The sequence below is a fragment of the Ailuropoda melanoleuca genome, chromosome 9 (genome assembly GCF_002007445.2).
Source record: "Ailuropoda melanoleuca isolate Jingjing chromosome 9, ASM200744v2, whole genome shotgun sequence".
Taxonomy (NCBI): domain Eukaryota; kingdom Metazoa; phylum Chordata; class Mammalia; order Carnivora; family Ursidae; genus Ailuropoda; species Ailuropoda melanoleuca.
In genome coordinates this window covers 91,355,720-91,427,808 of record NC_048226.1, presented here as the reverse complement: position 1 = coordinate 91,427,808, position 72,089 = coordinate 91,355,720, and the positions used below count along the sequence as shown (strand labels likewise).

Genomic DNA, 72,089 nt, shown 5'->3' with positions numbered 1-72,089 from the left:
CAATTAGTGTGTGGCCTTGAGAAAATTATTCAGTCTCTCTAGGACTTGTGTTCCTATCCATAATATGAAGATAACACTACTGCTAGTTCGAAAGATAAATGTGGCATTGGATGAACACAGGCGCTCAAGCAGAGGTGGAAGGAGCTTTGGAGTAGCCCCAGAACTGTTAACTTAGAAGAAGCAGTTGGGTTCCTAAAAAGCATGTGAGCCTTGAGATAAAACTCCCGGCCCCAGTGACATCACTATATAACCTGAGTAAATCATAGAACCTCTTGTTTCCTCATTTGCAAAGTTGAGAGAAGCCAATGAGAAATGCCCACCAATGTTCCAAGTGACTGTCACTGAATCTGGACGTTGGAAAAGCTCCAAGCTTCATTTCTGCCCTCCAGCCTCCAACAAGGAAAAAGAAAGAGCAAGATAGAGCAAAATATAGGACTTAGAATCAGCATTTCTGCTTCCACCTAGCTTCTCATAAGCTGCTCTGAGCCTCTGTCTTCTCCTCTGTAAACTGCATGTGGCCGCTCTGTGCTGCCCATATCCCCGGGCTGTCGGGTTAATCAAATAACATAATGCGTGCAGAAGAGCCCCATAGCCCACAGCAGCCTCTGCATTTGTCAATGGCTGTGGGAGGAAAACAACAGTTTGTGGGAATTGATCAGGTCCTAGGGACTAGTATCAAGAAAATGGGAAGAGAGAGCAGGAGTTTGAACTCAGCTAAGCTCTCCCCTTTTGGTCTGAACCTACACAACAGCAAAGATTCAACCACGATAACTGGATCATGCAGCAATGTGTTTACTATACATGTATTCCCAGAGACAGCAAAGAGAGGACAGGAGGAAGGGAAGAAATAACCAGCTCTACTAGAAACAAAGGAGGGGACAAACCTTTCGAATATGGATCCCATTCCCTGGTTCTGTTCCTGAATATAACACTTCTAAGCTCCATGACCTTGGCAAGATAACTAAACATTCCCTGCCTCCATTTCTTCAGCTCTAAAATGGGGATAATAATAGGACCTCCCCTAGAAAGTTGTTGTAGAGATTATATGAGTTACTGCAAGTACTTAGAACTTGAGTGCTTCCCATATAGTCAGCGCTCAGTGTGTGTTATATTTATTCATTCATTTATTCCACTTGACAAATATTTATTGAGAGTTTACTCTGTGCCACCCTCTGTTGGGACTGGGCATATAGTCATGAGAAAAACAAAGTCCTTGCTCTCCAGTAGCTTGGAATTCATTCCAGAGTAGTTCCAGAAAGACCATAGGCAAATTAATATAAGGTATATGTCAGTTCATGATAAGTACTATGGATATAAGTAAGATGGGGCAGAGGGGATATGAGATTAAGGGGTTCCAATTTTAGGTCAAGAGGCCAAGTAGACCTCCTTGATCCCGTGCTATACTGAGCATGTTGGTGAAAGTGTGGTGGGCTGCCCAGGTGACCCCTCAGGACGGAGGCCCTCATTCCACTGCTCCCAGGAGCTCTGGCCACTGCCCCCAGGTTCAGCCAAGTAGAGCTTTCATCTCATACCCTTTCCCAGAAGGCAGCCTGCATCTTTGACTGCTCAGTGTGGATGCACACAAGCCCCATCGCTTGTCCTCTCCTGGGACAACTCTGAAGAGGCATCCCAGCTCCAGAGTTCCCTGTGGGATTGCCAGAGGTCTTCCCTGAAACTGTATCATGGTCCAACTCCTCCTTCTGCCCATCACAGATGTTGCTCCCGAGCCTGCTCCCCTGCTAACTTCCTCCATGCAAACCTCAGAGTCTCAGACTCTCTTCCAAGAAAATCTGATCTATGGCCAAGGCTCAGTAACTTGGACAGTATCTCTTTGAACAGAAAGTAGTAGATCAAGGGTTTGCTGCCCGGGCTGCCAGCCTCTGTGGCTTTGAGAATCTTCTGTTGTTATCAGTGGTAGTGCATTCTAGTCTGTTCCAGTCGGTGCAATAGCAGGAAAAGTTCTTGGAATTTCTGAGCCATCCAGAGCATGAGGGTGTGGCCGTGGATAAGGAAAGGAGAGGATGTGTTAATGCCAAGAGCAAAAGACTTTGCCCCCATTGAAACCCAATGATATTGAAAGTGCATCAACCTATTTTGAAAAGAAACATGTAATATTTTAGAATTTGACTTTTTTGCTACAAATTTGTAGTGTTTTTGACATAAACATACATTTTTTCGTTTTATATAAATTAAAAAAAACTCTTTTTAAGTAAGTTCTATCTTTAGTCTGGTTTTCCATCAAGTATGTTTTTACATATTTTAGGATGCCATTTATATCTTGGGATAAAGTGACTTTTGGGGAGCCCCAAAATGTCATCTTCCTCCTGGTCTTAATGATGCATTTATTTTTATATTAGGATGCCTAGAAGGATTCTTTCCTTTGGCTTCAACCTGGATCCCAGACACAGTAGTTCCAGAAGCTGGTGATATGGTAAGTAGGTATCCCAGGCAGGGAGGGGGAAATTCTTTAGGTGTTGGGAAAGTTTCCCCGAAACAATGTCACAAGCATCTGGATGGGAATCTAAGATGTAAGAGCAGGTTAGAGTCAGTACAGTAGAATCTTACAAAGAAAAAAAAAAAAAAAAACCATCCAGGACTTGAGGAGAACCAATTCCAGATTGACATAACTTTTTAAAAGTGCTTATCATCAGGACCCATTCTAGATGTATGTGTACAAAATACATTCTCATGACATGGAAGAGGGTATTAAATTCACCTTAAAGGTAGGAAAACTGGGATTCAGGCCAGGTAAGTGACTTCCCAAAGTTTATACCCATGAGTTGCAGAGTGAGTGCCTCAACCCTGATCGACCTCCTCCCAGCTATGCCCAAAAGCAAGATTTCATTTTTATAATGATTGGAAATACAACTCAGGAGACAAGTATCCAGTTCTTTCATAGTCCTACCCTTTGCTGGCCTGTGATGAAACACTGAAACCCTTGTTAAACTGGAATTCTCTGGGTTTATCTGCAAGTCGGTGTAAAAGCATCATCCACTCTGAAGGTATTTGTAAATTTCTAAAATTCCTTCTGTTCTCCCAGAATCATTGAGGTCTCCACTATGGCATTAACATCAGTGGCTAAACTCTACATTATCAGAGCTGACATAGAAATTGGTACAAAATTTCTAGTTGCACAGCATTCTTTAGGCAAGTTCCAGTCTGGCTGAGAGCCAGCGATAATAATGATACATCGGTTCTGATTCAGAAATGATTAAAAAGACAAATAATATCTCTACTAACTATTAATGACTCTGAATTGTACTGGTAGAGTGTTGATCTCTTTCCATTTCAGAATCTTGGATAAGCATCTAAACCCTTATAATGCATCAGAGCAAATGTAACATAACCTTTAACTGAAGTCTGTAGGAATTCAACAGGTTCCTATCAAGCAGAAACATGAGGCATAATATTGAAATATTATTTTTAACTTCTATATTCTTTGAGTTGTGTATCTTTGAGCATTTAATCTCGCCAAGCCTCAGCCTTTCCATCTGCTAAATGGAGATACCTAGGGTGGTTTGCTTGTCACGCAGGGCTAATGTGAGCAACAAATCATCCCTTTGGCTTGCTGGTAAGGTGTTTGCTGAATTACCTTGAAAACCTTATATTAGGAATTGGCTGCTTAATGAGAAAAATTTTAATCATGTCCCCTCTCCACCTATCTATGCTCAGCAGTCTTTGGGAGTCGCCCATTGCCCAGTGCAACCACTAAGCTTGGTCCTTGAGGCCTTTTATGACCTGGCCTTAACCTCCTACCTCTCTAGCACGGCCTTCCTTCTCACCACAGTCTAAGATACACCTGAAACATGGGGCACCCTGGGTGGCGCAGTTGGTTGAAAGTCTGACTCATGGTTTCCGCTCAGGTCGTGCCTGATCTCAGGGCTGTGAGATTGAGCCCCACGTCAGGCTCCATGCTCAGCAGAGGGTCTGCTTGAGATTCTCCCTCTCCCTCTCCCCTGGCCCTTCTCCCACTCAGCGCAGTCTCATACTCTCTTTCTAAAATAAATAAATACAATATTTAAATATATATATATATATATATATATATATATATATATATATAATACTTGAAACATTATCAGCTTTCACTTTGCATCGCTCTGTTTTAGTCAGCTTCCCCTGTGAAGAATGCCCCTTGCCCTTGCATCTGCCTGCCTCGTAAAATCAAGATAATAATTTAAAGCCCAACTCTCAAATATCCCCCTAGAGAAACTTTCCCTGCCACTCTTTTGGCATCCCCTAACAACCATGATACTTTGTCCATACCATCAACCGAGACCAAACAGTTTCTGGCCATACTCAAGGCTACCCCCGAGACTGGCAGAACCATGACCCAGCCACTCGTGTCACCTGCTCTCTCCACAGATGCTTCTGTGAAAATTATAAAATCATTTTAGGAAATGTGGGAGACTCTGATGAGCACTCAGGACAGTTATTCCATGTTTAACAAAGCTAATCTACCAGCCATCCTAATAAAATTGTGGAAATGCAATTGAGTGGACCCTATGACTCACTCATGGCTGGCTCTGTCTCCTCAGATAAGGCATGGAGAGCTAGGTGGAGAGCTTATTCAAACAATAAATGAGAGCAAAAATGAACTGAAGGGGTTGTAATTCCATCAAGGGTCTCTGACAGTGATAGAAACCCCCAGAGGATGCTTCTCTGGTCACAGAAATGACCGCCTCAGTGAAACCATTAGTCCCTGCAATGTTTGGCTTTGATTCTGACAGTGACAAGACTCACCAGATAAAGCCATGGGCTGCAGTAACAGATGGCGTTTGGGCAGTGAGGCCGTCCACAAATGAAAGATTCACTTGATGTCAATGAAAGCAGATGAATCTGTTTAGTGGCGCCTTGAATCTACAACCTCGAAATAGAATCATGTCTCCTCCCATTGGAGCACATTCCTCTATGCACAAAGTGAAACACTTGAGAATGCATGTAAGTCATAGCAAGAGAGATTTCGTTATTCCACCAACTAACCATAAATTCACATCAGGCCAAGAGGGCCTGCAGGCATTGAGAAACTGGGAGCAAGAGGGTGACTCTGACTTAGAATAAGAAGGGAGTCTTTTGCACAACATCGCACAACAATTACCTCGATAGAGCCTCTCAAAATCTAAATGTAGGCAAGTAAGCAGCATTTTGACCTCATTTCACACATAAGAAAAATGAGGCTCAGAGACGTTGAATGGATTCCCCAAAGTCATGCAAAGGAGAGACTTGGGGCTAGAAACAGTCCCCAGTGCAGTGCTTTCCCCACTCCCCCAAACAGCCTCTCTGACCAGGGGGTTTCATGCACCATCAAATAGAGAAAGAGAAAATCAGAAACAGTGGGCTTCTATAAAAGGAAATGGAAAGTTCTACATTCCAAAGGAAACTGGTGGTTTCTGAAGCTATCGGGCAGTAATAATACATATTCATAGTTATTAATAATAAAACTGGACTAAGTTTTCCAATCTACACTTTTGGTCTTCACTCCCATGAAATGTGCTTCCCTCGGGGGAGAATATAATATGTTCGGAGGTGCATGGGGAGTTGGCTTCAGACAGACTTGGGTTCGAATACCACATCTCTAGTTACCAGCTTGTGTGACCTTGAATCTGAATTTTCTCATCATGAAAATAGGGACAATAAGTCATCACAGAAATAGGATGGGTAAACAAAGTAGCATGTGAAAAGTGTTTAACAGTGTACCTGGCATAGACGGTATTCAAAAAATGTCAGATCCTGGGGCGCCTGGGGGCTCAGTCAGTGGAGCATGTGACTCTTGATCTCCAGTTGGTGAGTTTGAGCCCCATACTGGGTGTACTTAAAAACAAAATCTTAATAATAAAAAAAAAAGTGTGTTCTACAGAAACAAACTTTAACAACGTCCCATCTGCTAAGGATGAACAAGGCAACCACAGGCTCTTTGAAAGAGTGCCTTCCTTCGAAGGGTCCCCCCTAGGGAACTGATCTTCGCTCAACCTCTCACACTGGGAAGAAGGTCCATGTTCATAATTTGGGAATCAAATCATTGTCTTCAGGTTTCTGCCATTGGGCCAGGAATTAAATAAGCCTTTTCGTCCACCAGCAAAAGATGAAGTTCTCTTTTTCTTTATTAATGGAGTTGCTGACTCATTAGTTCAAATGAAACATGTTCCAAGCATTTGAAATAAACCCTCCTCCTAAAAAGCACTAGATACCAGTTAACATTTTTTGAGCACCTGCTTAGTGCCAGTCTCTCGGGAAAGCACTTCTACCCACATTAGCACATTTGAATCTTGCAAACAGCTCTACAAATAGGTTCTAGAAAGATAATATTCTTTCTATTTCAAAAGTTAGGAAACTGAATGTCAGAGTTGCCCAAGTTTCATAGCTCCTACAGCAGCTGAGGTGGGATTCTGGGTCTAATGTTGTTCCCTTTTCCTTTAGGACCAGGGCTCACAGCCATATGGCTGCCCAGTCACCGCCATGTCAACACCCAAGAAAAAGTACCCAAGAGCAAGCAGGGACGGGTGAGAGGTTGCCCCCACCGTTGACTCATGACCAGGGGAAACTGTAGCAGCCCTTTGCCCGCTCTGACTCTTCACTGTGAAATGGGACAGCACCGTGCTTGGTTTAGATTTAAGTCAGTATCAAGTTACCAAGTAGCCTGATTCATTTCAGAATTTTATGTAGTATGTTTCCCAGAAAGCCATTTGGAAAAGCAGACTTTAGGGTTTTTTTATTATTACTATTTCACTAAGAGAAATATCTCCTTTTTGTCCTCACCCACTGTTTATGGAATGAACGCTATGGCCAGGTACTCTGCTAGTTTCTGGGATTAGAGCAACCACCTGGACAGACTCCATGCCTGTCCCCCTAGAGCTGATCATTGCTGGGAAAGAATGGACAAACACTAATCTGTAGGAGAGGTTATATAATCAAAACTCTGCTGACTGCGACAGAGAAGCCTAGAATGCAATGAGAGAGTATCAGGGGACACACTAGAGTATGTTTGGGAGTCAAGCAGGGCTTCCTTCCCTGAGAAAATGATGTTTAAGGAGAAAGCAGAAGGATGAGTACAAGTGAGCCAATTGAATGGAGGGGAATGATACTCCCAGTGAAGGAAACCAGAGCTTGCAATGTCACAGGAGTAAGAGGGAGCATGCCTTATTTGAGGAACTGAAAGAAGACCAGGGTGGCCAAAGAATAGAGACCTAAGGGGAAAGGAAAGAATATGAGACCTGGGCCAGTGGGAGCACAGCTCTGTTTCCAGAAGCACTGGCTGGTGGTGGCTTTAGTCACCATGAAGCCCGTGTTCTGCCCAATGCACATGCCAGCTGATGTATCTCCCCCTATTTACAGAAGAGAGACCAGAACAAATGAAGAGATCAACGGACTGACTGTTCCTTCTCCTTCTCCTCCTTTTTCACCTTCTTTTCCTTCTTGATCACCATTCTACTTTCTAAGTACCGTAGAAGAAGTCAAGATAAAAAATCTCCTGTGAAATTCTAGGTGTTCAAAGGGTACAAACTTCTGGATGAAAGATGAATAAGATGTGGGGTCTAATGCACAGCGAGGTGACTGTAGTTAAATACACCATTCTGCATACATGAAAGTTGCAAAAGGAGTAGATCTTAAAAGTTCTCACCACACACACGCACGTACACTTGCACACGTAGCCATGTGAAATGATAGAGGTGTTCAGTAACCCTACTGCAGTAATCGCTTCTCAATATATATGCGTATCAAATCATCACGTTGTATGCCTTGAACTGACACGGTGTTATATGTCAATTATACCTCAGTAAAGCTGGGGACGATCTGACTCAAATACAGTTTTAAAAAGAAAAAGAAAGAAACTACACGTACTGCTCAGTCTCATGTACTTGTATCCAGTGGCACGTGGTAAAATCTGAAGGAAACTGGTACGCTTCAGAAGTTTTTTCTTCCAAAAATCAGGAGTGTCTCAAAATTTCAGAAAAATAGTAGGATTAAATGGGGGTAATGTACACAAATCTACCGAATACAGCAATAGCTATGTCCCGAACGCCATCTCACCTGTGCAGGTGAGATAGGAAACGGGAAAAACGTATAGGTTAAGCTGGGCTAACTTCTGTAACAAACAACCCCTGTGCGTCATGGCTCCAACGTGATAGAAATTGATTTGATTTCTTGCTCATCTAATGTCTAAAATGAGTGCTCTTGATTGGTGGACAGCTCTCCTCCACACAGCGGTACAGAGGTCGTCCTTCCCTCTCACGCCTCCACCATGTTCTTCTGCAACAGACAGGCAGAAAGGACAAAATGTGGAGGTGTGTGTATAAATCAGGCCTGGGAATATCATTTCTCTTGTTAGGCCCCCATCTCATGATCACACCTGACTTCAGGCAATAGACTTCAGTGGATACACAGGAAGGAGAGGGACCCGGTGTCAGTGACCAGCCAGCAGTCTGGCCACCACACCAAGATGAGAAGGGGCTTAAAAATCAATGTGTCTACAAATAAGCATTGCATATGTCCTTTCTGCAACCTCTCCTTGCAGTCTAGGTATGGGTGCAGCAATGATGATGAGTAAGACCGTTATCTTCCTCCCGATCCGGAAGTTCCTGAGAACTTATTAGCAGCCTGAGTCCTCCCACTCCTTTATCTCCACAACCACCCAGCCATCAGATTTTCTGCTTTGCTTTCTTAAAATGTGTGAAAATCCTTTCTATTACTATGATGACTGCCACTGCCCTTTATCTTCTGCCCCTGGATCTTGGCAAGAAGTTCCTTACTTCCCCTTTAACCAGACTGGCTCCCACCCCACCCACCTCAGCCTCTGATTTCAGTCTACCTTCCTCGCCACAAAAGGGCGGGCCTTTAAATGCAAATCCCAAATGCAATCACCACTGGCTCGCTTGGATTCAGAATAAAGTCCAAACCCCTTAATTTGGCAGTTTACAGGACCTGGCCCTGCCTCCCTCATTCCCTCATCCTTCTCTAAGCTATATCTTGTACCTAGCCATCCAGCAACACCAAACTAGTTGTGGTTTCCTGCACATTGAGCCACCAAGCTGTTTCTCTCCTCTAGGTCCTCATGAATCCTGTTGACCTGCTGGCACGCCCCATCTTTAAATTCTATCTCAAGCATCCCTGACCCCTGGAAGCTTCATGTGACCCTCACACAGCTCCTCTGTGCTCTCAAAATATCCTGTAAACATCTTTCTCCCTGAACAATCACTGTGGGGTTTCGTTTTTATTTCACCCATCCACCCCACTATCCCTGAAACTCTCAGAAGGTACACAACTTTGAGAGCATTGAATGTCATTCTAAGGACTTGGAGGTTAATCCTGTCCTGTAAGTGAAATTGCTGAGAACTCTTGATAAAGGCAGAGACACAATGTGGTTGATATTTTAAGAAGAAAAATCCAAGGGGAGACTATAAACTAGTTATGGGAAGGACTGACTGGATGCAAGACAACCAGCATGGAAGGAGGAAGACAGCAGAGTGGAATTTGCTGTACAACCGGGGTCTTGGGATTTGGGTCCCAGGTTTGCCAGATGTTATCAGTGTACCCTTGAGCATACCACCTCTTGGAGTCTTGTCATATTTATGAAAAAAACAAATAACAAATCATTCTGGACCATCTTACCAGGTCGATGTGAGGACATTGCAAAATAATGAATGCCAAAGTGCTTTATAGATTCCAATGAAATTAGTAAAGCTAGTAGTTAAAATCCAAATGACTCCAAAATGAAACAGTCTCACCCAGTGCTCAATGTCAGCATCCCTCCTTGAAGTCGGATGGATCCCAGAACTCTCCAGTATTCCCATGTGTAATGTGAGGCTAAGATTATCTCTGCTTGTCTGTCACCTGAAAGCTGACTTCCAGTATCTGAAGGGTTGTCATGCACGAGAAGAATGGGCTTAACTCCATGGAGCTGTGTGGCAGTTACCAGGAAACAAATACTGGCTCAACACAAGGAAAAACTTTCAAACTGTCAGAGCTGTCCAAAGGCTGCCTGGGGCTGGGAGTGGAGGTGGACTGTGAACTCCATAAGACTGCAGATGATGAGGCCAGAACTAGGAGACCACGCATGACTCCATGCATCAGACAGGTTAGGACTAGACAGCTTCGAAGTTTCCCTCCGATTCTAAAATAGGATTGTCTATTGCCCCCAGATGCAGCTCTCTCCCTGCATATTGCTCAGGTTGTAATTGTCAATTTATGACATGAAATGGTTAGTTTTGAGGTCTTTCTGTTCCACTAGACCAGGACCACCCTAATCAATTGAAAGGCAAGGACTGGGTCCCTTCAACTTAGGATCCTCAGTACCTGCAACAGCTCCCAGAGCACAGGTAGCCCTCAGTAACTGGTGGTGGAATGAATGGATAGATGAATGAATTATTCTGGGTTTCTCAGGATGACACTGAAACCCCACAGGGGAAACACAATGATGACTCAAGCTTGGGCTGGGATGAGTCCTTTCACAGCAAAGCTTGTGTATGAAGACCTTGGTCTGGGTCAGTACTTTCCAGCAAGGAGTCTTTCAACTCCTAGGGGTCCAATTTTCAATATTAAAAAAAATTACTAAAAGTCAGGCATTTATTCATTTAAAGAGTGCCCAGGTTTCAAAAACATCCAACTTCTCTGCATTTAGTGTGATTTTATCAACTTGGCATGGTCACTCTTTATCTCATATAGCAAACCATCACCTTGGAACTTTACACATAACCTCATTTCATCCTATGTGAAGCATGCATGTGAGTCATGTGGCCTCTAGCCTACAGACAAGAAGACTGGGGCTCAGAGATGTTTCATAAGCTGCTCAGTAATGAAAGTTTATGGTGTTAGAGGCAGAATTTCAGTCGAGTTCTACTTAACCTGTTAGCACATTCTCTCCCCATGTAGCACTGGGCTTCTTTTCAGAGGAGGGCCCTCTGATGTGTGTTTTTATCACAGAGATGATTGAGATGGGGGTCCATCCTGGCCATTAGCCGTTCCCTTCCCTTACTGGGCACAATGCACACAAGGTCATATGATCACTCAAACAACCCTGGATTTAATGAGAAGCCAAATACACTACCCACTAAAGTATACATAACCTCATGGGCTTCCCAGCCTCAGAAAGCTCCCAGGCGCTCTTCTAAGAGACTCTCCCTCTTACTCTCGGATGAGATTACATAGAAGAACATCGGGAAGTCTCCCAGACCCTTTATTTTCAACCTTATATTTTTCTTGTGTTGACAACTTAATACATGTCCACACTTCCTTTTATGGGGAAAGATAAGACTCTGATGGTAATCAGAGCACCAGGGTAGGAAATGCCACATTCCTCCATGTAAATATTTGACTAAGCTTTCTCCAGGCCATGCATCATTGTGTTGAGACCCCAGAAAAGCTTCAGGTCCACAGATCTGCAGGTGAGATACCTTGGCAATGAATTATGAGAGGGCGTGTTTAAAAACCAAGGCCAGAGCAGTGTATTCTAGGGGGACCCTGCTCTTCGTGGCCAAAAGCTGTTCTGGGGAAGCCAGGAATAGAGCCTGGTCTCAATGGGGATGGAGTTCTCCCCTACAGTCAACTAATACCTGAGGAAGAGGACCTGTTTGGATGGCTTTAAAAAAAAGAAATGACTCCAACCAGGTAGCTAATGTTTATGTCTTTTTATAAAGTGGAAAAGTCAGGAACATCTGAAGGTCAGTAAGGAATTACTTATTGATCTGTCCATGCAGAGGGCAAATAACCATAAAAGTATTGGTAACGAAAATCATGGAAGGAGCCGAGATGCCCTTCAACAGATGACTGGATTAAGAAGCTGTGGTCCATATATACAATGGAATATTACTCAGCTATCAGAAAGAACGAATTCTCAACATTTGCTGCAACATGGACGGCACTGGAGGAGATAATGCTAAGTGAAATAAGTCAAGCAGAGAAAGACAATTATCATATGATTTCTCTCATCTATGGAACATAAGAACTAGGATGATCGGTAGGGGAAGAAAGGGATAAAGAAAAGGGGGGTAATCAGAAGGGGGAATGAAACATGAGAGACTATGGACTATGAGAAACAAACTGAAGACTTCAGAGGGGAGGGGGTGGGGGAATGGGATAGACTGGTGATGGGTAGTAAGGAGGGCACGTATTGCATGGTGCACTGGGTGTTATACGCAACTAATGAAGCATCAAACTTTACATCAGAATCTGGGGATGTACTGTATGGTGATTAACATAATATAATAAAATAAAATAAAATAAAAAAGTATTGGTAACGATAGCTAACATTGATTGATTGCTGACAATGCGCCAGTAACCACTCTAGATTTTTTTCATGTAATCACCTCATTTAACCCTCACAACATTCTCGTAAGGCCTCTCAAGGTATGTATCACCCGATTTTACAACTGCAGAAACTGAGCCAGGGAAAGATCAAGCAACATGGCCAGGGTTGCACAGTAAGCAAGCGAGTGAAGGACCAGAAAACTAGGCAGCCCCTGGAAACGATATTATAAATGAATACTTGATGGCTAAAAAATGTAAATGCAGGTTTCAAACTGATGTGAACCCTTTTATTCGTCTTATTAAAAGAAATGGAGAACCACCTCGCACACATTGTGAGTGGCTACTATTGAACGCACACACATACACGTGCAAACTAAAACAGAGAAGGTAAAGAGTGATGGTGAGGATATAGAGAAATTGGAACTGTTGGTGAGAATGTAAAATAGTGTAGCTGTCATGGAAAACAGGACAAGGGTTCCTCAGATATATAAAAATAGAATTACATGATCTAACAATTCCACTTCTGAGTATCTACCCAAAAGAATTGAAAGCAGTATATCAAAGAGATACTGTGCACGCCTATGTTTACAGCAGCATTATTCACAATAGCGAAAAGGTAGGAGCAGCCCAGGTGTCCATCAATTGGTAAATGTGTTGTATACACACAAAGGAATATTATTTGGCTTTAAAAAGGAAGGGAATTTTGGTACATGCTACAGCATGACTGAATCCAAGGATATTATGCTTAGTGAGATAAGCCAGTCACAGAGATGAATACTATACGATTCCACTTATATGAGGTACCTGGAGTCATCCAATTCACAGAGATGGAGCAGACAGGGGTTGCCAGGGGCTGAAGGAAGGGGAATAGGGAATTATTGCTGAATGACATCAGAATTTCCATTCTGCAAGATGAAGAGTTCCAGATAATAATTGCGCAACAGTGTGAATATACTTAACACTACTGAGTTGTACAGTTAAAAATGGTTAAGATGGGGAAAGAGAAGAAAAGAAAGGAAAGGAAAGGAAAGAGAAAAGAAAAGGAGAAAGAAAAGAAACAGTTACAGTATTTGTGGGAAAATTTCAAAAGGATATATAACCAGTGAGTTGATAGTGATTTGCATTAGGTCATAGTTTTATAGGTAAATATATCTACTTTGTGCTTATTTAAATTTCCTCATCTTTCCATAAGGACTTTGTATTGTACTTGTAATAAGATTTTTAAAAATTATCTTCAAAACAAGAGAAAAGCAGCAAGGAGGAGTAAAATCCAGAATGCAGGGAAAGAAGTCTGTCCTATACACAGAGGGATAGTATGCCCATGGCTCCTGCAGGGAAGCAGGTGCCAATGAAGGAGGCTCTGCCCACCGCTCCAACTAGGTCCTTATGCTCAGACACTCAGCCTTTGTGAGTTGAAGGTCAGTAAGGAATTACTTATTGTGAGCATAAGGGGCTTAACAAGGAGCCTGAATGACCAGAAGCAGGGAATCGTCCATTAAAGAACATGGGTGGCAGGAGTAGAGAGTGAGAATTGTAATTCTGAGTGGAAGCCTGGGTGAACGTCTGCAAGGAAGATCTTGAAATGCACCTATCTGAGCTGCAATTCTGGAAGTGGGACAAGCAGGGGGGAGGAGATCTGTGGGTAGGAGCAAGTCTCATCTCTCTCTCACTGTCAATTCAGATACAGAATTTGAACCTCCGAGCTTAAAGGGACCTTAGAAACCATTTAGCTCAAATGTCTCATTCTACAGAATCATCAAGGCCCATTCAGGTGATGGGACTTGGTTAGCATGCAGCCAGGTTTGTGGCCGAAACTGGATTCCCATCGGCTCCCTGAACATGCCTGCTTTGTCAGTCCCTCCATTTCCCCACGCCTGCATGCACTGTTCATTCTTCTGTTCTTCACTCACGTTTGTTCAACTTCAAGGCTATACCAAGCTGGGAAGGAGGCACTTTTTCCCCCATCTTTTTGTTTCCTGCAGGGCTTCATGCAGAGGATATTTTCAGGGTTTGCACAATATAATAGAATGATCAGATGCAAGTTTATGCTTTGTCACATTGTCACTTCTCTTCCTTGTCACCGTGTTTGTATTACTGCTCATCCTTTACTCCACTCTGCTACAGGCACCCCATAAATAACCCAACCACCTCCCTGAGGACAATTTCAGAGATGACTGCTAGGTCACAGTCTTCCACGTGAGGCCTGTCTCTTAATTAGGTCTTTATAGTCAAGGATTTCTTGTGTTTGTGTGAATTATTGTGCAGAGGGCATACAGACAGTCTGGCTGCCTTAAGGTAGTCACTGCAAGATCTGTTAGATGTACAGCTCAAGGGGCGCCTGGGTGGCACAGCAGTTAAGCATCTGCCTTCGGCTCAGGGCGTGATCCTGGCGTTATGGGATCGAGCCCCACATCAGGCTCCTCCGCTATGAGCCTGCTTCTTCCTCTCCCACTCCCCCTGCTTGTGTTCCCTCTCTTGCTGGCTGTCTCTATCTCTGTCGAATAAATAAATAAAATCTTTAAAAAAAAAAAAAAGAAGTACAGCTCAAAGCCAGACAGAGCTCTGTACAAATCCTACACCCAACACTTTCAGAGTGTTACCTAAACTCTTTCGGAGAGTTTAGGTAATTATTTAACCTCTCTATACCTGAGTTTCCTCTCCTATGAGGGTTCTAATACTTACCATGGACAGCTCTTAGTAGTAGGGGTTGAATAAATGTTAACTTTCTCCTTCAACTGTATACCATTCTTAAACTTTCGCATCAGCTTTGCTTTTTCTCAAGGCCAACTCCTAAGGTCAAAGAACAAAGATAAATGAGAGGCAGGGCATTCTTAGGCAAAAAGAAGGAAGTAGTTAACCATGTTGAGCTAGTTTAGAGCAGAGGTTGGTAAACTGTAGCCCCTGGGCCAAATCTGTCAGCCCTCTGATTTTGTAAAAAAAAAAAAAAAAAAAAGCTTTATTGGAATAGAGCCATATTCACTTATTTGTATATTGTCTGTGGCTGCTTTCTGTACAATGGCAAAGTGGGGGAGTTAGGACAAAGACTTCGTATGCCCCACAAAGCCAAAAATATTTACAATCCATGTTTTTACAGAAAAACTTTAGGTATATGTGGTATTTTATCAGGAGATGATTGACACATAATTTTCCTCTCCAGATCTTCAAGGTGTAGTGGTATACATCGGCAAGCCTGCTGAAAGAAGGAGGACCTTATGTTCTAAAGCAATCCGAAGATTACCCTTTACCAAATTCTTTCCACCCTTTTTTGGACGAAACACTGATGTCAAGTTCTACAAAACCAGAATGCGGTTGTCAAGTGGCAGGCGGTGGGGAGACTTAATTGGTTTTCCACTGGTAGATAATGTTAGATCCTAAACAAAGAAGAAAGACTAATGACTCTAAGAGGCCAATAACTAAAAGTCACAGGATATCTGCGCGGTTAACCCTGTGATACAAAAATGACTCATCAGAGTCTATGGCTTTCCTACTATTGATTTCATGGTTTCAATCCCCTTTGGTTCGTCCTACAAGCACTGCTAAGAACCTCCTGATGAATGTCAGAGTAGCTGCAGAGACTCTGGATTTGCTCTCAGTTGTGTATGTGCGTGTGTGTGTGTGTGTGATTGTGCGTGCACACGCGTGTGCGCATGAGCGTGTGTTTTAGAGCTTTTGGCTTCTCTTGGCAGTTGAAGAAACTCTGAAAGTTTCTGCTTTACTCCACAGTCTCTGGGTTCCACCTCTGAGCTATGATTTGATCAATAACAGGAACAAGGTACTAGAAGACTGTCAAGGACAGAGTACTTTACTCAGCCTGGGTGTTTCAAGTTTGGAAACAAAGACAAGCTTTCTGAGTATTTCAAGCAAAAAGGGACTTAATACAAGGAATTAAAGGTTTAAGCAATTATGGGATGAGTTATAGACGTGTGAACAGGGAAATCTGCAAGGGCTGAAATCCAGGAAGCTGCTACCCCTAGAATCTAGCAAGTAGCACTGAAGTGGAAAATTCTCAAGAGTACGAGTGAAAGGAAGCCACCGGCAGCATGTCACATCTACTGACACCTGCTCCCTCACACCTGCTGCTGAGAATAAGGACCTCTCCTTCTCCTTGGCCTTCAAAATACCATACAAGCACCTCTCCTTCGCAGGATCCAACCCTGAACCCTGTTGGCAAAAGTCTAGGGCGTGTGGTCCCAGGCTGGCTTCTCCCATGCAGGGAGAATGTAGAAGGAAGGAGGGGATAATGTCTATTTGATATGAAATGACTTAGCTTTGGGGGAGCGTCGGGAAGACTTCCTAGAGAATGTGACGCCGAAGACTGGGTTTTGAAAGATCAAAGTTGGCCGAGTCCTGCCTTGGTCACTGACTCATCAAGGGAGTTTCTCTTTCTAGATTGCAAGCGCCAGAGTTAGGGAAGTATCACCTTCCCAAGAAGTGCTCCTCTTACGCAACCAAATGAAGAGGTAGCTATAAATAGCCTGACTTTCTCACTAGTCTGTGTTCAAACGGGTAACTGCAAGAAAGAGAGTTTCCTTCCTGAAGAAAGAGAGTTATAAACACCGAATCAAACAGCAATACCTCTCCTCATTGGAAATACAAGGGGGGAAAGTTTTCTCTCAACATATTTCATAGGCAGTTTGGAATTGTTGTGCCAAGGGAAGAAAGATCTGCCAGCTACAGTGGTTGTTAGGGTAACGTACAGAGTGAAAGCCTAGCATCTCCGCGTTGATTTGACCCTCCCTGTCCTTTGTAGCTCTTCCTCTCCTTTTCAGAGATACATCTGGAACTCTCCAGATAACCAGCCCACTGACAGCTCATATTTTTTTCTTTTCCTCAAAGTTTAGATTGACACATACCTTCCAGTGCTGGGAGGGTAAAGGTGCAGCATCAATTAAGCACCTGCTGTTTCTTTTAATATATTAGATGCTTTGTGCAACCTATTGAATCCTGTAAGGGACCTTTGAGATAAGCCTGTTACCCCCATTTTCCAAATAAGGAAGCAGAGGTCAAGAAAGGTAAAGTAAGGTTTCTAAGTTCACATACCCACTGCTGTCCTCCAGAGGAACAGGCCAGACGCCCACAGCCCAACTAAAAGTGAATCCTGAGTTCCATGATGTTCTTGGGTCACACAGAGGTCATAACAACCTCATGCTTCTGCAAAACCATGCAGAAGCTTCAGCCCATCCCTGATGACTTCCCTTACTTCCCCCTTTTTCCCAGGAAACAGGGGACAGTCAGAGTTCACAATTGCCAGTGACAACAGCCACAGTGGGATTCCACTCCCACCATAGCCTTCCTCTGTGTCATTTTCCCAAACACACACACACACACACAAAAGATGACTCTTTAGAACCTAGAATGCATGTAGATTTTCAAAATTTCAGGTCAAATTCATCTTAGGGATTTCTTATTTGCTGTTATCTTCTTTCCCTTTTACCATTGCTTTAGCAATCAAGTAAAAAGAAAATCTGTAACACATTACAAAGATAAAATATATAGGTCCTTTGTTAGACAATGTGTTCAACACTATTTTTCTTCTCCATACTTCATCTCACGGACTTCCCTGGCTTTGTCAATAACTGTTTGATGTTTTGGGATCCAGATTATTTTTATGACACTATTATTTTATGGAGTATAAAAGCTGTTTCCTTAATGAACGTCAGGCTTTCATTCAGTTTTAAATCCACAGTGGACGGGGCGCCTGGGTGGCACAGCACTTAAGCGTCTGCCTTCGGCTCAGGGCGTGATCCTGGCGTTATGGGATCGAGCCCCACATCAGGCTCTTCCTCTGTGAGTCTGCTTCTTCCTCCCACTCCCCCTGCTTGTGTTCCCTCTCTCGCTGGCTGTCTCTATCTCTGTTGAATAAAGAAATTAAAAAAAAAATTTTTAAATCCACAGTGGTGACATTGGCTTACATCTTAATTGCTATCACCGCTCATTGCTTGTTCTTATAAGGTGACCATTTAGTTCTGAGCTCTTAATTGTTTTATGACTCAGTTTGCATAAATGTCTTAAAGAAGCTTTTCAAGGAGGGTTTGAAGATAATACATTTTTTTATCTCCTTTGCATATGCACTGATACAGTTCTATTCCCTGCATATGTGAGTACAAACCAGAACTCAGAGGTAACATTGCTGGGTCAGATGATTTTCTTCTCCAAAGTCTATAGATGCTACTAAATTATCTTCTGGTTTTTAATGTGCTGGGAAGAAGACAATGAAGATTAGGTTAATTTTCATCATCAGATACAATCCATTGTTTTATGGCTGGAAATGCTATTTATGGAATTTGTGCAATAAATACAAATATTTCTTTGTATTTTTCTTAGTAGGCTGATACTTTCAGCTGGCACTTTCACCAGGCTACATAGATGTGAGGCTTTGATCCTTGAGTTTTCCTAAATTGGGGTCAGTTCTTTCTGTCTCCCATGAGCCTCCTTTCCCTTTAGCCCAGTTTAGCTCCACATTTTCTGCCCAGTGTTTCAGAAACCTCCTTTATTGTCACTATCCTCCTATACCTCCCGGTCTCCCTTCTTTAAATTTTCGAAGAGTCTCTCAAATTCGTCATCCACACCAGTGACAGAGCTTCATGCAGGACCAATACTGCTCTTCCTGACTCTAATGGGGATTGAATTCCACCCAGTGAGACATCTTCTCCTTGCTTCGTCCCATCACTGTTCCCCACCCAGTTCTTCCTCCTTTTCCCCTTCTGGATCCTGCCTTCAGAGGTTCTCCTTCTATATCAGAGAGACCTTCACTGACATTTGTGGAAGTGCCATATAGTTTTCTGAGGGGATCATCTCGACTTTGAGGTACAGTTTTCTAGGGTTTCTCTGCCTTACTGATGTTATTTTTTCCTTTTCTTTGCAACATTTTTTATGGGCCCCTTGTTGTTGATGATGAGATTGTTCATTTTACTTATTCTTAGAGAGGACAAGATCAGCTTGTTGTAATTTTTAAAGGGGGAGAGAGAGAGATTTTCTCTGTGCTCTGCCCTGGTGGTCAAATTCCCTTCTCCAATCCACAATTTATATTCACAGATCCCAGTCTGCTCTCACTTAAATAGCCAACTGTCACCTGGGGCACCATGCAGTGAATATGGTTCCCCTTCCCCAGACCTCAGCCCAGCTTCTGGTTCTCAGAGACAGCGCACGATGGGAATAGCCCAGCCCCAGACAGGCAGAGCCAGCTCACATCTTCATGCCTCGGCAACCTTTTTCAGAGCTTTGCCACTGTTGCTTGCCTCCCTGAGGTCACTTCAGTTCAGCAATTTGCTGTGATTCCCAAAATCTGCCTGGATTGGGGGAAGTGGGAGAAGAGGAAGCTGAGAAAGGAGAAATAATGCTATTCAAGAGAACAACTCCTGAGGATGGGAAAGAAGTGACTGTTCCATTTCCAGTTGATACCAGGCTAGGGGCTGAGTCTGAGCATAAAGAGTGGGCGGGAGTAAGGAAACGCCCTACCCATTTAAGGGAATTTCTTCATGAATGAGAGCGAGAGTAGGTCACGTGCTGGAGCCAAGGTAGGAGATCCTCAATCCAGATCCATCCATCCCATAATCACGGTGAATCGTTCCAGATTCTGTCATTAGTTTGTACTGCCAGTCTTAGCGTTCTGTCTCTCCTATAGTTTTAACGATAAGAGCTGAAAGGCTCAGCTTTGGGAATCACCAGCCAGCCACCATTTTGAACCAGAAGTCAGTGGGCAGCTTACCTTGAACTCTTCCAATTTCCCAGCAGTTGTTACCTCAAAAGGCCAAAAAGAAAATACTCAGTGACTAAAGCTCACAGTACCCTGTTTCTGTCCTCCACACAGTCTCTGGTGTAAAACTTGCCACAGAGCAAGAGAAAAAAAGGCAACAAAATATTATCTTTAAGATTATTTTAGTAAATTCTTTTCACGGAATCTTGCAGAGTTCAAGTTTAGTTTTCACTCAACGCCTCAGACTCTGTAGGTTGTCCCAGCAGCGGGCTCTCCATTACTCTGTTGAATGCCCCAGGCTGGTCTGTGAAGCCCCATTTCTAACAGCCCTTGTATAACCCACAGACAGCAGGCTCTGTCTTTCTCACTTGGAGGCCCAGGTGGTTTGTTCTGGGCAGTCAGGGCCTGGGGAGGAAGATTACCTCACCCACCCTCTCACTTTCAACTGTAAACTTTAGATCCTCATGACTTTCCGTCCCTTCCACACTTCATCCCCTTTCCCAACTCTGAATCCTCCATCTATTGGAGGGGCTGAATCTTATGCTCAAGAAAATGTAAAATGCATCCCAAGAGAAGAACAAATTTAAAAGGAAACTAACAGGTTTAGGGTATATTCATAAGAAGACTACCATCATGCATATGTTCGAAGGCTCTGGACTGCCAAGGTTTAAATCCCAGATCTGCTGCTTGCGACCTGCACAAACTTGGGCAGGATGTCTAACCTCTTTGTGTTTTATTTCTTCATCTATAAAATGAGATAATAAGAGTACTTATCTCATTGAGTTGTCGTGAGGATTAAATGAGTTAATGCATTCAAAGTGTTTTAAGAGATAAATGCTCCATGCCTGTTAGCTATTAATATTGCCTCTTACACAGCAAGTGCTTTTGGGGCATGGTACTGCTAGGCATTCCATCGTACTACCTAGTTCTTCCCTTCTCCAGGGATCTTTGCTGAGGTTTCAACACACAAAAGGCATAACATGAGGCAAAGTCAGAGCCTTATTACTAGAAGGGCAAGCACACCATTATTGAAAGACAACAGGATTTCTCAGCCAAACACCATAATAAGTATGGCTCGGGCTCAGGCCTGAAGTGAAGCCATTTATGTCCCAGAATGGCTGGTTCTCCATGGCAGTCTCTGAGCCCACTCAACCATTCCTCCACCAAGACAGAGATACCCAACCTGCCTCTCCCATCTGGGACCAACTGAGAAACAGACCTGACGTGAGCAACCTCGTAGACAGAGGCCTGTTCTGCCTACATGAAGGCTGCAAGTGGAAAAGAGAGTCCATCCTGAATGGGCCACACTCTGATGAATAATGTCTGCCTCCTTTCCTCATATCCTCTCTTCTGTGGAGAGGGACAAACACGCGTCACCACAGCAACAAGTTTCCCATGGAAGCCTCACCATAGCTCTGCCAACGAGGCATGCTCATCCACACAGCCCACTTGAGGAAACTGAGAGTCAGTGAAATGAGAACCAGATTGTCACCAGTCAACATCCATCCTGCCTCCACCGTGCCCCACAAGAGCAGTGTTTGTGGGTAAAAGTGAGAACACACTAGGTCTCTGCAGTAGGTCACTAAGCCAGGTGCAGGAAACACATCCATCAAGAACCTGGGAATCTTATTTCAGCTCCAAGTAGGAGCCTTTGTGGGGTATCCATTAGGGCAGGTCCTTCAGATTCTCTTCATACAAGTGCACTTCTCTCTGACTTCCGACTCATGTGGTAAATAAAATTTGCTCACACACCTGCCAGCAAAATTTCCACAGGGTTTCTCAGATTTCACTGGGCCTCGGGTTTCCCATCTGTAAAATGGAAATAGTAGTATTGATTTTGGAGTGTTGAGAAGCTTACAACTTACCTATGGAGTATCTGGTGTATATTAGCTGTTCACTTGAGAGATGATATTCTTATATATAAATGTGGTCTTTCCAGTATTTTCTGATACTTCTGGTCTTTCCCTGACCTTCTTCTATTCTGGTGGTTAGGCATAGTGGCATCAGGTGATTCAGGGGAAAGAAATATCAAAAGAAGAAAAAGTTTTTTAATCTCCCAAAGTTTAGATATTGGCTCCAGACACAGAACATATAATAGGCCGGAAATAGGCTTTTTCCTGTCTCCTGAAATTAAGTAAAGATTTGGGGGGATGGGAGAATGGAGAGGAGAGGAGTCCTTGAAAAGGGGCCCCTGCCCATCCTGAGTATCAGGTGAGGAGGGGAGATTGGAACTGACAGTTCCCCAGAGAGTCAGGGTTCCCACGAGCAAGGGAACCTTCTTTTCCAGATAGGAGCTGAGAAAGTGGCAAGTCCCAGACACTCAGGAGGGTGTGGGAGCAGAGGAAATATTTACCATGTAGCCAGGAGCCTCCAAGAGCCAGTGGATCTGAAGGGCCTCATGAACAACAAAGGGCACTTGTGGGGGCTCGCAATAGGAGAGCAGGTAAGTACAGAGGGGCTCAGTTGATGGCACCAAGGGGAGGTAATGACCCAGAACAGATGCCTTCTCTTCCATCTCTCCAATCTCAACATCATGTGATGCCTCATTTGAAAAACAAAGAGAAACCACTTAGTGGCCTCACCTGGGTAAAGGGAAGAGATACTAAGCTTCAAGCTGAGATTAAGTTGCTACCATGAGAAAGGCAGCTTGCAATAGATACCAAGTTCTGGTAGAGAAGAGAAAGGAGGTTGTATGAGTTGTGTGCATGTTACAGATCAAGTTTTATACCCATTGCGCTATTGCTGTGATTGCTGTGCAATGTAGAGCTGGAGGCACATAATTTTAGTGCAAATGTTTATACTTGTAAGGTTTTTTTTTTAAAGATTTTATTTATTTATTTGACAGAGAGAGATAGCCAGCGAGAGAGGGAACACAAGCAGGGGGAGTGGGAGAGGAAGAAGCAGGCTCATAGCGGAGGAGCCTGATGTGGGGCTCGATCCCATAACGCCAGGATCACGCCCTGAGCCGAAGGCAGATGCTTAATGACTGCCCCACCCATGTGCTCCAGCATATTAATGCTTTTTAATCAGAATATCTATCTGTCGCTATACATACACACATACATATATAANTGGTACCTACCAAAATAAACACAAATTAGAAAATAACAAAAAGCTAACAATTCACCAGGAACTACTTCATAAGAAAAAAGAGCTACAATCTTATACAACAAATTTGGAAAGTAGCCACTAAGGAAAGGCATAGAAGATTCTGATCCACTGAAATGTGGTGACACGACTCACCCTCAATTTCTCAAAGATGTCTTCCAGTTCGGAGAAGAACAGCGGGAAGAGTGAGCATCCACAAACAGACAGCCATGGGAAAGGTCAGAAACAAATATTTGAGGTGAGAAGTCCCTACACAGCATCCATCCATCCATCCATCCATCCATCCATCCAACAAATAATTGAGTGCCTACTCTGTGCCAAGCATCTTTCTTGGTTTTGAATACAGCAGGGAACAAAGCAGACGAAAGTCCCTGCCCTACATTTTCGTGGTGGTTGAAGGAGGAAGCAAATGATAAAAAAATAAAAGACAGTAAAATATATAGTGTTTCTGATGATAAGAAGTGTTATGAAAAAAGAATATTAGAGAAAGGGGTAGAATGTGCCTTGTCACCTGCTGTATAAAATAGCACAATTAAGGAAGACCTCATTGAAATCCTGACATGTAAGCCAAGACTTGGATCTGAGAGCCAAGCTGTGTGGCTATCTGGGAGAGTGTTCTAGGCAAGAGAGCCACCCCTGGAACATCTTGAGGAAATGTGGACCTGGCACTGGAGGCTCAGCTAGGAAGCCAGTGTGGCTCAAGCCAAGCGACCTAAGGGATAGAGCAGCTCCAAGGGGCCACCACACTAAGAGCCCAGGATTCACTGGAGCAGTGGGTGAGATGAGAGCTTTTGAAGTGACGTGCTTTGACAAAGAATATTAAGGGAGCGTTATGGCAGCTACAATGAAAATGGGACACTGGTGAAGCACAGAGAATTTGTGCAGAAAGATCAGGGGCCACTGGAACCAGATTGGGGTAAGATGGTGGAATGCATGGGAAACACATCTAAATGGCTAATGGTGGGCCTGGTACAGGATACTTGGTGGGACCGTAGAAGACATCCCATGTTGGGCCAGCCAGCAGCTACAGCCCTATATCCTCAGAGTCCGGAGAAGTATTCAGAAAAGAAACATCCACTCCAATCACTTTAAAAGACAAGACCACCTGATCAAAGCCTGGCTTTTCCACATTGGCTCGGAGCAAAGGGAAGGTCTGGGCCAAGCTCTCCATGCAAAGCATGAGGAAAAGTTGGGGAAATGGCATTTTAACTATGCAAGCGTTCTAGAACACAAAAGGGAAAGGAAACACAGTCTGAAAAAGAACAATAAAAAACTCAGTATGGTGTCATTTATACAAGACTCAAAAACAAGACGATGAAGCAATATGCCAGGATGAAAAGGGAGATTGCCGGGTTAAGGAAACAATCGGGGGCCAAAGCAACATCCTTACAGATCAAATAAATAAATGCAAACCAGCAAAGAGCAGACTAGGCTCAACTAAGAAAATCAAACAATGACAAAAAAAAGAAGGCTTCAGAACATCACAATGAATGCAAAGGAAGAGGACAAACTGAATAAATGAGCGATGATGATAAGTAAGGACTTCAAAGATGACCCACTTGAAGGTCACTTATATTTCCTAAGAACAGTTCTCAACAAATGGAAGAGTGTTTCACAGATGTAATTTCACAAGGGTTTTTTCCTATTAGAAAAATACTAAATCTGCACATCATAAGAAATTAATATACTAGGGAAAAAAAACAATTTACATGGAGACACTGAGCATGCCCTGAGCAACATTAACTGTAGAGAGTGAGATCACCCAGACACAAAGAAGGCAGTGAGAGGTGGGATCCAGCTGGCCTCAGATTTCTCCACACCGGTGTTTTTCCAGAAGAAACCAGAGTAATGCCCAAAAGTCCCAAAATAAAGGAAAGTGTAACTCAAGAATATTAAAACTGAAGACATGCTCAAACATGAAAGAATTTGGGAACTATATGAGCCCTTTCGGGAAATATGTTGGAAGATTAATTCAGTTACAAGACGAATTTATCGAACACACACACACACACCTCTAGGGTGAAGTTCTGGGTGAAAGAACTGGCAGTGAGGATTAAATCCATTTGCACAGGGATAAACAACAGCGCAACAGCAATATTTTCTGTTGCTGAACAGAATGCATTATCAATCATTTCAAGTTTAAAATTATAAAAGTAACAAGTCAGGAGGCAAAAGAGATGAGAGAACATATCAGAGTATGAATCACTTCATCTCTCTTCGTAGGAGGTTAATTAGCACTGCCTGAAAAGTGGAAAGATGTAAGTTAAAAGGGGGAAAAAATGACACCAACTTAATTGATGGCGGCAGGTTCTTACTTAACCTTACTAGAGAGAGATTTAAGGAAATCCTGTTGCTGGCAGAGGAGAAAATACATGATCTAAGTTTGAGCAGTTCCTTCAGTTGCACTTCGGTTTATCATTCTTTGGTTACATTCAAGTGAAATTAAGTAAATGCTGCATCGGAATCAGCATGTCAAGTAGGATCTCTAGTTAGGTAGCTATTTACCTACCTAAATAGCCTTCCACCCTTCCAACCTGTCTATGCACAGGGGTATCTGGAATGCTGTGCACCAAGGGTTAATGTTGGTTATTTCTTGCTGGGGGAATTTCGCAGTGATTTGTTCTTTCCTGTTTGTACTTTAAAAGGTATTTTTAAAAATCGTTTTATTATGAGCATGGATCACTTAATAAGAAATGAAGTTATTATGTTTTAAAACTCTGTGTTTACTTACGGTTTGTATTGTGGTAAGTCACTATTTGACGGTGTCCTGGAATCAGAATTAGTACTCAATTGTGACTGATGTATTGTGAGCTTGCTGTGTGCCAACTGCTCTGCAAACACCTTTATAAACAAGGCCATTTGCTTTAAAATGCATCACTCCATGAGCATGTTCCCATTTTTCTTTTTAGAGAGAGAGAAAATAGAAGAGTGTGAGCAGGGCAGAGGGAGAGAGAATCTTAAGTAGACTCTATGTTCAGCACAGAGCCCGATGGGGGGCTCGATCTCACAACCCTGAGATCATGACCTGAGCAGAAATCAAGAGTCTGACACTTAACCGACTGAGCCACCCAGGCACCTGGAGCATGTTCCCATTTTAAAGAAGAGGAAATCTTTCCACATCATTAGCCATCAGGGAAATTCAAACCAAAGCCACATTGAGATTACCACCTTATGCCAGTTAGAATGGCAAAAATTAATAAGACAGGAAACAACAAATGCTGGCGAGGATGTGGAGAAAGGGGAACCCTCTCACATTGTTGGTAGGAATGCAAGCTGGTACAGCCACTTTGGAAAGCAGTATGGAAGTTCCTCAAAAAGTTAAAAATAGAGCTACCCTATGACCCAGCAATTGCACTACTGGGTATTTACCCCAAAGATACAGATGTAGTGAAAAGAAGGGGCGCATGTACCCCAATGTTCATAGCAGCATTGTCCACAATAGCCAAACAGTGGAAGGAACCAAATGCCCTATAACAGATGAATGGATAAAGAAGATGTGGTTCAATATACAATGGAATATTACTCAGCCATCAGAAAGGATGAATACCCACAATTTGCATCCACATAGATGGAACTGGAGGGGATTATGCTAAGTGAAATAAGTCAAGCCGAGAAAGTCAATTATCATACAGTTTCACTCATATGTGGAACATAAGGAATAGCAGAGAGTACCATAAGGGAAGGGAGGGAAAACTGAACGGGGGTGGGGATCAGAGAGGGAGACAAGCCATGAGAGACTATGGACCCCGGGAAACAAACTGAGGGTTACAGAGGGGAGGGGGAGGGGGGAGTGGCTAGCTGGGTGATGGGTATTAAGGAGGGCACGTATTGCATGGTGCACTGGGTGTTATACGCAACTAATGAAATCATTGAACACTACAGCAAAAACTAATAATGTACTGTAAGGTGGCTAACTGAACATAAATAAATAAATAAATAAGAGGAAATCAAAGCTCATCTATGTTGAGTGATGACATCACACACTTCTAAGCAACTGAACTCCAATCCATGTTTCAAACCCCACGTTCGTTCAGCAGTTTGTACTGAGACCCCACTCTGTGCCACATGGTATTTATTCCCCATGATGGCACAATTCTTAGACTTCCTCCTGATGACTAATTTTGATGAAGAATTTCCTCTTTAGATGGCTAAAGAAAAGTATATGGCAGTGTTTCACACTGAATCAGAGACTCTAATTCATAAACTGTCCTAAAATAGTGTCTCTCTCTGGCTTTCCTTTCTTTTCTTTGAAGATGAAATAGTTACTGGTTTTGCATATACTCTGCAGATTTATTTTATTTAAAAAAATAAAATATATGGAAATTGGAGCCAGGGTGGTTTGTTTATGATTCTTTCAGCTGCATATTTATGCCTTGTGTATTTTCTGGATGTGGCTGTATTGCACAATTTCTAAAAAAATTTTTTAAAGAAGGCTGTTAGACACAAGCATGACCTTGCAGTTTATTTTCATTCAATAAATTAAATTTTGATCTGTGATAAATAGTAAAACATAGATGCATCACCATATTTATATCAACATATATAGATTTTGTGTATTCTGTACCTATTGCTAGGTATCAAATCACCCCCAAAGTTAGCACCTTCAAACAACAAAAGTGTATTATTGCACAGATGCTGGGTCAGGAATCCAGGCACAACTTAGCTGGGTATCTCTGGCTCACTCTCTCTCACAAAGCCAGGATCAGCATGTTGACTGGGACAGGCACCATCATGCTCAAATGGGGCAGGGTTGCCTCCAAACTCATCCATGTGGCAGTTGGCAGGTCTCAGGTCTTTGCTGGCTATGGATCAGAATCACGGATTATTTAATCACATGGACTTTCCAATAGGTCTGTTCACAACATGACAGTTTGCCTCTCCCAGAATGAAGGATCTCAGAGAGAGGACGAGAGATCCAAGATGGAAGCCGCAGTCTTTTTATAACCTAATTTCAGAGGTTACATTCAATTGCTTCTGCTTTATTATATTCATTAGAAGTGAGTGACTAAATCCAGCCCTCACTCAATGGGGAGAGCGGATTCCACAAGGGTGTGAATAGCTGGATGTGGGGGTCATTGAGAGACGTGCTACAGGCTGCTTATGACAGACTGGAAAGCCACGTATCAATATGTTAGCACTGGCTGCCTCAAGTAGCAGATTGGAATTATGGGTTTTTTAAATATTATTTTTATTGTTTCTCTGCTTTTCTAAATTGTCCATGGTGAAGAAGTAGAGATGGTTGAACACACAGGCTCTGTATTTCAATTCTGCTTTTGTTATTCACCGCCTGGATAAGACATAGCCTTGCTAAGCCTCAGTTTCCCCAATGCCTATGTCTTACGGTTGTCATGAAGATCAACAGGATCTGTAAGTAAAGTGCGAACACAGGTGCATATTTTATGAGCTTATTTAATATGGGTGTTTATCATTAATGAATGCCTAATTTTTGAAATACAAAAACGAAGGTGGGTAGAAGTTATACTAATATAAAAAAGGGTTATCCCATTTATGCTTACACTTATATTTGCACTGGCAGGGGAAGATTATGAACACAAAAGACACAGGAAAAGTGAGACCATGATATAAGCAAATGCGAAATTACATAGATTAGACTATAAATGAAGATTAGAAATAAAGAGAAAATGGGAGATGGAGCAATCATGGGGAAAGATGCATTTTCAGGGGGGGCAGGGCAGGCTGAGGACGGCCAAGGGCAGTATTAAAGGATCTGAAATTCTGGTTAGTTCCTCCTTCGCTGAGTGCCTCCTCCAAGTCAGCCACCGAGGATGCAATATTGAGCAAGGCCGAATGTCTGCCTTCAGAAGACTCATCATCTAGAAGGCAGGGATATCAATAAAGAGATCCTTTCCAGATATTTGGTGCCTTCAGACAGAGAAGTAAGCATTTAATCAACAGCTATTTCTTGAGCAGCTACTATGTGCCAGGCCTTACAGGGAATGTCAGAAACCACTGCCCTCAGGGAGCTCAGTACCCACTGCCGGAGAGGAATAACGAAACAAGTAATTTTGAGACACTGCAGCAAATGTTAAAATGAGCAAAGAGTCTTTTTTTAAAGAGATTGCATGAAGCGCCTGGGTGGCTCAGTCAGTTACACATTTGCCTTTGGCTCAGGGCACGATCTCCGGGTGCTGGGATCGTGTCCCGCATTGGGCTTCCTGCTCAGCAGAGAGTCTGATTTTCTCCCTCTCCCTCTCTCCCTCTGACCCTCCTCACTGCTTGTTCTCTCTCTCTCAAATAAATAAATACATAAAATCTTGGGTGCTATGAGGGCCCAGAGGAAAAAATGACATAAGTGAGAGACAACAGTCTGGAAGGTGTAGACAGGTTAATCAAGGCCAGGTGAGGGAGAGTTCAAAACCACAGACAACAGGAAACAGGGTGCATGTCTAAAATTTGCAGAGAGTAAATGATTTAGTGAATGCTCTGTTCAATCTTGTGCTTCTTCCAGAGGAAGTGGGAATAAAGGGAGAGCTCAGCACCCAGGCAGGAGGTGACCTTGACATCAGAGGTTGACATCAGAGGTGCCATTCTCCCAACAGTGACTTCCTTAAATGCCAAGGACATCCAGGCTAGAAGTCCACTGGAACTCATTCTAAGCTCTGCAGAACCAGGTGATACTTAGAGAGACAACTAGTCTCGTGCATCACAGACCGAGTGTTGGAGAGACTGACACTGAAGAGGGAACTGTCAAAACAAGTAAAAACATACCGGGACTCATCTGGGGTCCTCGTAGAAGATGTGCTTGGGGAGGGAGGTGCTAATAAAAGCAGAGCCGGAAACAGCATGGGAGAAGTTACTAGTCCCCACCACAGTGGGATGACCGTCTGATGTCACTATTCCAGAGCAGGGTGACTTTGGTAAAATCCCTTCATCTTTTTGATCCAAGTTGCACACCTGTAAAGTAAGGGTAATCACAAGCCTCTAGCTCACGGGACTGCTGCAGGGATCAAGTGAGGTTATCTTTATGAAAGAACAAGGCACCATCCAACTGTAAGCTTATTGGACAATAATTGCTAGAACAGAGTGTAATTATTAATGCTTGGATTCCAGAGTCCAAGCTTGGGTTCAAATCCCATTCTTAGACTTACTAGCTGTGTGATTTTAGGCAAGTTACTTAACTTCTCTGCGTCTCCAGTGCCTTGTCTGTAAAATGAGAAAATAATAGTAGCTACTTCGTAAGCATTTCATGAGTCATAAATGATTAATTCATTTAAAATGTTAAAACAATGCAGGCATGGAATCAATTCTCAATACGTATCAGCTATTACTATTATCAATAGTAGTAGTTGTTGTCGTTGTTGAAATAATAGCACCAGTAGCATTTCTGGACTATATGACCTTGATTTTTAGAAAATGCTGGTGGGGGCAGACGAGTATCATATGCATGTAAATGACATTTAATTACCACCTCAAAGTTGCTTCATGTATTTGATGCTTTTAAAATGTAATAGCAAGTTTGCAGTGTTATTCTCATATTAAATATGAGAAAACAGAAACTTGGAGAAGTTACATGAATTTCTCAGGATCACACACCTAGAAAATGCTACGTAAGGAGTTAGCCTCAAGCATCCTGATGCTAAATTCAGTGCTCTTCCTGATAAGCTGAGCTGTCTCCCTGTGCTGGCTGGGTATGTTGTGCTTTAAAAAGAATAATTTTGAGACATTGCACCAGGAATTGCCTTTAGGTTCAGCTGAAATCAAACTGCATGATATTAGCAAGTCTTGTTGTTCCTTTAAAATGCTTTTGTTTTCTCTGGTATTGCCTTTCAGATTTCTCCTCCAAGAAGAAATTTTCAATTAACCATTAGCTTATGTTGCAAACATTTGTTCTTAAATGCACTCATTCATTCTTGTAGGTGATTAAGGATGATGGGTATATAAATATACAAGTACATAAATGACAAGCCAAACCATGTACATATGGTAATTTAATTTTGAGATGAGTACCATGTTTATGCACTCTATCAGGCCTCCTACTTTTGATGAATGTGCAATTTCTTACCCACCATTTTATCACTGCCAATATTTAAGTAAATATCCTAAGTGCGGTGCTAGAGAAAACCATCTACGACATACAAATAATTTGCAGCTGGGAAAAATAAGCAGTGGGTCCTTTCTAGATTCTAAATCTGGTAAATTGTCGCTCCCTACTACATTCATGATTCATGTTTAGCAGGTGTCCAGTGATGTGAACCATGCCACTGGGGGAAGTAACATTGATCATAGAAGGGAGCATAGATTTAAGAGAAAGTTCAACCATTTGTCTGAAAATTTCCAACAACATTACAGAAACTATCACAGATTATAGAATTTTAGAGTTATTTAAATAGAGAGAAGGGGACCAAACCCAGATAAGTGAGACTAGACGTAGAGAAAAGAAGAGGAAGAACATTCCAGAACGTAGGAACCAGGTGAAAAATAGGATGGCTCTGTGCCAGGACCTATGGGAAGTTCTGTGTTGCTGAAGACAAAGATAGCAGAGAGAAGACAGAGATGGGCAAAAGCCAGGTTGTGGAGGGTCTTCCGTGCCACACAGAGGGATGGGACTCTACCCTGAGGCCATGGGAAGTTTAATGCAAGGAGTGGCCTGGCCAGGTGTGCACTTTAAGTAGATTCCACCAGTGAAAATAATGGAGGAGTTGGAAGGATGGTGTCTTATTCCCACAGCAAGCTGGAACTCCCAGAATTCTTTGCTCTTCATTCACTGTTAAGTGTGGTCTGGGGCTTCCCTCTACAGCAAGGAGGCTTAGAGAGTGATTCCAGGAACCAGAAACATTCTGGGTTGCCAAAATCAACACCTCAAATCATCCCTGACCATGAGTAAAGTTGAAATCTTAAGAAGTTTCATAGAGCTCATTGCTAAGGGATGGGAACCCTTCAGATACGATATGAAACCAGAATTGAGACTCTGGGTGGCCATACACTCTCCTAGGGCTTTTTTGCACCTCTCAGGGTGTTGGCTTGAGCTGAGCTATTGTACAACTGTGGGTTTTGCAAACCTGAGCTCATGAGGTCTTTTCTACGCCTCACCCTGCAATTTCACCCCTCTAGGGTCTCCGGGTTTGAAGTAAAACTGAAAGTCCCAAAAGAACCACAAGAGACCCCTGCTGTCATCTCCTCCCCAAACTTCTCTTGCCGAACTCTACCCTCTTCTTGTATTACAACTCTACCTCACAGATGTTGGGTTGTCTCAGGCTCCGGATGTTGTACTGAAAGGACACTGCGCTTGGAGTCCAGGCACTTGGTTTCCATTCTGGTTCTGCAGCTTGCTGACCGTATGACTGGTCCATCCTTTTAACGTTATGAGCCTCGACTTTCCCATCTGCAAAATAGGAAATTAGTGAGATGTTGCCTGAGGGAGATTGAAACTATCTAATATTCTGTGATGACGAGAACATCCTTTTACTCATCATTGTCCTGGATGCTGAAGAATAATAAAATGAGATAAGCCACAGTCCCCACCATCATGGTATAGCCATGACAATTATAATAGGCAGATACCCAAATGATGGTGTAGGCAGATACCGAGTGACATGGAAAATTCTTCAGCTCTACTGTCAAGTGAGAAAAGAGTCTACAGAGAAGTACAGTATGATCTCTATTTTTGTAAAATAAATATATACATAGAAAAAATATCCAAAGGACAGTCTCATGGTCATCTCTGGTCATGAAATTTTCTTTGGTTTGTTGTTTTGATTTTTTTTTTTTTACAAAGAAAGTGCATTATTTTTGGAGTAATAAAATAAATCTTAAAAAATAATAAGAGTCATTTTCTGGTGCATCATTATGGATCATTGACCATTTTTGTGGGGAACTAATGAAGACTTTGCAGATGGTACGACATTTAATCTGAAATGTGATGGTCAAATAGGAATAACTTACTTCTCAGCAACCCCTCCATCCACCCATTGTCCCATTCTTCTCTCTTGAATCATCATACGTTTCTCATGAGTAGCTATGACTTCCCCAACAAAAACATACATTACTTGCAGGCAAAAGGTCATTCTGGTTCTACTGTATCAACTCTAAAAATAACAAGGATTTGTCCCCCAGAATATACAGAGTAAATAAACTTGCACTTATGATAGGGGTTTTGCTGAAGGTAGGGGTGTGATTAACACCTAACTCTGTGGGAGCTGTTGCAAATATCTGCTGTCTCCAGTTTCTCAGTCTTCCAAATCTAAGGTCATGAGCTCACTTCCTGCATCACTTAGCTTCATTGTCTCCTTCTATGGCTCGAACCAAAATCCCAACAAAGTATGGCAGTCACTGTGCCAGAGAAACTGAATAGAGACAAAAGAATATCAAAGCACAAGGGACAAAAGATGTGGATGGATGGTCCTATCCTGTGCAGAAGCAAGGAGTCATTAAGGGAGGGCAGAGACATGGAAGGAACAGAGGGAAGAGAAAGGAAGGAAGAAACTCTACTTGTTGGACCTAGGCTAAAACAAGGTGAAATCAGTCTTGGGAAAAGGACAGTTGTCTGCTTCACTGCTGCTCTTCAAATACCATCTATCTACATGCCAACAATGTCCAAATGTATGTCTCCAGCCTAGACCCATCTCCCAAATTCCAGACTGGTGTATTCAACTCTGTACTTGATATGTCCACTTGGATGCCTAACCAACCTCTCCAGCTCAACGTGTCCTCAACTGAGTTCCTGATCCTTCCTCCCCAAACCTAGGTTATATGCAGCTTCCCTGTCGCAGTGGATGGCAATCTTAGACTAGATCTAAAAATAGGAGTCATCTGTGCTGTCTCTCTTTCTCTGTCCAGAAATACTCTGGGTTCTATACTCAAAAAAAATACCTGAATCCAATAGTTCCTCACCAGCCCCACCACTACCACTCTGGTCCCAAGCCATCATTATCTTTTGCCTGCATTACTGCAATAACCTCCTACAGTTTTCCCCCTTCTTTTTTAATCCCAATAGTCTATTCGAAGCACAGCAGCCACGTATCCACTTAAGACACACATTATTTTATGCCACCTTCCTAAAAATATTGCACTGGCTCCCCATTTCGTCAAATAAACCTCAAAGTTTTTGTAAACAGTGATCTACAAGCCCCAATGTGATCTGGTCCCCATTACTTCTCCTGCATCCTCTCACTCAGTTTTTGCCACATGATTTTCCTTACCACTCTTTCTACACAATTCTCCACTGCTTATTATTCATGGTTGTATGTATACATTTTATCTCACTGTTGAATAATATGAATTGCTAATATTTGAAATCCCATATTTGCATAAGAGTTAACAAATTATGTCTATGTATAACATTTCATTTCATCTTATAAAAGTGTTGTAAACTAAGTATTCCTTTCCCCATTTTACGTACAATAAATCTGACTTCAGAGGGGTTAAGCAACTTGTTGAGGGTCACGTGGTTAGTAATTGAGTGCTCGTATTCAAATATAGGTCTATTTGGCTCAAATAGGAAAAAGGAGGACTTGATGTTGATTGATTTCTACTAGATTAAGGTCCTTACACTAATAATCTCATTTAATTCCCTTTAATCTATCATTTTCTCCCCTTCCATTATGTTCTGCTCCATTGTACAAGGTGTCTTGTACATAGCAGATGATCATAAAATGTTGGTAAGTATCATCATCATCATCATGTCCTTACAAATTCTATTTTGAGTCTTTGCTTCAGTCATCACGGGTCATGTTCTATTTATTTCTTCATTCATGCACTAAAGAGACTTGTGGGCAGCAAGACTGGATAGTTAAATTCAGTGGGCAGTAATTGCATTTCATTTTCTTCTTTCTGAAAATCGTTACCTATTTGTTCTCAATATCTACTCTATGGCCATTCCCAAGGGAGTTCTTGGTTCCTTGAGTTCCTAGCTAATTCCCTTCCCACCAGCATTGCAGCTATTCAGCTTGCCAATTGTATATTTCCAAGTGGCCTCTCAGTTCTCTTTAGTAGAAGTCGATATGGTCTAACCATTCCCTAAATGGTTCACCTATATCCTTGGACATAATCTGTTTTTCTTCCTTTGCAGATACTGTTCAAAGCTTGGTCAATTATCCATTCAACAGTGTTTGTTTAGCCCCTAATGCAGGCCAATCCCTGATTTATGAAATGGGAATAGCCAGAGATAGGACATTTGGTCCTGCAGTGGTTCTTCAATGGATAAAGATAAGATGTGAGATTGTTTTAGTCTATTCCTGGGTTATAAATCTGATCTAGACATTACCTAAGAGATTGATCAATCTCCACTTTACAGACATTAAAACTGAGTCCCAGATTTTTAAAGGTGGTTTCCAGTTTTTATACCAATTATTTTCATCCCAACAGTTTTTAAGTTTCTTAAAGATTGTGTATCCATTTTTTTAAAATACTACATTAAGCAATTTTAATGTTTCACAGTTTTGTTAATTGAAGATGCCAATTAGAGCTTCTAATTAGCATGAGGTTGTGTTACTACACTAAATTGATTTCATTCCAGCAAAATTAGAAAACCTTGACATTTTGCTGAGCCTATGTATTAATAAGAAGGCTAAACATAGTTTTTTTCCATTGTAACCGCCATAATGTGTGTGTGTGTGTGTGTGTGTGTGTGTGTGTGTGTGTACCTGGGAATTCAAGAAGTACAGTTTAGGAAAACTTGATAGGATGGGAGAATAAGAATGCTAATGTCAAGATCAGAGCTCTTAGTGTTGGAGTCTACTCTATCTCTTCATACACTATTTATTCAACAACCATTCCTTGAGTCCAGCTCTGCTATGGCCACTCATATATACTGTGATATAAAGAGCTACAGAAGCTCCCAGAGAAGAAGGGAGCTGGGACATGTATGCTTGTGAGCAGCAAACCATTCAAAGCAGTTGGATCGAGCATAATGAGCAGAGGAATGAAGGAGGTAGTGAGGGACCCGGTTTTAAAAGAAAGTACATAGCATCCTAAGGAGTTTGAACTTCATTTCACAAGCAATTAAGAGGCCAAGGAGGGCTCCAAATGAGGAAAATGACATGGGCACTTCATGGTTTCTAGAAGCAGCAATGTGGAATGTATATTAGCATGGGGGAAGTGATCAGAGCAAGGAGACAAAATCAGAGTCTATCACAGTAATCTAAGTAAGAATGTATGAGGGCAAAAACAGTGGGAAAGGAAAAATGAAAGGGAATTGATACGAGATCTAATTCAGTGTATTAGATAGCACTAGAGAAGCAGGAAGGAGGAGCTATAAATTGCTGTAAACGTCCCATCAGTCAATTTAGCAGTCATTCCAGCCTCCTTTTTAAGCTTAACATGTGCCATCTCCCACGGGACTCTCTCCAAGTTGATGTCAGCTTGTTGGACCCAGAAGTAGATTCCCAACTCCAAATAGGCCAAATTTTCTTTCTTAGAAATCTTCTAGTAAGTCGTTGAAGCTTGATTATCCATTCACTGGAAAGTCTTGGAGATTAGGGTTGACACCAAAGAGATTCAAGGGCTAAAGGCCATGCTGGGCTACAGACAAATAGTTGAATGTAGTATCTTGGGTGGAGAACACAGACGACTCATAAGGAGAGGGGGGAAATGAAGGACCATGTCATCCCAGAGCAAGGAAGGGAAGGATAGGGGAAAAGAAGAGAGAGACATAGACAGAGACCTGGATAGTCCATCATAGTCTCTGAATCATAAGAAACAAAATCATTCTTCCTCAGAAACAAGAAGACTTACCCATCCCACCCAAAGAAGATGTTGAGCAGAATGTTATATTCCACTTTAGAGTGGTTCCAGGAGACAGAAGAAGAGCCTGGCAAAGAAGACCTTAGGGAGCACTGGGACCCTGCTACCATGAGACCAAATATGGCATAAAGAAGCTGTGGCACCTAAGTGCTTTAGAAATGTGACATATCAAAGTGTTGGCCTATTCTTAAGAAAGAGAGCAAGAAAGAAAGAAAGAAAGAAAGAAAGAAAGAAAGAAAGAAAGAAAGAAGAAAGAAAGAAAGAAAAGAAAAAGAAAAGAAAAGAAAGCCTTCCACAGGAACAAATGGGTAACCACAGCCATTATATTTACATATTCATTTAGGCAGTAGTAAATTGTAATGCCACATTTGGGGGATTAGAGGTTTTCTAAAGAATGTGGTGCATATGCACCCCAATGTTCATAGCAGCAATGTCCATAATAGCCAGACTGTGGAAGGAGCCGAGATGCCCTTCGACAGATGAATGGATAAAGAAGATGTGGTCCAAATATACAATGGAATATTACTCAGCCATCAGAAAGGATGATTACCCAACATTTGTATCAACATGGACAGAACTGGAGAGGATTATCCTAAGTGAAATAAGTCAAGCAGAGAAAGACAATTATCATATGGTTTCACTTATTTATGGAATGTAAGGAATAGCATGAAGGACATTAGGAGAAGGAAGGGAAAACTGAAGGGAGGGATATCAGAGGGAGAGATGAACCATGAGAGACTATGGACTCCAGGAAACAAACTGAGGGTTTTAGAAGGGAGGGGCGTGGGGGATGGGCTAGCCTGGTGATGGGTTAAGGAGGGCACATATTGCATGGAGCACTGGGTGTTATACGCAAACAATGAATCATGGAACACTATATCAAAAACTAAGGATATACTGTATGGTGACTAACATAACATAATAAAAAATAGTAAAAGAAAAAATATATATGTGTATGTTTTACTAAAAAAAAAAAGAATGTTTGTGGTGGAAGGGTAACAACAAGGCTCATTAAAAAAACATAGGAATACTTATGTCTTGGCCATTGTTCTAGGTGGACATAGAGTCACAGAGATTGGCAAGACGTTTCCCCCAGGGAGAAGCTGACACTCCAGAGGATGTGACAGTATAATGCTAAGTGTGATGGTGGAACTTTGAACAAGAAGCCTTAAGCATCAAGGTAAGGATATTTGCATGAGCCATGGTGAGATGGAGAAGTGTTTTCCAAGGAGGAGGCATTTGAGTATTACAGGAGAAGCAGAAATCGATTGGACAAATAAGGTGGAAGAGTACGCCCTGATGGACTTCCCACACATTTCCTCTCAATGGTATTCCATACATGCAGGCGCTGATCTAAAACAAACCTAAGCCTCGGGAAAGTAGGGTCTATTTTTTTAAATTAATGAGCTGATATTTCTCTCTTTAAGTCCCAACCAACCTTTTTTTAACTTAAATTCAATTAGCCAATGTATAGTACATCATTAGTTTTTGATATAATGTTCAATGATTCATTAGTTGCATGTAACACCCAGTGAACCAATCTTAACTTATCTGGTGTTATACTTTCATGTTCATAAACCCTGTGTGAGCTTTGAAGTCCAACACACCTGCCTGTAAGTTGTAATTCTGGCATTTCCTAGGTGTGCCATCTTGAGCCAGCTCTTTCATATCCCTGTGCCTCAGGGTTCTAAAAATACCTGCTTTCTTGGCTGGTTTTGAGAATTAGACCATATAAAGCACATAAAGCGTGTACTGCACTCTGGTAATACAGAAAATATTTGAAACAAGTTATTTAAGAACAAGCTTGTTTTATATTCCATCACCCCATGAAATCATCTCAAAAATGTAAATATGTTGACAAAGGTGATTCATTATTTACCATCACTTTTTAAAAGTATTATAGGAAGTTAAGAAAGGGAAAATTTTACCTATATGTCCATTCAAACAAAACACCTACCCTTCACACCTCTCCAAAACTCCCTTCAAATTTGTATCCCCTATACCTGTATTTTATTATTTTATTTTTTTAATTTTTATTTTATTTTGTTTTGTTTTGTTTTTTACCTGCAATTTTAAATGGCTAAAACTCTAGCATATATCTAAGTATATGTTCTGTTCCTTTTTGGCTAACATTATTTACAGACATTTTCTCTTTTGTCATGTTTTCCCTTTTAATTATTGCTCAAAATTCTTTTGTACTGACGTATTACTGTTTATTCAACTTGCTCCTTAATGTTAGATATTTGAATTGTTTACAATCTCACACTTCTAAAAATAACAACGTATTGCCTGCATTTATTCCATAAACATGCATTGAGCAACTACTAAGTACAAAATACTATACTGCCATGTGGGTTTAGGAAGTTTATTCGGGCAGAAATTCCACTTGCAAGAAATTTTCAGTCTAGTAGAGTACAGCTACGTCAGCAGATAGATAAATACATGCAGTAAGAGGAATGCCATGGGTCTGTAAGAGGTGCTAAGTTACTCTTCTAGAGCAAGGGATTCTATTTGGCTGTAATTCAGGTTTAGTTAAAGCAACACATAGGGTGTTCAAGTTGAAATACTTAGGGCAGATCATATAAGGTCACGAACTCCGAGTTAGAGACCCTGAACTACTTTCTGTGATGGATGGGTTATCCATTGAGGTATCATGGCATAATGGTTAGAAGAGCACAGATCCAACAATAAAAAGTGTGTTAAATAAATCATCGTATGTACAAATAATGGAATACAGTGAAGCCATTATAATAAGTGGTTGAAGAATAACTAATGGCCTGAAAGCGATGTATAATGTTATCCACATAGGAAAGTAAGATTGTAAAGCAATACATTCTGTATGATCCCAGTTTTGTGTCAGAAACAAAATGTTAAAAAAAAAAGCTGGAAATATTTGCTCAGATTTCTTTGTGGTTATTTCAGAATATAGGGATTATGAGTGATTTCATTTTCTACTTTGTGCTTTGCTTTCTTTTTTTTTTTTTTTCATTTTTAAACTGAGCACTTAATATATCCCTAATAATTCAGCATTTGGATTGTTTCCAATTTCCGTTACTGGAAGTAATGTTTTAATGAACATCCTTGTACATAAATATTTGTATAGGTCTCAGTTAATTCATGTAAGTGGAATTTGGGGATCAAGTGTTATGCTCACAGGATATGTATTACTTTGGTATTTAAATTTTTAACTTAAAAAAAAAAGCATGGGCTCTAGAGCCAGTCTACCAATGTTTGAACATGAACTCCACCACTCCCTAGAATATAATCTCTAGCAAGTTACATTAGTTTTGCTGGCTTGTTCCACTCTTTTTAAAATGAGGATGTTAACTGTACCTTCCTGATCGGGTTGCTGTGAAGATTGGATGCACTGACCCCTATATGGCTTACAATAGAGCCCAGCCCATAGGGAGTGCTTATCAATACATGTTAGAAACCATAATTTTTATTACTGATAATACAAGTTTTCTTATGTTGTTTTCCCTGATGCATTTTTGTCATTTAATGTGTTCTATTATGACAGTATCTCATTGAATTAATTAATCCTTTAATTAATCCATCCCCCCAATTAATCTTTGGCTCTCACAATTTCTTCCTATTGCCCCCTTAGAAAACATTCTTTAGGGATAAAACTCAGATCATGGGATAAGAACCTTTTTTTTTTTTTTTTTTTTTGCTCTTGTTATGAGAGCTTACTTGTAAATATTCTTTAAACTATCCAATCAGTAGTCACGATATATTTGGCATGGAAGGTAGTTAGGACGTAGTTCTACGGTGTCATATCAATTTTGAAGGAACACTAGGATCCCTAAAGGATTTCAAGCTTCCCTTTTCAAGGGAATATTACAGCTGGAGCAAACGTTTGTTCCCACTATTTCCCTCTGGGGCCTCACAGAGATATCAGATGAAAGCAGGGGAAACAGGTCTTCTTTACAAAGTGGAAGCTGCTCCCATCAGAAGCAATTACTTACCACCCAAGAAAACATCTCTTAAATTTTTTGGTTTTTGTAGAACATAATCCTAGCACATGGAATATTCTGTTAAAAGAAGCCCGACTTGCAAGATGAGAGACTCCCTTAGAATTGGGAAGCATTCTGTGTGCCAGCAAAAGAAATCAGCCCTTCCCAGAATTCTTTGCGCTTTCCCCCTACATATCTGTAACTGATAGAAGAATACTAGTGACTCGCAACAGGGAACTAAGGACTGGAAATCAGGATAGCTAGATTTTAAACTCGTTCCACCCCTAATCACCCGGATGACCTTGCACAAATAGTTACAGTGTAACTTCTTTGCACTTCAACTTTCTATCTGTAGAAATGAGGCATACAATCAGCTGATGTCCAAGGTTCGGTTTGGTCCAAACATTCCAACACACTTTTCCTTTTTTGTTGTTTCCTTCTGGACTTGGCTCAGAGTTAGGAATGCAGAAAGCAGTCATTAAATATTACAACAGAATTCCCCTTAGCACTTTGAGGGAGAGGGCGAAATTCATGTGCTAACTTTTTCTTCTTTAACACACAACCCATATTTATAAGGTACCTACCAGGTGTCGGGACTGTTACATGGTGGAGACACATTAGGAAGAAAATAGAAACAGTCTCTGCCCTTTGAAGTATATAGTAGATCAGATAGAGACACTAGGGATGATAATTAAGTTTGGTAGGTACTGTGACCTCAGGGCTAGCCAGCTTTGAGAGGCTGTAATTTTAAAGCTGGACCAACAGTAGAGGAAACACAGACCTATCAGTTCCTTTAGACAGCCCTGCCTGGCCATTCCCAACACCCTTAGCTCAGGTTAAGGACATGTTCGTCCTCAGGGCTCCCGTGGCACTCTGTGCTTACTGCCATCTGATCCATTAATACATTGCTTTGAAAATATATGCAGATATGTGTCTACGCCATTAGACTGCACCATCCTCAAGAAGAAGGACCATTTCAATTGCATTTCATGCCTCCATCTTTAACACAGAACACAGATCTCGGTATCTAGTCGGGGCACAGAAAATATTTATTGAATAGACACAGGACCTAATCCCCTTATGATTTCAGAAGAGCAGTGACAGGTGATAGAACTCAGGCTATAATCAGAGTCCAGTCAGCCCAAGAGTCAAGGTCCACCTCTGGCCAACCAGGTACTGTCTTCCTTAGAGAATATCCAAATACAGGCAATTTTTTGGTTACTGCCATTCTCACATAGAGTTTTCTTCTATAGCCCGTATATCTTTAATTTCCTCCTTTAAAAAGCCCCCATTGGAGCATGAAAGCTCAAAGGGATGTTGGCCAAGCCCTTTGACCTCTGCAAGAAGGTGAACACATACACACATGGAATAACGTGGCATTCCTCCGGCTTTTTCTTTTCAATATTGAGGTCTTATCAACACGTGATCAACAAGGGTCCCTCTCGTTTCAGGAGACATGTGTCTAATAAACTCTGTAGAAGGACAAGATGAGCAAACGTACTCTAACACAGCTCCAAGGTATTGGCATCCCCTTGCTGAGGTCTAAAAGCAAACAAGCAGCGTTCCACCAAGTTCTGTGGCTCTGCCACCAGGCAACCTTCTTCCAACTTGAAACAGAGGGGAAGCGCTCTGCGTCTCCGGCTAGCTTCGTGTCTAGGGATCTGCAGAGCAATCACCCTCTCACATTTCTGCTTCCTCCATCACTTGGCCCGGTTCTGTCTTTCCCCCTTTTATTTCTTCCGTTCTTCGTTGCCCTTGCTAAGCCGGTCTCTTTGTTCTCTCTGAAAACCCAGCTTTCTTCCTTCCACTGCCTTGCCTTTGCACAGAATGAACTCTGGCACCAAGACTCCCCCCACTTCCCAAACCATCTGCACGCATTTAAATCTTTTCCATTTTCAAGGTCCAAGTCACATACCAAATGCTCCAAAATGTCTTTTCTGAATGCTTCAGCTTAATATAGTTTCTCCCTCCTCTGAGCTTTATATGGAACCCTCTATTTATACATATTCTTCTTATAACTTCCTGCCTGGTGTTCTGGGAGTTCATGGACTGGCCTTATCTTCCCTGCTAGCTGCAAGTTCCCCGAAGGATGATTCATTGCTGTATTCCCAGCACCCAGTACCTAGAAGAGCCTCGGCACACTGGAGACTGTGGCATGGACCAGTAGTCCCCGCTTGGATTTCTCATTCTCCACAATAACAGATGAATCCAGTATTTTCAAAGAGTGGAAGGAGAATGGACGGGCTTGGTTGCCTTAGAACGGCCTCAAATTGCATCCTTTGCTCTCTGCGGTCTGCCCTCAAGATAGGCTGATTCTTGGGTGGAAAACATTCAATTCCAAGGAAACAGTGTAAGCAAAGGCTTAGAGAGGTGACCAAGCATTGCTTCTTCTGCAAACTGTAGAGTGACTTCAATGGAGAGCTTACAAATGGGAGAAGAGATATAGCTGGAAAGGTAGAGAACGCTTCACGGTAGAGACACTTGCCCACCCTGTGAGGGGACTGGAACTTTATCCTGCGACCACTGAGGAAAGTCACCAAAGGACGTTATGCATGTGAGTTCCTCAAAGATGACCCTGGATGCAGCATAAATAAGAGACTAGAAAGGGGCAAGGTGACCGGCTAAGGGAAGTTCATTGCGATTCATTGACTGTACAATTCCTTTTGACTTACCCTGGGGTAGAAGAAGGAGAAATGGCAAATTTGTACAGTATACAAACACCTTTTCTACAATTAAAAAAATCTGCAAAAAACAAATGAGCTAAGTGTTCACGGAAGCCTTCAAGCACCAAGGCAACACGCAAATGCAGGCTGCGCATCCCCTCAGGCTAAGGGAGGGATGCAGCTTCCGACCAAGTACTGTTTGAGACGCATCGTTTTTATCATTTTATTCACACAGTGACTTACACCTATTTTTATATGAAACATCCATTGTTCCCCAGAACATGAGGAGGAGAAGGGCTCTCTAGAAGCTTGCTGAGTGGAGGGAGAGGAGCAAGTCACCGATCGTTAAATTCAAAAGTGTATTTTAAAGTAAAAGTCCAAAGCATTTTTTCTTTTTTTGGCTTAACTCTTCATGCTTATGTGTCTTTGGGGTAAATATTCATTCATTTCTGTCCTGGGATTAGTGGCCAAACCCAGAGTAAATAACTAGTGTTCACTAAAGAAGGTATTCCCCTTCCTCTTGGTTCCCTTTTTCTTCTGTTTTGGATGCTCTGTGTTCCTGTGGCTGCCATTTTGAGAGTTCTAAAAATAATATGTAAAGAGAGCTGATCAGTGAAGAGAAATCCGAGGTGAACAAGGAACTCAAAATCAGTACCTTGAATTATTGCACTTCTTCCTTCTTCACTGGGCAGAACACTTGATGACAATCCACGTGGCAGAAATCCCTGTCCACTCATCTTGTCAAGAACCTTCATGGACATACCGTTGTCTACAGAATCAAGTCGAATTTCCTCAGTGGGGCATCAGAATCCTCATGGGTTTGATCCCGAGCAACTTTCTAGCTACATCTTTCCCTGTTTCCCCACATCCTGGTCTCCTCAACATTCTCCATCTCATCCTGTGATGATGCTGTCTTTCACCCCATGGGTCTGTCCATCAGGATCTTCAAACACCTAATGCCAACTTGAGATGCCACTTCTCTGAGGAGAGGGACTATATCTCAATCATCTCCATCTGTCTTACAGTGATTAGCCCAGTAGCTGCACACAGCAGGTGCTCAATATTGGCTTGTTCACTATTATGTTCCAATCCTTTATCTATCTACTTGCTCTTACCTGAATCTTTTGTGACTAGATAGGAGTCAGGCCATTGCAGAAGGGCAGGGAAAGGAGTAAAGGCTTATGTGTTATGCATTACATATCAAATTATGTGCTATGTATTTCTCAGGCTCATTCATTCATTATCTGTCATTCAGAAGCACCTACAATGTACCAGGCTCTGTGCTGAGAACTTCACATGATGATCAGTCTATCATTTACATTTCAATGAGATATATACTATTACTAGCTTTATTAGTCAAAAAGGGAAACTAGGGCTCAGAGAGGGGGTGCAATTTGCCAAAGATCACACAGCTAATTTGTGTCTGATCATAGAACAAAACCTATGGTCTTTCCATTATATGTCATCGCCCTAAGACAAAGACCCCAACACCAAGGAGCTCACAGACTTAAAGGGGATTTGAGTTTCATAGCCTGTTCACTAATATATGCATCCATTTACTCCACAAATATCACATCAGGCATCAGGAACACAGCTGTGAAGAACAGGCAGTGGTGGATGGGGAAAGAAGGGGAAAATATGAAATCCAAGAAAACCCAGGAAAGCAAAGCAACTCATTGGAAAGATAAAACAAAAGAAGTGTATGTGACTTATTCACATACTTTTTTCAATTGTCAAAGGAAGAACTCTACAAACCTGGGTGGGGTTTTCAACATGATTGGTCTAGCTGAAACAGAGGGGGAAGTGAAAATCAAAGAAGGGAATGGAACATTGATTTGGGGTGCTAAACCTATACTATCACAAATGTTCTGTTTTGTTTTTCAAATTCCTTAATATGTATGTTCAAAGAGGAAATGTCTGACAAGTTGCTGGGTAGCCATGAAATTGTGTTGTTCAGGTCTCCTGAGATGGGAAGCGTAGTCGACCGACTGTCGCAGCTGCTGGATCCACTACAGTGTTCGTGCCAAGGGCACTCCTCCCGCAGGCTACTCTCTGCCAATGAGTAAGCTTGACAAGGATTCAGGTCCAGGCCCATTTCTTTGGGACATGAAACTGCTCACATGGGCAATTTGGGCTCCATCCAAATACTGGATCTCAGAAAAGCACTTCCGTCTCTGACTTTCTGCTGGTCCTTTCCTTCCTCCTCTCCTTTCACAGGTGTGAGACCTGCATCAGGGTCTGAGGGCTCTCCCTTCCTCCTCCTCCTTCCTCCCTCTTTCTCCTCACAGGTGTTTCCTCCAGTGACTGTCTTGGGCATCTAACCCTGTCTTAGTGTGTGCTTCTCAGAGGGCCCAAACTTCTACACTAGTCCATTCAGAATTCCAGGTGGTCAAGTCAGAAATATTTTTAAACTGTCCCTTTATGGTTAGTTTGAATTTATGTGAAGAGTTGGAAAGAACTGGTCATAGAAGAACAGTTGTTCTCATGCTCCTTGACCCAAGGGCTTTCTAGCATCTGAAAGAACTCTCCTCTCAGACCATCATAAGTAACCATAATAATAATTACAATGTAATCATTTCATCTTTTACCCTGCAATAACCAGTTAAATACTATGAGTGGGTATTTAAATGCTCATGTTAGAGATTAAGAGACCCAGAATAATGAGCAGGCTTGCCTGAAGTGGCGATGTCTTAGTGGGTGGACAGGCGTGGTGAAGATTGACTTTGCCCAGCTCCTGAACTCCCCTCTTCTCCATGCTGCCATATGACATACTCCTGGTTTCACACCCAACTGCAGGACAGAATCAATTCAGAATTGATTCAATCTGAAGTGGCTATTTTGGATGAAATGATGAGTCAATTCAACCCAAGATCTTCATTTCTGCAAAATAAGTATCAAATTCTACAGATTTTTTTTAACCACCTTTAAGTGACCAGTCAGAGGCATTCTTGGCAACATGAAGCCCCATCAGGTTCTAAAGATAATCCCAGTGCTCAGCACCATGCCAAGAATGCAAGCAGGGCCTCACAACTCTTGACTGGCTCTTGTTGAATGGATTGACCTTGAGTTTTCCCAAATGGCATCATCTTTTTTCAAAGATGACAATCACAGATGTCTTTGTAAAAAAGTGCTCATTTCAGTGGTGAACTGATGACTATAGCATGTGGCAACGGCAACTACAGATAGCATTCATTGCACCCTTTCTTTGTTGCAGTCACTGTGCCAGAACCACCCTCAATTATTGTCCCATTTTGTAGATGAGAAAATTGAGGCTTGAATGTATTAAGCAACTTGCCCTTTATGTCATAGCTAATAAGTGATAGAGATCAGATTCCACTCAGATTAGACAACCACTCATCATTCTATCTCCTTCCCAGGGATACTCCTGGATTGAGCATAGAGTTTCCACTTTGGTCCAATGGTAGGGAGTAAGCAAGACTGAAATCATGAATAACCTAGGATAGTCACTTATTTAAAGAAATATTTCCCAGTGCTTCATTCCGACTACATTAATAAGGTAAAACCTAGAAAGGGTGTTTAGACCTTTTGAGCTATGAGCTACGTGGAAGGGGCTTATAATTATCTCATTAAATGTTTAATAACAAATGCTTCCAAGATGCCGGGGTGCATGTCAAATCATATATCTTTAATATTTTCCACAGATCCCTGCTATTTTGTTGACATTCTAATAGAGGAGTTTGAAAACTCATAGAAAACTTCCCAAGAGAGAGGACTGAAGGGAATGGGCTACCTTGGTTTCCTATCTTGGCTGTGCATGCAGTCCTTGAGTGCACTACCAGCCTCCCCTACCTGTCCTCTCCTTGACCACACTGACCAACCCACATCAAAGGCCGAAAATGGACAGTGTAATAGGCCGTATTCACCGTACTAACCTCTTACTGTGTTACCAAATTTAGGAAGCATCATCTGCAGATAGAAAGCTCCAGGACTGCCTACATCAGACTCAGAGAAATGAGGAAACAAAAGAATAGATAGGGGGAAAGGCAAGAAGAAGGACATTCTAGTCATTATTTATCCATGCATTACTTTGCTCATTCCCCAATAAATATATACTCATTCCCCAGTAAATATATATTTAATGCTTATTTTAGGTCAGGCACTGGATTAGGAACTGGTAAACCAAACAGACATAAAAAGGAAATGACAAAAAAAGGTACAGCAGACCCTGCCTGCCACATGACATGCCTCCTCTTTCCTTGTTACAGCCCCGGTAGATGAATCATGACTCTTCTCAGCCAATCACAGTTATCACACTCTCTTTGGGAGCAATTGGTTTAAGGTTAGACATGTGACACATTTCTGGTCAATGGCATATAAAAAGAAGTTTGCAAGGGGCCTTCTGGGGAAGACTTCCTTCCCCAGCACAAAGGAAATATGTAAGGAGGAGGCCCTTCTGTTGCCTGCTTTCTCTCATCTTGTGTGAAATGATGTCCTGAGAGGACATGATGCTTAGAGCAGAGGCAGCCATATTGCAACCATGAGGATAGTCACTGCCAAAACTCTAAGGATAGAAGAACAGAAAGACGTGCAGAGCATGGGTCGCTGTCACATCAAAAGGTGACAGGCATCAGAATCCAGCCAACATGTGATCAGTTCAGATAGGCTTAACCCTTGGTACATTTGTGGAGTGTCATACTTTATTAATAATTACAATAAAGAAAGATGTAAATATACGGCATCCATTAATTCCAGCTCTATTTTGTATGAGGCAATGGGCAAGGTGTTTTTCACAACGTCTTTTTTCATCAACACAAGAGAGGCAAGCTGAAGCTCGCAGGGGTAAGATGAGGCGGTCACTTCCTATCTACCCAAACCAGCTGCAATTTTTAAATCTCTAGACTCCATTCCCTCTTCTCCGGTTAAAAGTACCTCAATTTTGCAATGGGTGGCTCTTGATGAACCCTCAGCTATGGTGTCTTGGCCTTGTCTCCCATACCTGACACATAGCAAGGCCTAAAAAAACTAATATTTTCTCTAAAGCACACTTGTCTTATTCTCTTGATCCCATTATATATATATATATTTATATATATATAAATATAATATGCTCTTCTCCCAAGACTTGACCAAACTTAAAAAAAAAAAGAAAAGAAAGACTATATCTTTTATATCTTTAGCAGGAAACCACTCATTCTAAAAAGATTTACCATATAAATAAGGTTCTTCTTAGGAGACAAGCAAAGTTCCAGTCTTCCAAATTCCCATTTTTCTCACCACGGACTAGCTTCATGTATGTAGAGAAGGTCCACTTGGGCAGAGGCAAAATGAGAGATTAGTCCCAGTTAACAAAAAGTTGGAGGGAAAATATGCGGGAGGGCTCTCACCACTCACACTTGTTAGAGAGGTATTATAAACAAATACAGATTCTGAGAATAAGATTTGCCTGAAAGTACACTGTCACTGCCAGGAAAATATTGCTTATCTTTAAATGCTGAAAAGAAATGAAGGGATAAGCCTTCATTTCTTGCCTAGAAAGTTCAGGAATATTTGCAGTCTGTTGGTGCGACCTAGCACAATCCTTTAGACTCACGTTGCTCAGATAATACAGTACAGGGATCAGCAAACTACAACCTGAGGGCCAAATATGGCCTGTCACCTATTTTTGTAAATAAAGTTTTATTGGAACAGCCACACCCATTTGTTAATGAATTATCTATGGTTGTTTTCACACTACAATGGCAGAGTTGAATCTGTGACAGGGGTCATTTCTTCCACAAAGCCTAAAATATTTACTGTCTGGCCCTTTCTAGGAAAGGATTGCTGGGTGCTGGTCTAGCATTATAATATTAGCAATTATTATGAGCTATTGAACATCTACATTTATCACCACTTTCAGTTCTCAGGACCTCTGGGGTAGGTACCCAGTCCCATTTTTCCAAAAAAAGAAGGAAAATGAAGCTTAGGAGTTTTTAGTAACTTGCCCAAAGGAACAGAGACAGAGCAAGGATTCAAACCCAGACATGAATGCTCATTTATGAATATTTGTTGGTTGGCTACCATGTGAGGGCCAGGTACTAAGTAGAGGAGACACAGTGGTAAGCAACACTGTAATCTTTGTCTCATGGAACATACGGTGGATGGAAAGAGATTGCTGTTAAACAGATAATCACACAAATGCATATATTATCTATGATGACCAGTTGTGCTAGAAAAATCTGTGAGACAAAAGAATAGAGCACTCGAGTGTAAAAAACAGGTGGTCAAGTTTAGGTGGGAAGGGAGGGTCCCTTAGGCTGGGTTCCCAAGGCAGCAAAGCCTGCCGTAAATCTCACTTGCTCATGCTTTATTGGGAGGGGCAGTCTAGGACAGCAAGAGGAAAGGACAAGGGGAAGTGAAGGGATGGGGGAAAGCCCATGTAAGGTGGTGTTTTACCAAGCTGGCACCAGCTTTGCAAGAAAATCTAGCTGATGGCTCAGACGGATGAGCCATCTGGGACAACTGTGACTTGGAGAGCCCACCCAGGAGAAGGCACAGAGAGAGATTTATCTGCTGGCTCCTTCCCATCTCCCGTTTTCCCTGAGGAGAGCTGAGACAGCCTGAGGTGTTAGGAGGTCAGGGGATGCACAGGAGACTGGGCTCCCCATCAAGCGAATCACCACAGCAAAGAAGGTCAGATAAGGCTGAAAAAATCTAGAAGACCCAAAAGAGTCCATCATGGATCATCTTTGATGAAGTGATGTTTCTACCTGAGAAATGAAGTGAATGAATGGGAAGAAACTTAATTCAGGTTAAAGAGAAAAGAAGTGCAAAGGCCCTGAGGCAGGAAAGATATTGGCATATTTGAGAAACTGAAGAAGTCTTGGGACTCAGGAGTTACATTCCACAGGTCCATAACCCTGCACCACTATTTACTAGCTGTCTAACCTAGGGAAGTTTCTGAGTGTCTCCAAGCTTCTATTTCTTCACCTATAAAAGGAAGATGATAATTGTCCTCATCTCACAGAGTAGTTGTAGGATTAAACAGCATCGTACATATAAGCACTTAACACAGTGTTTGGTTCATAAAAGGCAAACAATAATATTGGTCACTATCTTTATTATTATTATTATCACTGTTGTTATTACTTACTCTGACCTATTGAATTAAAATAGCTGGAGAAGGACCCTTGAATTGCATGGTTAAAAAAAAAATCCCTATGACAATTTGCATTACAGATCAGTCTTCTGTAGAATTATGCTTCCACACCCTTGCCACACTCTCTACCGGGCCAGTAAATTTTCCTACTCTATTGTCAGATCTGGCTCCCTAACATTGTTTTGGCCAGTGGACTGTGAACCCCAGCCCTGCAAAAGTCTAAGGTGACTGTGTACCTGAACTTGGGCTCTTGCATTCCTTCTTTCTGCCAGAACAGCACTCTGCACATAGGGCCTGCTTCTTCTCATGCAGTCACAGACCAAGAAGACCTATGGAATGAACCCTTAATCAATCCACAGCGATCGCTGAGCTGTAAGCGTCCTGTTTATGGAAAATTGTTATTACAAGCCACTGAAATCGGGGGCCAGGGTTTCTTTGTTAGGCAGCAAAACCGATCGATACACTCTCTAGTGATTCTTTTACAATGAAATTATGGAAATATAAAACACCGAGGCCCTGCTCTAGGCCCTTAAGGGAGCTTCTATTTTTTCAGGGACAGATATCTGTCAGAGACTCCAGGAGACCCGAGTGTATATTGAGGTGGTGTGAAAGTTGGCCGTGTCAGAGAATTGGCCCTACTAGCCAAGGTTAAGAAATACACAAAGCTAACATGAAGGCATTCACTCAAATCTCTCCATGCTCTGTGTAAGAGGGGCAACTCCTTCCTGGCCATAACACACACCCCACCTTCTGCATGTCCCATCTGGGTGATTTCTGTTCCCTTCCAGGCATCTCAAAATGTGCATTTTCATTTTCTGCTGATAGCAGAGATGTGGGGGTGGGGAGTGTTGACAAGATCCCAATTCTCGGGGTGTTTTTCTCCAGACCTCACTTGGCCTTTAAGCCACAGGTGGTCCCAAAACAGCCCCAAGTCCTTGAAAATCCTCGTAGACCACCTTTGCTCTATGCTCTTCTCTAAGAACTATCTTAATAATAACATTCATATTTATACAATTTCAATGAAATATATATTAGAAACAAGACCTCTTTTTACTCTAACCAATACCTACTGTCCCCGCACATAGTGATTAAGAGGGAAAATTTTGTCATCAGAACGCTTACATTTAAATCCTGTTTGCCAGCTGTGTGACCCTGGACAAGTTACCCAACCTCTCTGTGCCTGCATTTTCTCATGTGTAAATGGGGATTATAACAGTAGTTCTATTGTAGGGTTATTCTGAGCATTATTGGAGTAAATACACATAAAGCACTGAGACAGTTGCTTGGCATATAGCAAAATGCTCAAACAAATGTTAGCTTTTCACTATTTTTATGGATTTGCTCAAGTGTCTTGGTCACATGGGCAGAGGCAGAATGAGAGATTACAAATTCCAACCTCCTACAACTGTTAGAGATGGTCTGGGCCCCAGTCCTCTGCCACACCTCTCAGGGTCCACGCTGTGTTTGCCCTCACTCCGTTGTTCTGGTCTAGGCTGCAGATGTTCTTACTGGCAGAAAATGAGCTACAGCTGAAGACTGGAATGGGACCTTGCACAGCCATGTGCAGGAAACTAGAAGAAGGAGGGGAAGGGGGAAAAAAGGAAGAGAGGGCCTGAGGGCCTGAGCGCCATTCTGAGTGGGGTCAGTGCTGCACTGAGGAGTGTACCCTCGACATGGGAATCACTCAGGACGTTTCAAAGAGAAATTATTTATTTCATCATCCATTCTGTACAGGAAAAATGGAGAAGGTGACCTATCGGTAGCAGCCTCAGCCTCCCCTATGTCTTCTCAAACAATTCCGCTCTGGCCCAGATTTGCATATAGTCCTGGCATTAACCATCATCCCTAGAAAGTGACTTAACGGGGAATTATTTCCACACTCCCAACTCTGGTGCACATTTATTGAGCACCCCCTACACAATGCAGGCAATCTGCTAAGGGTTTTACGTACATTAACCCCCTAAAACTTCCCTCAAATCCTGCAAGGCCAGAATTGTAAAGCTCCTCATTTTGTACATGAAGATCCAATCTCTGAGAGGCTAAATAAACTGTGTAGGGTCACTGGCAAAGCCAGGACTCAAACTCCAGTTCAGCTGTGCTGCACCATATGTCTCATACCACTCTAGAAATGTACAGCCCTGTGAATGGTGACAGTGATGACCAAGGTGAGGAGACAGTTGTGGGTTTCTGGAGCATGACATCTCCCTGTCTCCTCTCTGACCCTTTCTGAAGCCCTCCCCTCATATTTCCTCCCTCCTGGGACCACCAGCCTGATGTCCTTTTTATCATTCCTTATCTTTGTCGGAAGTTTGTGGCCATTACCAAGAAGAGTTTCTCATGATTCAGAGAGAATCTCCGAAACATCGAGGACTCAGCATGCTCGCGGGGGGGGCGGGGGGAGATGCAGCTGGTGCTCCAGTAGGAGTCAGGAACTTGGCTTTGGGTCCATCATCTGTTGCTAGTTATGTTGCCGTGGCCAAGTCACTTGACTTCAGTGAGCCTTCGTGGATAAATGATACATGTCCTACAAACACACTGTATTCTTGGAAGGTGGCTGTGATGTCCCCCTTCCCACCCTCTCTTCCCATCAAATCCTTTCTCTGGAGAGATTCTGCTTCTGCTCTACTCCCCCAGGGGTGGTCCCCAAACCAAAACAACAGCATGTTCTGGAAAGCCATCTTCCCAAGACCAGGTACATCTGGTGGGCATGGTGCTCTGTGTAGGTCCTTTCTCCCTTGGAGCACAGTACGACAGCATAGTCAGCGGTCCTCAGACATGCGTGTGCGTCAGGATACGTGGAAGGCTGCTACCACCCTGACGGCTAGGCCCCACCTCCAGAGTTTCTGATTCAGTATCCCTAACACGTTGCTGGTTGACGTCAAGGCTGGTCTTAGGACCACTTTGAGAACCACTGGTATTGTCTTAATATTTGACAAGTATTTACAGAGTCAGGATTAAGTGCTCAGACTACCTCTTGTCAATTCCCAGCTCTTCTGCTTTCTGGCCGTGCAATCTTGGACAAGTCAAGCTCTGTGAGCCTCAGTCTCTTCATCTGTACATGGACGCGACACTGAGGTGCACCTCGTAAGGTTATTGCAAGGAAGGGTGAGCTCCTGCTGACAGCCTTCGGCATTCTGTCCGGCACTTAATAAGTGCTCTGTTTGTGAGTTCTTAAAATTCAAGGGGTTCTAAAGCCCCTGCGGCCATTTTACCTGTATCTTCTTACTCTGCTGCACCCCTCAACACCCAGAAACAACATCTATTGTCACTACTAAATGTGTCTCTATTCTGGGAACTGCCCAGAAATGAAGGCAAGCTTCAGAGCAAACCAGTAACTAGACAATGACAATAAGCCTAATACATCGAATCCTTGGGCTGGTGGTCATGAAAAGGTCAGACTTCTCCAATTCTCGCTATCGCGAAAAAGCTCAGGACATGGCATCGAAAGGTCAGAATTTATGGGGCGCCTGGTTGGCTCTGTCAGTTAAGCCTCTGCCTTCTGCCCAGGTCATGATCCAGGGTCCTGGGATTGACCTATGCGTCTGGGCTCCCTGCTCGGCAGGGAGCCTGCTTTTCCCTCTCCCTCTGGCCGCCCCTCCCCCTGCTTGTGTGCTCTCTCTCTCACTCTCTCTCTCTCAAATAAACAAATAAATGAACTCAGAATTTGGATCTAGGCCCTTCCAGGTTTTGCCTAGGAATCTTAGACAACTTCAATGCCATCTCTGAGACTCAGTTTCCTCATCTGTTCAGTGGGGACAATAATGCTTACCTCAAATTGAGTGTGCTGGCAGTTTGTTTTGTAAGCTGTGATTCTCCTAGTTGTGAGAAACCCAGCAGCTACCTAAATATTTGTGTCCCTTACTGCTCCTGGCAATCCAGCTGCCACCGTTGATAACCTGAGCCCAGCCAGCGCTCCCTGCCCGCCTGGTTGTACCATCACCTGGACGCTGACTTAGCGGACCCTCGTTTCTGAGAAAAGCCAGGACACTCCACTCAATCAGCTTTCCCTTGCCTCAGCCTACCCATGTTTCCAGGGAGCACCACTGGCCTATGTACCCAACTACAGGTCATTCCAAAAAAGTAATGTTCAGCAAAAGCTAGGAACAGTCACGGTCAGTTACAGCCCTAAACCCCTCAAGAGACAAGATTCATGATAATGTGTTCGTTTTCCTTCCTCTTCTGTTTCCCCCAAGAAGTCAATTTCACCAGTCACTGGACATGCTTTGAAAGAACTCAGAAAATCCCACAGGAAAGCACCAAAGATTGTTTTTATCATTTTGTTCCATTCCTCCTGTTTGCTTAGTAATCCTGGTAAACAACTTTGTGCAAACAGAAACCTTTTTCATTCTATTGAGTTCTTGCCTGTGGCCCTGTTGCCTCAATCTTAAGGTTTGGGGGTATGTGGAGAAAGCACTGTGGATTTAAACTTCCTGATAAGTGGGCACATAACAAAAAATGAAAGAACACCCACTGGCCATTTATTTATTCATACAACCCCCTTGAGGGGGTTGGATAGGAGTGGCTTTCTAGATTTCCATATGGATGCTCTATTTTTTTATCGCCATTATTAATTCCATCATCCTCCTTGTCATCGTCATCATCAGAGGCTTGGGCCACAAACACAAGTTGTATTTGTAGAGTGTGAGTTAGTCTGGGGGATCGGAGACCTGAGCCCAAGGTCACTGGTCAGCCATAGGCAAAGCCCTAGAGGAAAACAAAACCTGGCTGTGTTTGGGTCCGGAAGGGGGCATCTGCAGAGCTTGCTGACCTGGCCTGAACCAGGTACACCTTACAAAGACCCAGAACTTTGCCAGTTTAGGGGTTCCACACTGGCCCACTGACCCTTCCTGAGTTACCACAGCTGGTGGCACTCAGGGACTCTGTGTGGGGCGCCATGTCCGCACCAGTAGCTGAGAGGATGATGAATCCTTTGGCCACCGTTTCCTAGCCTTCTCTTTACTGGCTCCCTTACTTCCCGAGCCTTTCACACAATCCCTGCTATTTACATACTCTGTCTATGCTGTCCAGACACCTGGCTTTTCTTGCCTGTGCCCATGCCTGGCAGAGATTAGCACTCTCCACAGCCTTAACTCCAATTAATTCTTTGTTTTGTTTGATTTCTAGCCAATGGCCAGCAACTCCCAGGGTTTTACTCCCAGTTGCTCAAATAAATAAACCAAATGTTAATTCGTTGGTCTTTGATCATGATGAAGTGCAGAGATGGTGTCACGGAAATACTAATGTTTGTCTAGGTGTCCCCCGTAGCACAGTGGTGGCACTGGGTTTTGGTTTGGTTTAGACGGGGAAGGGGACGCCCCTTCTTTGACATCCATTATCTCATTGGATTCTCTCAACGGCCTGGCAAAGTGGACAGGACAGGAACTATTATCTGTGTGTTGCCGATGAGGAAACCAGGCTCAGAAAGATGAAATAAGTTGCCCAAACCACACAGCTCGAAAGCAGCTCACTATGGCTAAAACTTGACCTGACTCCCAGTTCAGCAAAGCTGTGGTGGGTGGCTCTGTCCCCCTTTGGCTCATCAGTTGGGATAATAATAATAATAATAATAATAATAATACTTTATATGATATAATTTCACAGACACTTTCTGGGTTATCCAGAGTGCATTCTATGGAACAGCAGTTGCGTAAAACAAGACACACAAAAAATTCTGTGGTCAAGTATGTCCGCAAGATGCTATATACTGTACTCTATTCTTGGAGATCTGTATATGTATTAGAACATGAAAGCCTCTGAGAAGTTCTGCTGTAGGAGACTTAGACAGATTTGTGACCCAGAATTGTCTGCATGTATTTGATCCTGGGGAGGCCAGAGTGGAAGCAAGGAGATCATGTCCCAGTAATACATGCAAGAGCCTGGGGATGTTTGGACAAAGAGGGACAGCACCAAGGTGGTGAGACACGGGTAGATTCTGGATGTATTTCAGATGCAGAGCAGACCAGATTTGCTGGTAGAAAGGATGTAGGGTGGGGGCGCCTGGGTGGCGCAGTCGTTAAGCGTCTACCTTCAGCTCAGGGCATGATCCCGGAGTTCTGGGATTGAGCCCCGCATTAGGCTCCTCCACTGGGAACCTGCTTCTTCCTCTCCCACTCCCCCTTCCTGTGTTCCCTCTCTCGCTGGCTGTCTCTCTGTTAAATAAATAAATAAATAAAATCTTAAAAAAAAAAAAAAGATGTAGGTTGTAAGCAAATAGGGGAGGCCAGGGTGGCTCGGAGATATTAGGCCTGAGCCTCTAGATGAGTAGAATGGCCACTTCTTCGAGAAGCTCTCCCTGGACTAAGAGCTCCACCCCATCATTGCAGCTTCCTGCAGCATCCCATCCCCAGCCTTCAGAGATCGCAGTTTTCATTTTATTTGTTGATGAGATCACTGCCAATGGCTGATCTTATAATTTCTTCCTTACTACTGTATCTCCAGTGTTGGGCACATCGTAGTCAATAAATCTTTGCTAAATAAATGAACGAATAGAGACTAGCATGCAGTGGTTGCTTAACAAATTGTAGCTACCATACGACTAGCCAACCTAGTACGCAGGCATCATGAATATAACTAGTTGATTAGTATGCAGAGGGCTGGTTGGAGGGTGGTGGAGGACCCAGTTTTAATCTGAGCCCCGTCCTTCTACCTCTTGAATTGGGTAAGCCCCTTCCCCTCTCTGAGTCCAGTTCTTCTGATCCCATTCAACAAGGGGTAGGATAATAGGATTTCCATCAATCTATGCCTTTGCTGCCCATGAATGTAAGTGGAAACCAGGCCTCTATCCTCAGGAAGGTGTGATGCAGGACAGCCCAAGAGAGACCAGGTCTGATCAAATTTTCCATGATCTAGCCCAGCTTAAGTCCGGGAGGCGCACAGAAAAGAGGAATGCAGTGGTAGCTAGAGTCACCAGAAAGGCTTACTGGACGCTCCTCTTTCTCCACCCAAGAGTCTGAAGTAACAGATGAATATGGTGACATTTGGTGAAGAAAAACAACAATAAAAAAAAAATCTTCTGGTTTTTCTTACTCCCAGTCCAATTGGCAAGACTGTAAGAAGCGCTTGCCCCTTTCCTACCCCCTAAAAGGGATCATTGAGCAAAAGCCACTTGCTCTATTAGATGTCACTTTTCACCTTACTTTGTGCCTCTGAAACAGACTTTCTTTTCTCCTCCGGTTAGGAAAACACAAAAATACATTTCCCATCTGGACCTTTTTTGAGCCATTCTCCCTAAAGGCTGGTCTCGGATCGCTGGATCAGGGGCCTTCCCACGAAGCATGGACTGGGTCCCCAAAGTTCCAGCAGCTCTGTCGATGAGAGCCCTCTCAGGGAGGGCTCCAGGGCAAATGATTTTCAGTTTCAGTTCATTTGTTTTTGTTTTCCATTTGGTTGCTCAGGGCAAACATCTATCTACCCTAAGAGCTTCTCCCCTGGGGACCGGCCACCCTATCGTGGCTTTTCTTGCTGCACATGTGTAAGGGTCCCCGGTGCTCAGGCTCTGCTTGCCTCTTTCATTCTCCAGAAGAGGTCACTACTTGATTAAGAAAAATGGTCACCCCCCCAGCCCCCCAGTGCTAGTCGATGCACAGTTATCAGCTGTTAATAAGCAAACCCCTCCAAGCCACCCAGTCCTTCCTAATAATCTCACCATTGATTCTATTATCACTGTTATTGTGAAAAATATTCATAGCACCATGCGATGATTACCACCACCTCCGTCTCGCTTTACAGAGATCCCGACGTGACAATCCTTTTATTTCGGCCTCACCCTGCTCCTGCAGCTGCTACTGAGCCCAGTTTATAGGTAAGAAGACTGAGGGACAAAGAGGTGAGCTGCCTTACATACAGATTATCGAGAGCAATGGTGGGATGAGAACCCGTGTCTTCTGGAAACTAGTTCCGGTGTTGAAAGAAAAGGCGCGGAGTTTCACTGGCTGAACTGCCCTTCTTAGGCAGCAGTAAAACATTGGAACATGGTAACAATTCGAGGTGAGAGGTGTCACTCTGTGAAGACAGAAGGCCGGCATGGATTGAAAGCCAGTGGCTGAGCAGAGGGCAGCTCAACATTCTTTCTGTTTTCAGGGCTCGGAAAGTAGACAATGGAAGCCAAGCTACCAAGACAAGGGCAGTAGGAGCGCCCACCGCGCTGTCATGGGGATGGGATCAAAGATCCGGCTAGGGCGCCGTGGAGCCTCGGTCCCTGAATGAAGTCCCTGAGGGGCACAGAATGCCATTCTGAGCCCTTGGTTTCGAGTCACATTTGGAGAAAAACTGGGGGTGGGGAGGGTCAGGTAGTGATTTCCTGCAAGCTTACGAGAACCATAGCAGCCTGGATGATTAAGGAGGAGGAAACTCAACCATAGTCTTGTAGGAAGAAGGAAGAATGCAGCTGAATGCCACCATCAAAGCTGCCTTAGTTATGAATGAATTCTAAGTGACCGTTTAGCTTTGGACATACACTCAGACTTCAAAATCCCAGAAGCAAAAGTCATACAGCCAGGATCCCAATTTTGAGACACAAGGTTGCAGAAGCACCCCATGGGCCAGACCCTGGATATTTGCTCAGCTCTGGCAGCCTAGGGTTATGGGGTGAGCCTAAACTCTCTGACATGCGTGGTAGGTGAAGGCCACTACTCTCCAACAACACTACCAAAAAAAAGTGTCTGTACCAGCAATGGAGGAGGTCGGAAACAGCCAGCCCCCAAAATGAAAGTCTATGAGGGCCCACCACACATGGGATGGGAGGCAGCCTATAAACCCAGCGGTTCTTGAAAAGAAGCTGTGGATCCCTCTAGCATCTATGGTAAATAGCAATCACATCCATAATTTAATAAGCACCTAGTATGAGTTGAGAACCTAGTATGAATTGAAGGTAATGAATGCCATATACATATATCATCACACTCAATTTTCACAACTGCCCCTGTAAGGGGTTTTACGTCTTCTATTTCACAGAAAAGGGATCTGAGGCTCAGGGAGGCAAGATAACTTTTCCAGTGTTGCTCAGCTGGCAGTTAGAATTAGAACTCAGATCTAGATAACTAGGCAAAACAGCAGCTCTTTCCACCACCTGGTACTATGATCTCCTGGCTAGACCAGGTAACCCTGCATTTCCATAGCAAGAGGACTTTAATGGAAGAGGGATGAAGAATCCGTGGTAGCCAGGCTGGAGAGGACACTGTTGATAAGGGTTTGAACCAAGCTGGCATCTGAAGTCATCCCCCAAAATGAGTGGGAAGCAATCAGCTACTGGGATAATTCTAAAAGTACGTTATTACCAGTTTTTACGTTTTATCCTATGGCTCCAACAACAAACAGGCAAGTGTTTGCTGAGCTGGACACTGTGATATTAAATCCTATGGAGAATGCACGGACTAGTAAGCCAAGACGTTTCCATGTTTTTATACAAACACCTTGAAATCTTATTGTCTTCCTGTATGCTTGAAATGCTACGCGACAATTTGAATTATATGGCCTCCGATATTACAGGACAAGGGTCCCGAGGAGGGAGAGTAGGAAGAATTTCACAAAAGAATTAACTTTTGTTAGCTCACCACTGAACATTAGGCTTGGACAAATAAAATAGAGACAAGACAGCATACTGGAAGGGGAATTGACATCTGCAAAGGCAGGGAGACAGTGAGATTAGCCCAGCCTAGAGTGGAGAGTTGATACTATTATCTAGTGAGAGAGAGAATTAAAAAGCAGGTTGAAGCAGATATATGCAGGTATTTTCAATTTCTAGTTTAAGGGGCTTGATATTTACACTGAAAACAATGGGAATCTGAGGGAGGTATTTGGACTAGTTAAGTGCATGTCCAGCACCCACTATAGTTCTTAGAATCTATCAGATATTTGATACATGTTTGCTAAGTGAGTGAATGAATGGAAACTATGTATAGGATGGGCTGGCAAGGAAAGAACAAATCAAGGACACCAATTAGGAGCCTGTGCCGCTAGCAGTCTGGGTGATGCAGATAGAAGTAGAAAAGCCACAGAAAGCTTACAGACAATGAAAAAGGCATCATAAAAGGAAAAGAAGATTATTCTAATTTCAGCACTATTTTCTGATTGGTAGTTTGCACCAAGAACAGAGGGAAACAAACTTCCACTAACCTCCAAATTCAAGACCATAAGTCTGCCAGTAGCACTAAAGATGTTTGTGCATCTCTGGACGTCCAGAGATTGAGTCAGGAGAGAAAAAGGAGAGGAATCTTTAAAATAGAAAGTAAAAATATAAAAACTCTCACATGTTAAGCTTTGGAGCCCATGTTTCCTCTTGCTGCTAACTGATTCACTGGCATTCAACGTACCTGTGGTGAACGAACAAACACAGAACAACCGGTCTTGTTATGTCCATTTTGCAGATGGGAAAAGTGAGGCTCAGAGAGGCCCCGTTTCTCACAGCAACTTGACTCCAGGTAATCTGAATTAAATCCTGTTTGTATTCTGTTGGTTGTTGTTGTTTTCTATGATCCCATACGGCAGAAGGAGAGAGAAGAAAACAGAAAGAGAAATATAGAGAAAAATAACCAACCTAAGAAGTCCCGCTGGTAGACGGCTGGGGAAAAACGCGGTGGCACTGCGTGAGACTGTGCTCCACTTGTCTCTTTGCCGTAAGTGTGAACACTCATGTGTTTACCTAAAAACAGGAGCAGTGAATCATAATCTGTTTTCTCTCCTGACAGTATATATTTTCTTTTTAATGCAGAGAGACCACAGATATATACTTGGCATTTTTTTAACAAGTCCATGTTAGGTCAGTAAATGCCTGCCTTCCCCGTTTCGCTCCCTGCATCATCACTTATAAATTCCAGCAGATGCCAGGGAGCTCTCCCCCAAGCCAATAAGCCCCAGAATTAATAAAGCTACACCCTTCTGACCAAACAAGATCTTACCGCTGGGAACAAGTCGCTTGGTTTCAGCAATTTGGTTTCTTGACAAGAGCCAAAAAGTGCTGAGATCCCCTCCCTGGAAGGAAAGCAACCTGGAAGAAGTCATAGATGGTATCCCTCATGCTCAGCATCCTTCTTCACGACACGGGACCTACCAAGGGGATGACAGAGATTTCATAAAAGCTTTACAAGGCACAGTAGAGTACAAAGGCTCCGAGCCACAGTCGCCTTCGTAAAGATCAGCGGTTGCGCTCACCTCTCTCATAAAGCTTCAACAGAAAGGTTGGCCAGATTCCTTTCTGTGTCTTGGGAAGCCCCAACAAGTTGTGTTTCTTCATTATGATTCATTCAGACTCACAGAGTTCCGCCGATGAAGGAGGAATGATCCAGAGTTAGCGTCCAACGTAACTAGTGACTTCTTAGAGATTGTCACCTGAAAAATGTGTTTGAGTTTTAAGCCACAACAACTGGTGACACCCTACCAAAAGCTCACAAGGTGATACTTCTTCACCTGGGCCACCTTCTGCCTTTTCTCCTGTCCCCTGCCAACACCACCACCTAGCCTTGTTCCCTAAGAAAAATGGCTTCTTTCTGAAACCAGAATCCAGGGTTACTGGGATGTATGAAAACCCCTGTAGACAGAAGCTTCTCCACAGTATGGAGCAGCTCACCTGCATATATGGGTGAAGGACATGCAGGGTCGTTGTTCCCCTCAGCCCTCTGGGTAGCTCAAGCCCCCAGGGAAGGTGGCTTCCAGTAGATTCTTCTCTTTGCCCTCTGTCCTTGCTTATGTGTGCCTAAGTTATCCTTTCTCACACATGCCAAGAAATTTACAAAAGAAGATGGAAAGCGTTGTCATGGATTATTTTGGGAACAAATTGGTAAAGCCTTTTTGGGTTGTTATCACAGTGTTGTTTATAATGAGGAAACATTAGAAACAATTTATGTGTCTACAAATAGGGGTTTTGTTAAGGTCATTATGGCAGAATCATTCAAAATGGAATAAAAATCATTTCATTGATCTAGCAGGAAATTTATGATACATTATTCAGTCGAGAAAAGAAGATAAAAAAAAACAGTAGCTGGAAGTAGTATTATGTGTTTGTTCAAAAATAGAACATTAAAAAATAGATTATATTAATATGGTCATAAATTCACAAATGTGTATATGACAAATATTATAAAACACAGTGGCATGGTGGTATGGGGATGGCTTGGTATGTAATTGCTACTATGGCAGCGGTATTGCCTTAAAATTTGGCATTTCTAAAGTTAGGCAGGGGCTCCTGGGTGGTTCAGTCGGTTAAGCGTCTGTCTTGGCCTTAGGTCATGATTTCAGGGTCCTGTGATGGAGCCCCGTATCTGGCTCCCTGCTCAGTAGGGACCCTGCTTCTGTGTCTCCCTCTGCCTGCCACTCCCCCTGCTTGTGCATGCACTCTCTCTCTCTGTCAAATAAATAAATAAAATCTTTAAAAAAAACTTTTTTAACTAAAAAAATTAAGAAATAAATAAAGTTAGGCAAAGGTGAAACCCTGAGGATAAGGGAGAAGGTCTTTTCCAAAGTGGAAAATCCCTGCTGTGGTCAGTCCCTCAGGAAAAAGGGTGTGTATTTTAGCAATTAAGCATTTAAAAAAGAGATTTCCTTCCTGGATCTTTTGTTCCCTGGTAATCTCCTTGAAAGTCTATGAGATCAGTAATTCTTCAGAGTGAACTAGTCAAGGGAGATGAGGTCAAGGTCAAAGCTGAATTCTGGGTCATTCTCTTTGTGCAATACCTTAAGAAGTTTTAAAGTCTTTTCTACATTTTGATCTGTTCTGGGAGTCAATAATAATGGTAGCAATAACCACCTTTTGGGGGCCAGGCACTTTGCATCCATTATTTTCAATCCACCCCACAGCTGCGTCAGACGGAAGGGAATATTTTTGTGTTGCAGGAAGAAAGAGCTAACAATCCTAAGTATTTATGCGAAGCCAGACACTCTCTTCAGGCCTCTGCCTCGATTCTCATTAATTCCTCACGACAACCTCCAGAAATACTGCTACGCTCCCACTTTACTGTTGAGGAAGCCAACGAGTAGCTACAGAGAGATGAGTAGCCCTCCCAAGGTCACACAGGTTGTTCGTGGGGGGATGGGACTCAGATTCAGCGAGCCTAGGAGTTCTAAGATCTACTCCCAAATGACAGAAACATGGGAAGGGGGCTTATCCGTGGTAGGGCCCAAGTGTTAAATAGGGAAGCAAATAACACTGGAGGCCAGCTCGACAGTGGGAGAGGGATTAAAAATAAAGCCGCCCTCCCCAGATAAAAGTCGAATCTCCCAGAGACAGACGGATGCTGACATGGCTGACCTGTCCTTTGACACCCTGCCCAACACCACCACCCCCTCCCCCGGCTCTTTGTCTGATGCTAACTTCGGGTGACTTATGCTCCATTGTTTTGAGAGAGGCTGCATTCTTTAGTCATATCAAGAAGAAACTCAGATCTCCCCGTGAGAGGTGTCTTTTGGTAATTTGATACACATTGTAGACCCGAGCCTAGATCATGGTACTAGGTCACAAGGCTAAGGTACTCTCAGCCTCATGGTAAACACATGAACAGTCTTAATTATGGACCATGGCAGACATGTGAACAAGGGTTCATGGAAACAGAGAGGTGCGCCCTTGGCTCTGCTGGGGAGAGGAGGGCTATGCCGGGCAAAGCCCACAGACACCTACAGCTTTGTCACAGGCTGGCAGGCATCACTCCCAGCATGCTCTCAGACCGTCCCATGGGGGCTCCATGAAGTGGGAAGCACTTGGCCTTACCCTTGGAACAAGCAAAGACCCTCGAAGCAGAAATCTCTAACGGGCCCCTCTAAGGCCTAAGACAGACATTCCCTGTAGCCCTCCTCAGCTGTCTCTCATTGCCTGCCTATTGGAACAGTGGCAATGGCCAAGGTGGCTGAAAGGGATCCAGTGAGGCTGACCATGGACGGAGGCTGCCTTCAGATCCAGTATGATAAAGTTCTCCCCCTCGCTTTATGCTTCGCCTCTTCTAGAAGCTCTTTCAGCTGGATCTATACACCCAGACATACACACACTTGCCCCATGCGCGTACACTCATGCACGTGCCCAGATTCTCCCGAAGCAAATATTATTTTAAAATATCTGAGGGCAGTGACCTGCGGGTCTATTGAACTGGAATTACTGCGGCAGCAACGTCCCTTTCAAGCCAAGCTGAGATTTGAGTCAATACCTCTGGCCCAGATGCCGTGTCACTGAGCGAGAATTTCAGGTGGATTATGTCAAAGTGAGCCCAGCACGCAACTGATCCATAATCGTGCTTGCTAAGAGCATTTAGCCTTTTGGCTCCAGGCCCTCTGATGTCTGCCTTAGACTTGTGTCAGAGGCTAACGGCAGAAACAGAGGCAGTGCCAATTCAGCTTAATTGGGCGATCATTAGGACTTCCTCTAATAAACGGAGGAAGCTGGGAGCTGCCGCTGACCTCCCTGAGGCTGCCGAGGGGTCTCCTGCCCAGGACCTACCTTACACAGGATCGATTGATCTGCAGTTGCCTAACTTCCCAGCTTGATCTAATTAGTAAACACCTTCAAAGGGATCAAGCTGACTTTTGAGACAAAGTCTACCGCACACGGCAAAGGTGGGCAAATAAATATTTAAAGGGCACATCTGTGTAGGTGGAGAGGGGAGGGGCAAACAGATTAGACACAGATAGGAGTTAACTCTGGGAGCTGTGTTGTGTAATTGTCCTTGCCCTTGCCCCTCCGCTGGCCAAACTTGCCCCCTTCTCCAGGACTTCTGTGGGATCTGGCTCCCTAGACACCCAGCTACCCAGTCTCCAGAAAACACCCTCCTGAGACCTGAGCATAGCCCTGGTCATTCACTACCACAATTGTTTCAGATGTTAGTACTGAACGAGACCTGTTGAAGGGCCTAGAACAGAATGGTGCTATTCAGGAACTGGCTGCTAGCATCTAGCATGCAAATGATTGCTTGGCTGTTGGCTGGTTTTTTGTTTTTTTGTTTTTTTCCACTTCAGCAATGATTTGAGAGTCTGACTCTCCATCGATGACATCCCGGCAACACCAGCAGTTATCAACGGTCCCTCCGAGATAGACCCACCCTGTCTACAGCATTCCCTGACTCTTTGTGCTTTTGCTGTGGTTTGCAGCCAATTATCACATAGCTCCCCCACCACATGGTGCGAAAACAGCAGCTCACCAGACCTCCCGGCTCACACGGCGGCTTCAAAGCTCATGGTGCACAAATGGACCACGATCGCCCACCTCCACCATTAACACGCTGGAAGAACGTGTGGCAGAAGCACTTTCACAACTGGATTTCAACCCAGAAGCCGTACTCGGAATCGGAGTTTGGTTCTCTGGAATGGATCAGAAGGGTAGACCGATATGAGCTTCCTTAGTATGCTTGATTGAACTCGTCTGAGCGGAGATGGGGCTGGTGGTGGGGGAGAGGAGAAGACCATTCTCAGAACGCCAGCCGCCTGCCAGGCATGGTGTTGAGTGGGGCCTGTTCATCGTCTCACTTAATCTGCCCGGCAAACCTGCAAACGAGGTATTAGTACAGAAAGCAGCCGGGGCTGAACTACATACACCCCCAACTTGTTCTATTTCATGTTTGTTGTTTATTGGTTTGGGTTTGGTTTTGGTTTTTTGCTGTACCAGGTATATATTGATCATACATTCTGCAAAAATTATAAAACACTTGAAGGCCAGGTCCTTCTCTGTTTTCTTCCCACTGTACCCACAGTGCAGAGCTGGGTGTTGGACTCATTCATTCATTCATTCATTCATGCCTTCACTCATATCTATTTATCAGATATGAGGGATACAGCTGTGAGTAAAACCAAAAAGATACCTGTTGTCATGAAGCTTACATGTTAGTTGAGAGACATTCCATCAATAAATAAGCATGCTGATAAAAGAAGAAAGGAAGGAAGGAAGAGAGGGAGAGAGGAAAGGAGATAATTATCAAAAAGTCATGAATGTATGGGGCGCCTGGGTGGCACAGCGGTTAAGCTTTTGCCTTCGGCTCAGGCTGTGATCCCGGCGTTCTGGGATCGAGCCCCACATCAGGCTCCTCCGCTATGAGCCTGTTTCTTCCTCTCCCACTCCCCCTGCTTGTGTTCCCTCTCTCGCTGCTGTCTCTATCTCTGTCAAATAAATAAATAAAATCTTAGGAAAAAAAAAAGTCATGAATGTCATGCAGAGAATTGAGATCAGAAGATATGATGGAGAGAGGCAGTGCCCATGAATTGGACCCTCAGTATTCTCAAAGGAGGTGACCTGAGATCTGAATGACAAGAAGGAGGAAGCCATAGAATATCAAGGGAAAGTGATTTCAGCCAGAGTGACTGCAAAAGCCCTGAGGTGGGAATGAGCTTTAAGGGTTCACAGAACTGAGAAAAGCCACTACAGTTTGAGCAGGTCAGTGAGGGGAATTTACACGAGATGATGTCATAGAGGTGGCAGGAGCCAGGGGACATAGAGTTTTGTAAGCCGGGATTGGACTCATTCATCAAATATTTGTTCAATGAATAAATGCACAGGCCGTGGAGCACTATGGGAATGTAAGTACCAACCTCCCTTTAGGAGCTCACAGTTGCACCAAAAAGACAAGAGAAATCCACATGCACTCATTCAAGAAATATTTACTGAGGCTCTAGCTGTACCAGGCACTGGGGCAGATCCGGGGGGGTCCCCGGGGTGAATGAGCCATGCTCCTTGCCTTCAACCAGCTTTCAGTTTTAAAGAGACAGACAAGACCACTTTTCAGAGCTGGAAGTTCCTTCATTTGAGGAAACACTATGTGAGCACATGGACTACATCAGTCTCAGCCTGGAAAAAGTCAAGGAGAAAGATAAGATGGCCAAGATGAAGATGGGTTGGTCCCTGGAGGCTGGAAAGGTCAGGTAAACTTCCCATAGAGAAAACCAGCCTTAACCTGGCACTTCAGGAATGAGTGGAACGTAGAGGAAAGAGGGGGAGGTTCCAGGTTGAATAACAAATGCTCCCATGTTTGAACCAAAGGTCAGCACTTTAATGGGCATTCAAAGCCCCCACAGTGTTTATCCCTCTTAACCAACACCTTCCCCACACACGCGTGCTTACCGCTCCATGCTTATCCTCCCCGTGTCAGAACACAACCGAAATGATCTGCTAACCATTCCCCAAATTGCTGAGCGCCTCAGTCACTCTGAAATGAAAATCTGATCCTCATTCTAAGGACACCGCCACAGCTTCGGGATGCTTGACTATTCCATGGATAGGGAACTCCTAACTCCTCCATGTGTTTTACTTTAGTTCAGTTCTTTTCCTTGCCCAAGAGATTCCTCTTCTTCCTTGACACAGCTCTTCTTTGATCTTAATTTCAGAAATATTTTGGTCAATTATTACTGGGTATGAATCAATATTAAAACCCCAGGAGCGTATAGTATTAATTTCTCACTCATGAATATATGGGCTGGCTGGAAAAGCTCTATTGCTTGCTGCAGGGTGGGTTCCGGGGTTCTGCTCCACAAGTCTCTCCTTCTTCTCTGGGACCAATGGGCCAACTGGGACACATGGTTTTTATGGTGATGGCAGAAGTATAGGAGAGCGAATCTGCCACAGACACTGGGTAACTTCTGCCTCCATTTCATTGGCCAAATCAAGTCACATGTCCAAGCCCAAGGTCAAAGACAGTACTCAAGAGAAGCGTATACTCTGCTCGCCATAAGGATGTGGCAAGAATAGATGCAATGGGATAAGTTACAGCCAATTATTCAATTGAGCACAGAAGTTATAAAGAATTCATTCTCCTTCTCCCACTAATGTCAAATCTCAAAATGTAGAGCTCATGTTCCTATGAACATCCTCACTTTCCAGATCAAGCTTCCTTAACTTCTTATCCAGTAGGTTCTTAGAACCCTTATCCTCACCATGCCCTGAACACATTCTAGTTTGTTAACATTTCTAGGTAATATTTTTGGCAGAGGCGATCATGGTACTCTCTTCCAGTGTGGATTTGCCAGTGCAAGACAGTGCGTGCATCTGTTAGGATTTGCTCCAAAAGTTAGCTCCTAATTCTTTGGGTCAGCTAGACAGTTATTCTGGTCTGGGCTGGGCATGGTTGTGCTCATCTGGGCTTGCTCAAGGGTTCTGCTACCAGCTAGAGGCTGATTGGTCTAGGATGGCCTTGATACCTGGGGTCTCTCTCCACCTTGTTTACCTTCTTCCTTCAGGAGGCTAATCAGGACCTATTTGCATGACTGTATCAAGAGTTCAAGAATGGAGCTCACGTGCTTGAGGAATAGGTTCAAGATGGCACAACATCACTTCTGCCATGTTCTATTGGCCAAAGCCAGGAAACAGGGAAATAGACTCTAGCCTTCCATGGAAAAAGCTGCAAAGTGCTTTGGCCATGTTTGTAACCTCCCTGACAGAGGTACTCTGTACCCTCTGTCCATGAATGCTTTGCATGTAGTCAGGCTTACCATGGAGTCTTGGCCTCTGCCACACTGTTGACTTGCAGAGTTAGAAGTCACTTAACAACTTCAGACAGTAAGTCATGAACCATTATCAAGCAAATTCATACTGCATTCGTATTTATGCTGCTGACCTGAGCTAAAGTACGACCCCTCATATTCCATTTCAACCACATTGCTTTGGCGACCATTGATCCTTCCACCTCTCTTCTTGTAACAATTCTTTATATAACTTGTTAAAGAAGTTGCCAAACTTTGAACAACATCTCCATGTGTTTCCTTACCATATCTGGTATAAGCAGCAGCTGTTATCAGGTTGGTCGTAACAACTGTTTAAGGACAGCGATGATCACATTGGCCAACACTGCTGGGTGTTCTATGGCAGCAGCAGAGTACTGGGCACACAGCTGCCCCCTGCTTCACATATGAAGTCACACAAGAGTGAATCAATGCTCCACACAACACAAACCCAATGAGGTAAATCAGCGGCTTTTCAACTCTTTTTTTCAGTAGAGTCTTTTTTTTTTAAAGATGAAATATCACATAAAACCCCAACATGAGAACCAGATAAACATCGGACTACTTTGGCCGGAAGAGGGGACGTTCCTGGAGCTCTTTCTACTCAACTTCTCCCATCCGCATCTCCCCTACGATATCTGAGGCCTCGCCGGATGCCATGGAACAAAATTTGAAAATCACTGAATGAAACCAATGCTTTTCAAACTTGGACAAACATGGCCCTCAATAAGAAATGCGTAGTGACCCAGAACACACACACATATAGGTAACTGAAACAACTTTCCCCGAGTGCAATAAACTCTATGTTTTCTATTCTACTCATTTCACTTTTGGAATATTGATTATGAGCTAGGAAGTTATATTTACAACCCACTAAACAGGTCACGCCCCATAGTTAGAAACCCCTGGACGAGATGACCCCTGAAAACTGAAGAAGTCTTTCAATGTTGACACTACTGGCCTATTGTTCAATAGCTTCTGTACCCTCAGTGCTCACTGTTTGTTCTCAGGGACAAGGAGAGACTGGTGATGGACACCACCAAGAAAAGCAGAAGTGAAGTAACAGATAAGCCATAATAATGCTCCCAAGAGTAATGGAGAACACAAGCCCTCAGGGACACTAATAAAATTAGTAGATTAGCTCGTGAGAAGAGTTTACTCTGGAGCCAGACTAGCTAAGTTCAGTTCCCAGTTGTGCCAATTGTAGCCTGGGCTTATTACTTATTCTATCTACACCTCAACATGACTTCCTCTGATAGGTAGGTCTAATAACTAGTATCTACCCTGTAGGGTTGTTAAGGGCACTAAACAAGATCATGTCTAACAGATTTAGCAGAGCCAGGAACACAGGAAGTGCCCAGAGTTCCTTAATATTAATAAGGGAGTGGGTGGAGTAGGTGGCTTTTTCTCCCCAAAGAAGTGGGTTCAGTAATCAAGACATAATGAGTTGGTCTCTCCTCCAGTCCCCCTCCCATTCTAATAGTCAGAGGGATCTGAGTTCAAATTCTTGCTCTCTCGCTTAACAGCTGGGGTCCTAACAATGGTCGTGGATGACTCACACTTTCGGAACTTCAAGATCCCCCACTGTGAAATGGGAATAACAAAAACACTCCGAGAGTTGCTTGGAGGATCGTTGAAATCATGAATGTAAGACACCTGGCCCAGGGCCTGCTCTGTATTAAGTCCTCAACAAAAAGGAAAGAGACACAGAAAAAGCCAGAGAAGGAGAGAGGAACAACTTCACAATATCTGTCCAAAAAAAAGAAAAGTGCTTTGAAAAACAACTGTTCGTATTTTGAAAGTGATTGAAGAGCATTCAAGTTGTGTAAGAAACAGCCAACCACAGCCAAATCCCATTGGTTATCTTAGCTGTGATTTAGTGCTCTTAAATGCAGAGCCCTACTAGTTCCAGCAACGTGAAGTTCCAGCAACTAGAAGTTCCAGCAACATGAAGTCATTACAGTCACCATTTGGGGTGTGTGTGTGTGTGCGTGTGTGCGTGCGTCTCACATCTGTTTGACTCAGCAAACACAATTGTCTTCTGGGTGTCATGAAATGCGTTGAGGTTCAATGATAATTCAGGCAAGCCCCTCCCATCAGAGAACCTATAATCAATCAATACCTCAACCCCGCTCCCCTTTTTATTGAGCACTTACTATGTAGCAGGGGTTAGACAGTGTCTGGTGCTTTAGACACATCATTTTGCCTAATTCCCAAAGCAACCTGATCACATAGTCTTTGTTATTCCCATTTCACAGTTGAGAATGCTGAGGCCACAAAACTGGTAAGAGGCAGAGAAAGAATATGGATCTTTAATACCCAGATCTCCCTGGGTATTAAAGACTTACTACTATCCATCTTCCCATAGATTAATAGATGTAGGTAGAAGAGAGCCAGACAGAACATAGAATACCAGCCGATGGCACCTCTGTGTATAAGACCCAATAGTATAAGGTAGTGGTTAAGAACACAGGCCTGGCCTCAAAAGTCTTGCTCTTGAATAACTCTGAAGTTCAAGAGAGAGAATCAAACAGATACATGAGATAATATAAATTTTCTGTAAAGGCACACAGACGCACACACACAGTGCTGAAAAATACCTTTGAGAGCAATCTCCTTACTTTACAGATGAGAAAGCCAACATGGGGTGGAGGTGAGTGCACCGAAGGTCCCACGGGGAAGGAGAGACAGTCATCATTAGAACCAGGGGCATCAGACACCCCGGCCCTGGGCTCTTTCCAGCACCCCACCCTAGCCCGCCTCTCTTGAGAAATGTGCCCAAGTTTTCAAATGGCTACTCCCCGATCGAAGGAAACGGCTGTCTCAGATAAGGCAGACCCTTGCAGAGGAAGAATGTCCACCTCATTCTGAGATTTTCCCCTATCTGCTCATTTGTAGAGGTCACAAGAAGGGCAGGGGAATGCTCGCATGACGTACTCCTGGATCTTCGTTCCCAAGAATGCAGGAAGGTTTAAATAAATCAGACGGCAGGCAAGAATTCAGACAGGCTCCCCCACATGTTTCGTGCTTTTTTTCCCCTGGTGGATACCATCAGCTGTCCTGTTGCTAAGAGACCAGAGTGGGTGGGAAAGGCCAATAGTCATATTTTTCAAACTTATCTGCACAACCGGTTGTGCCTCGGCTCCCTCCAGGGGTTCAGCTTTCTCAAGAACAGGATATTACAACCAGGCAGATGGAGAGAGTGACAGCACATTTTTTCGAGAAATGAACTG

General features: G+C 43.1%; 1 protein-coding gene across 2 annotated transcripts; it reads right to left on the bottom strand.

Moving 5' to 3' along the window:
• Positions 1 to 18,250: 18,250 nt before the first annotated feature.
• LOC117803820 lies at positions 18,251 to 61,783 on the bottom strand. 2 transcript variants are annotated; one of them, XM_034668613.1, is made up of 8 exons: positions 61,609 to 61,783; positions 61,356 to 61,503; positions 60,995 to 61,099; positions 60,708 to 60,770; positions 32,236 to 32,387; positions 22,290 to 22,478; positions 21,689 to 21,745; positions 18,251 to 21,286 (listed from the first exon to the last, which is right to left on the bottom strand). In XM_034668613.1, the coding sequence occupies exons 2-7, from the start codon at positions 61,456 to 61,458 to the stop codon at positions 21,716 to 21,718; spliced, it is 642 nt and encodes a 213-aa protein (XP_034524504.1). In that variant the 5' UTR covers positions 61,459 to 61,503; positions 61,609 to 61,783; the 3' UTR covers positions 18,251 to 21,286; positions 21,689 to 21,715. The 2 variants fall into 2 exon arrangements, 1 of the variants encoding a protein (XP_034524504.1); XR_004627927.1 differs by lacking the exons at positions 18,251 to 21,286; positions 21,689 to 21,745; positions 22,290 to 22,478; positions 32,236 to 32,387 and adding exons at positions 45,913 to 46,154; positions 48,533 to 48,633; positions 50,697 to 50,789.
• Positions 61,784 to 72,089: the final 10,306 nt, after the last annotated feature.

What these genes read in the sequence shown, in the direction of transcription:
- LOC117803820 (XM_034668613.1), bottom strand. Translation starts at nt 61,458, where the DNA reads ATGACTTCTTCCAGGTTGCTTTCCTTCCAGGGAGGGGATCTCAGCACT. An exon ending in TGGGCTCCAAAGCTTAACAT is followed by an intron (nt 32,388 to 60,707) that starts GTGAGAGTTTTT and finishes CCTATTTTGCAG; the next exon opens with ATGGGAAAGTCGAGGCTCAT. An exon ending in GACAACCCAACATCTGTGAG is followed by an intron (nt 22,479 to 32,235) that starts GTAGAGTTGTAA and finishes TTTTCAAATGAG; the next exon opens with GCATCACATGATGTTGAGAT.